Genomic DNA, 66,609 nt, shown 5'->3' with positions numbered 1-66,609 from the left:
AGTCAGATTGGTGTTTCTCTACTCCAGTCAGTCAGTCAGAGCGGTGTTTCTCTACTCCAGTCAGTGAGTCAGAGCGGTGTTTCTCTACTCCAGTCAGTCAGTCAGAGTGGTGTTTCTCTACTCCAGTCAGTCAGTCAGAGTGGTGTTTCTCTACTCCAGTCATTCAGAGCTGTGTTTCTCTAGTCCTGTCAGTCAGTCAGTCAGAGTGGTGTTTCTCCACTCCAGTCAGTCAGTCAGAGCTGTGTATCTCTACTCCAGTCAGTCAGAGTGGTGTTTCTCTACTCCAGTCAGTCAGAGCAATGTTTCTCTACTCTAGTCAGTCAGTCAGAGTGGTGTTTCTCTACTCCAGTCAGTCAGAGTGGTGTTTCTCTACTCCAGTCAGTCAGAGTGGTGTTTCTCTTCTCCAGTCAGTGAGTCAGAGCGGTGTTTCTCTACTCCAGTCAGTCAGTCAGAGTGGTGTTTCTCTACTCCAGTCAGTCAGTCAGAGCGGTGTTTCTCTACTCCAGTCAGTCAGTCAGAGCTGTGTTTCTCTACTCCAGTCAGTCAGTCAGAGCTGTGTTTCTCTACTCCAGTCAGTCAGTCAGAGTGGTGTTTCTCTACTCCAGTCAGTCAGTCAGAGCTGTGTTTCTCTACTCCAGTCAGTCAGTCAGAGCGGTGTTTCTCTACTCCAGTCAGTCAGAGCTGTGTTTCTCTACTCCAGTCAGTCAGTCAGAGTGGTGTTTCTCTACTCCAGTCAGTCAGTCAGAGTGGTGTTTCTCTACTCCAGTCAATCAGTCAGAGCGGTGTTTCTCTACTCCAGTCAGTGAGTCAGAGCGGTGTTTCTCTACTCCAGTCAGTGAGTCAGAGTGGTGTTTCTCTACTCCAGTCAGTCAGTCAGAGCGGTGTTTCTCTACTCCAGTCAGTCAGTCAGAGTGGTGTTTCTCTACTCCAGTCAGTCAGTCAGAGCAGTGTTTCTCTACTCCAGTCAGTGAGTCCGATGCGGTGTTTCTCTACTCCAGTCAGTCAGTCAGAGTGGTGTTTCTCTACTCCAGTCAGTCAGTCAGAGTGGTGTTTCTCTACTCCAGTCATTCAGAGCTGTGTTTCTCTAGTCCAGTCAGTCAGTCAGTCAGAGTGGTGTTTCTCCACTCCAGTCAGTCAGTCAGAGCTGTGTATCTCTACTCCAGTCAGTCAGAGTGGTGTTTCTTTACTCCAGTCAGTCAGAGCGATGTTTCTCTACTCTAGTCAGTCAGTCAGAGTGGTGTTTCTCTACTCCAGTCAGTCAGAGTGGTGTTTCTCTACTCCAGTCAGTCAGAGCGATGTTTCTCTACTCCAGTCAGTCAGTCAGAGCTGTGTTTCTCTACTCCAGTCAGTCAGAGTGGTGTTTCTCTACTCCAGTCAGGCAGTCAGAGCGGTGTTTCTCTACTCCAGTCAGTCAGAGCACTGTTTCTCTACTCCAGTCAGTCAGAGTGGTGTTTCTCTACTCCAGTCAGTCAGTCAGAGCGGTGTTTCTCTACTCCAGTCAGTCAGTCAGAGCTGCGTTTCTCTACTCCAGTCAGTCAGTCAGAGCGGTGTTTCTCTACTCCAGTCAGTCAGAGCTGTGTTTCTCTACTCCAGTCAGTCAGTCAGAGTGGTGTTTCACTACTCCAGTCAGTCAGAACAGTGTTTCTCTACTCCAGTCAGTCAGAGTGGTGTTTCTCTACTCCAGTCAGTCAGTCAGAGTGGTGTTTCTCTACTCCAGTCAGTCAGAGCTGTGTTTCTCTACTCCAGTCAGTCAGAGTTGTGTTTCTCTACTCTAGTCAGTCAGTGTGGTGTTTCTCTACTCCAGTCAGTCTGAGCTGTGTTTCTCTACTCCAGTCAGTCAGAGTTGTGTTTCTCTACTCTAGTCAGTCAGTGTGGTGTTTCTCTACTCCAGTCAGTCAGAGCTGTGTTTCTGTACTCCAGTCAGTCAGTCGGAGCTGTGTTTCTCTACTCCAGTCAGTCAGTCAGAGCGGAGTTTCCCTACTCCAGTCAGTCAGTCAGAGCTGTGTATCTCTACTCCAGTCAGTCAGTCAGAGCTGTGTTTCTCTACTCCAGTCAGTCAGTCAGAGCGGTGTTTCTCTACTCCAGTCAGTCAGTCAGAGCTGTGTTTCTCTACTCCAGTCAGTCAGTCAGAGCGGTGTTTCTCTACTCCAGTCAGTCAGTCAGTCAGAGTGGTGTTTCTCTACTCCAGTCATTCAGAGCTGTGTTTCTCTAGTCCAGTCAGTCAGTCAGTCAGAGTGGTGTTTCTCCACTCCAGTCAGTCAGTCAGAGCTGTGTTTCTCTACTCCAGTCAGTCAGAGTGGTGTTTCTCTACTCCAGTCAGTCAGAGTGATGTTTCTCTACTCTAGTCAGTCAGTCAGAGTGGTGTTTCTCTACTCCAGTCAGTCAGAGCTGTGTTTCTGTACTCCAGTCAGTCAGTCGGAGTGGTGTTTCTCTACTCCAGTCAGTCAGAGCTGTGTTTCTCTACTCCAGTCAGTCAGAGTTGTGTTTCTCTACTCTAGTCAGTCAGTGTGGTGCTTCTCTACTCCAGTCAGTCAGAGCTGTGTTTCTGTACTCCAGTCAGTCGGAGCTGTGTTTCTCTACTCCAGTCAGTCAGTCAGAGCGGTGTTTCTCTACTCCAGTCAGTCAGTCAGAGCTGTGTATCTCTACTCCAGTCAGTTAGTCAGAGCTGTGTTTCTCTACTCCAGTCAGTCAGTCAGAGCGGTGTTTCTCTACTCCAGTCAGTCAGTCAGAGCTGTGTTTCTCTACTCCAGTCAGTCAGTCAGAGCGGTGTTTCTATACTCCAGTCAGTCAGTCAGAGCGGTGTTTCTCTACTCCAGTCAGTCAGTCAGAGTGGTGTTTCTCTACTCCAGTCAGTCAGTCAGAGCGGTGTTTCTCTACTCCAGTCAGTCAGTCAGAGTGGTGTTTCTCTACTCCAGTCATTCAGAGCTGTGTTTCTCTAGTCCAGTCAGTCAGTCAGACCGGTGTTTCTCTACTCCAGTCAGTCAGAGCTGTGTTTCTCTACTCCAGTCAGTCAGTCAGAGTGGTGTTTCACTACTCCAGTCAGAACAGTGTTTCTCTACTCCAGTCAGTCAGAGAGGTGTTTCTCTACTCCAGTCAGTCAGAGTTGTGTTTCTCTACTCTAGTCAGTCAGTGTGGTGTTTCTCTACTCCAGTCAGTCTGAGCTGTGTTTCTCTACTCCAGTCAGTCAGAGTTGTGTTTCTCTACTCTAGTCAGTCAGTGTGGTGTTTCTCTACTCCAGTCAGTCAGAGCTGTGTTTCTGTACTCCAGTCAGTCAGTCGGAGCTGTGTTTCTCTACTCCAGTCACTCAGTCAGAGCGGTGTTTCTCTACTCCAGTCAGTCAGTCAGAGCTGTGTATCTCTACTCCAGTCAGTCAGTCAGAGCTGTGTTTCTCTACTCCAGTCAGTCAGTCAGAGCGGTGTTTCTCTACTCCAGTCAGTCAGTCAGAGCTGTGTTTCTCTACTCCAGTCAGTCAGTCAGAGCGGTGTTTCTCTACTCCAGTCAGTCAGTCAGTCAGAGTGGTGTTTCTCTACTCCAGTCATTCAGAGCTGTGTTTCTCTAGTCCAGTCAGTCAGTCAGTCACAGTGGTGTTTCTCCACTCCAGTCAGTCAGTCAGAGCTGTGTTTCTCTACTCCAGTCAGTCAGAGTGGTGTTTCTCTACTCCAGTCAGTCAGAGTGATGTTTCTCTACTCTAGTCAGTCAGTCAGAGTGGTGTTTCTCTACTCCAGTCAGTCAGAGTGGTGTTTCTCTACTCCAGTCAGTCAGAGCTGTGTTTCTGTACTCCAGTCAGTCAGTCGGAGTGGTGTTTCTCTACTCCAGTCATTCAGAGCTGTGTTTCTCTAGTCCAGTCAGTCAGTCAGTCAGAGTGGTGTTTCTCCACTCCAGTCAGTCAGTCAGAGCTGTGTATCTCTACTCCAGTCAGTCAGAGTGGTGTTTCTTTACTCCAGTCAGTCAGAGCGATGTTTCTCTACTCTAGTCAGTCAGTCAGAGTGGTGTTTCTCTACTCCAGTCAGTCAGAGTGGTGTTTCTCTACTCCAATCAGTCAGAGCGATGTTTCTCTACTCCAGTCAGTCAGTCAGAGCTGTGTTTCTCTACTCCAGTCAGTCAGAGTGGTGTTTCTCTACTCCAGTCAGGCAGTCAGAGCGGTGTTTCTCTACTCCAGTCAGTCAGAGCACTGTTTCTCTACTCCAGTCAGTCAGAGTGGTGTTTCTCTACTCCAGTCAGTCAGTCAGAGCGGTGTTTCTCTACTCCAGTCAGTCAGTCAGAGCTGCGTTTCTCTACTCCAGTCAGTCAGTCAGAGCGGTGTTTCTCTACTCCAGTCAGTCAGAGTTGTGTTTCTCTACTCCAGTCAGTCAGTGTGGTGTTTCTCTACTCCAGTCAGTCTGAGCTGTGTTTCTCTACTCCAGTCAGTCAGAGTGGTGTTTCTCTACTCCAGTCAGTCAGTCAGAGTGGTGTTTCTCTACTCCAGTCAGTCAGAGCTGTGTTTCTCTACTCCAGTCAGTCAGAGTTGTGTTTCTCTACTCCAGTCAGTCAGTGTGGTGTTTCTCTACTCCAGTCAGTCTGAGCTGTGTTTCTCTACTCCAGTCAGTCAGTCGGAGCTGTGTTTCTCTACTCCAGTCAGTCAGTCAGAGCGGTGTTTCTCTACTCCAGTCAGTCAGTCAGAGCTGTGTATCTCTACTCCAGTCAGTCAGTCAGAGCTGTGTTTCTCTACTCCAGTCAGTCAGTCAGAGCGGTGTTTCTCTACTCCAGTCAGTCAGTCAGAGCTGTGTTTCTCTACTCCAGTCAGTCAGTCAGAGCGGTGTTTCTCTACTCCAGTCAGTCAGTCAGTCAGAGTGGTGTTTCTCTACTCCAGTCATTCAGAGCTGTGTTTCTCTAGTCCAGTCAGTCAGTCAGTCAGTCAGAGTGGTGTTTCTCCACTCCAGTCAGTCAGTCAGAGCTGTGTTTCTCTACTCCAGTCAGTCAGAGTGGTGTTTCTCTACTCCAGTCAGTCAGAGTGATGTTTCTCTACTCTAGTCAGTCAGTCAGAGTGGTGATTCTCTACTCCAGTCAGTCAGAGTGGTGTTTCTCTACTCCAGTCAGTCAGAGCTGTGTTTCTGTACTCCAGTCAGTCAGTCGGAGTGGTGTTTCTCTACTCCAGTCAGTCAGAGCTGTGTTTCTCTACTCCAGTCAGTCAGAGTTGTGTTTCTCTACTCTAGTCAGTCAGTGTGGTGCTTCTCTACTCCAGTCAGTCAGAGCTGTGTTTCTGTACTCCAGTCAGTCGGAGCTGTGTTTCTCTACTCCAGTCAGTCAGTCAGAGCGGTGTTTCTCTACTCCAGTCAGTCAGTCAGAGCTGTGTATCTCTACTCCAGTCAGTTAGTCAGAGCTGTGTTTCTCTACTCCAGTCAGTCAGAGCTGTGTTTCTCTACTCCAGTCAGTCAGTCAGAGTGGTGTTTCACTACTCCAGTCAGAACAGTGTTTCTCTACTCCAGTCAGTCAGAGAGGTGTTTCTCTACTCCAGTCAGTCAGTCAGAGTGGTGTTTCTCTACTCCAGTCAGTCAGAGCTGTGTTTCTCTACTCCAGTCAGTCAGAGTTGTGTTTCTCTACTCTAGTCAGTCAGTGTGGTGTTTCTCTACTCCAGTCAGTCTGAGCTGTGTTTCTCTACTCCAGTCAGTCAGAGTTGTGTTTCTCTACTCTAGTCAGTCAGTGTGGTGTTTCTCTACTCCAGTCAGTCAGAGCTGTGTTTCTGTACTCCAGTCAGTCAGTCGGAGCTGTGTTTCTCTACTCCAGTCACTCAGTCAGAGCGGTGTTTCTCTACTCCAGTCAGTCAGTCAGAGCTGTGTATCTCTACTCCAGTCAGTCAGTCAGAGCTGTGTTTCTCTACTCCAGTCAGTCAGTCAGAGTGGTGTTTCTCTACTCCAGTCATTCAGAGCTGTGTTTCTCTAGTCCAGTCAGTCAGTCAGTCACAGTGGTGTTTCTCCACTCCAGTCAGTCAGTCAGAGCTGTGTTTCTCTACTCCAGTCAGTCAGAGTGGTGTTTCTCTACTCCAGTCAGTCAGAGTGATGTTTCTCTACTCTAGTCAGTCAGTCAGAGTGGTGTTTCTCTACTCCAGTCAGTCAGAGTGGTGTTTCTCTACTCCAGTCAGTCAGAGCTGTGTTTCTGTACTCCAGTCAGTCAGTCGGAGTGGTGTTTCTCTACTCCAGTCATTCAGAGCTGTGTTTCTCTAGTCCAGTCAGTCAGTCAGTCAGAGTGGTGTTTCTCCACTCCAGTCAGTCAGTCAGAGCTGTGTATCTCTACTCCAGTCAGTCAGAGTGGTGTTTCTTTACTCCAGTCAGTCAGAGCGATGTTTCTCTACTCTAGTCAGTCAGTCAGAGTGGTGTTTCTCTACTCCAGTCAGTCAGAGTGGTGTTTCTCTACTCCAGTCAGTCAGAGCGATGTTTCTCTACTCCAGTCAGTCAGTCAGAGCTGTGTTTCTCTACTCCAGTCAGTCAGAGTGGTGTTTCTCTACTCCAGTCAGGCAGTCAGAGCGGTGTTTCTCTACTCCAGTCAGTCAGAGCACTGTTTCTCTACTCCAGTCAGTCAGAGTGGTGTTTCTCTACTCCAGTCAGTCAGTCAGAGCGGTGTTTCTCTACTCCAGTCAGTCAGTCAGAGCTGCGTTTCTCTACTCCAGTCAGTCAGTCAGAGCGGTGTTTCTCTACTCCAGTCAGTCAGAGTTGTGTTTCTCTACTCCAGTCAGTCAGTGTGGTGTTTCTCTACTCCAGTCAGTCTGAGCTGTGTTTCTCTACTCCAGTCAGTCAGAGTGGTGTTTCTCTACTCCAGTCAGTCAGTCAGAGTGGTGTTTCTCTACTCCAGTCAGTCAGAGCTGTGTTTCTCTACTCCAGTCAGTCAGAGTTGTGTTTCTCTACTCCAGTCAGTCAGTGTGGTGTTTCTCTACTCCAGTCAGTCTGAGCTGTGTTTCTCTACTCCAGTCAGTCAGTCGGAGCTGTGTTTCTCTACTCCAGTCAGTCAGTCAGAGCGGTGTTTCTCTACTCCAGTCAGTCAGTCAGAGCTGTGTTTCTCTACTCCAGTCAGTCAGTCAGAGTGGTGTTTCACTACTCCAGTCAGAACAGTGTTTCTCTACTCCAGTCAGTCAGAGAGGTGTTTCTCTACTCCAGTCAGTCAGTCAGAGTGGTGTTTCTCTACTCCAGTCAGTCAGAGCTGTGTTTCTCTACTCCAGTCAGTCAGAGTTGTGTTTCTCTACTCTAGTCAGTCAGTGTGGTGTTTCTCTACTCCAGTCAGTCTGAGCTGTGTTTCTCTACTCCAGTCAGTCAGAGTTGTGTTTCTCTACTCTAGTCAGTCAGTGTGGTGTTTCTCTACTCCAGTCAGTCAGAGCTGTGTTTCTGTACTCCAGTCAGTCAGTCGGAGCTGTGTTTCTCTACTCCAGTCACTCAGTCAGAGCGGTGTTTCTCTACTCCAGTCAGTCAGTCAGAGCTGTGTATCTCTACTCCAGTCAGTCAGTCAGAGCTGTGTTTCTCTACTCCAGTCAGTCAGTCAGAGTGGTGTTTCTCTACTCCAGTCATTCAGAGCTGTGTTTCTCTAGTCCAGTCAGTCAGTCAGTCACAGTGGTGTTTCTCCACTCCAGTCAGTCAGTCAGAGCTGTGTTTCTCTACTCCAGTCAGTCAGAGTGGTGTTTCTCTACTCCAGTCAGTCAGAGTGATGTTTCTCTACTCTAGTCAGTCAGTCAGAGTGGTGTTTCTCTACTCCAGTCAGTCAGAGTGGTGTTTCTCTACTCCAGTCAGTCAGAGCTGTGTTTCTGTACTCCAGTCAGTCAGTCGGAGTGGTGTTTCTCTACTCCAGTCATTCAGAGCTGTGTTTCTCTAGTCCAGTCAGTCAGTCAGTCAGAGTGGTGTTTCTCCACTCCAGTCAGTCAGTCAGAGCTGTGTATCTCTACTCCAGTCAGTCAGAGTGGTGTTTCTTTACTCCAGTCAGTCAGAGCGATGTTTCTCTACTCTAGTCAGTCAGTCAGAGTGGTGTTTCTCTACTCCAGTCAGTCAGAGTGGTGTTTCTCTACTCCAGTCAGTCAGAGCGATGTTTCTCTACTCCAGTCAGTCAGTCAGAGCTGTGTTTCTCTACTCCAGTCAGTCAGAGTGGTGTTTCTCTACTCCAGTCAGGCAGTCAGAGCGGTGTTTCTCTACTCCAGTCAGTCAGAGCACTGTTTCTCTACTCCAGTCAGTCAGAGTGGTGTTTCTCTACTCCAGTCAGTCAGTCAGAGCGGTGTTTCTCTACTCCAGTCAGTCAGTCAGAGCTGCGTTTCTCTACTCCAGTCAGTCAGTCAGAGCGGTGTTTCTCTACTCCAGTCAGTCAGAGTTGTGTTTCTCTACTCCAGTCAGTCAGTGTGGTGTTTCTCTACTCCAGTCAGTCTGAGCTGTGTTTCTCTACTCCAGTCAGTCAGAGTGGTGTTTCTCTACTCCAGTCAGTCAGTCAGAGTGGTGTTTCTCTACTCCAGTCAGTCAGAGCTGTGTTTCTCTACTCCAGTCAGTCAGAGTTGTGTTTCTCTACTCCAGTCAGTCAGTGTGGTGTTTCTCTACTCCAGTCAGTCTGAGCTGTGTTTCTCTACTCCAGTCAGTCAGTCGGAGCTGTGTTTCTCTACTCCAGTCAGTCAGTCAGAGCGGTGTTTCTCTACTCCAGTCAGTCAGTCAGAGCTGTGTATCTCTACTCCAGTCAGTCAGTCAGAGCTGTGTTTCTCTACTCCAGTCAGTCAGTCAGAGCGGTGTTTCTCTACTCCAGTCAGTCAGTCAGAGCTGTGTTTCTCTACTCCAGTCAGTCAGTCAGAGCGGTGTTTCTCTACTCCAGTCAGTCAGTCAGTCAGAGTGGTGTTTCTCTACTCCAGTCATTCAGAGCTGTGTTTCTCTAGTCCAGTCAGTCAGTCAGTCAGTCAGAGTGGTGTTTCTCCACTCCAGTCAGTCAGTCAGAGCTGTGTTTCTCTACTCCAGTCAGTCAGAGTGGTGTTTCTCTACTCCAGTCAGTCAGAGTGATGTTTCTCTACTCTAGTCAGTCAGTCAGAGTGGTGATTCTCTACTCCAGTCAGTCAGAGTAGTGTTTCTCTACTCCAGTCAGTCAGAGCTGTGTTTCTGTACTCCAGTCAGTCAGTCGGAGTGGTGTTTCTCTACTCCAGTCAGTCAGAGCTGTGTTTCTCTACTCCAGTCAGTCAGAGTTGTGTTTCTCTACTCTAGTCAGTCAGTGTGGTGCTTCTCTACTCCAGTCAGTCAGAGCTGTGTTTCTGTACTCCAGTCAGTCGGAGCTGTGTTTCTCTACTCCAGTCAGTCAGTCAGAGCGGTGTTTCTCTACTCCAGTCAGTCAGTCAGAGCTGTGTATCTCTACTCCAGTCAGTTAGTCAGAGCTGTGTTTCTCTACTCCAGTCAGTCAGTCAGAGCGGTGTTTCTCTACTCCAGTCAGTCAGTCAGAGCTGTGTTTCTCTACTCCAGTCAGTCAGTCAGAGCGGTGTTTCTATACTCCAGTCAGTCAGTCAGAGCGGTGTTTCTCTACTCCAGTCAGTCAGTCAGAGTGGTGTTTCTCTACTCCAGTCAGTCAGTCAGAGCGGTGTTTCTCTACTCCAGTCAGTCAGTCAGAGTGGTGTTTCTCTACTCCAGTCATTCAGAGCTGTGTTTCTCTAGTCCAGTCAGTCAGTCAGAGTGGTGTTTCACTACTCCAGTCAGTCAGAACAGTGTTTCTCTACTCCAGTCAGTCAGAGTGGTGTTTCTCTACTCCAGTCAGTCAGTCAGAGTGGTGTTTCTCTACTCCAGTCAGTCAGAGCTGTGTTTCTCTACTCCAGTCAGTCAGAGTTGTGTTTCTCTACTCTAGTCAGTCAGTGTGGTGTTTCTCTACTCCAGTCAGTCAGAGCTGTGTTTCTGTACTCCAGTCAGTCAGTCGGAGCTGTGTTTCTCTACTCCAGTCAGTCAGTCAGAGCGGTGTTTCTCTACTCCAGTCAGTCAGTCAGAGCTGTGTATCTCTACTCCAGTCAGTCAGTCAGAGCTGTGTTTCTCTACTCCAGTCAGTCAGTCAGAGCGGTGTTTCTCTACTCCAGTCAGTCAGTCAGAGCTGTGTTTCTCTACTCCAGTCAGTCAGTCAGAGCGGTGTTTCTCTACTCCAGTCAGTCAGTCAGTCAGTCAGAGTGGTGTTTCTCTACTCCAGTCATTCAGAGCTGTGTTTCTCTAGTCCAGTCAGTCAGTCAGTCACAAGTCAGTCAGTCACAGTGGTGTTTCTCCACTCCAGTCAGTCAGTCAGAGCTGTGTTTCTCTACTCCAGTCAGTCAGAGTGGTGTTTCTCTACTCCAGTCAGTCAGAGTGATGTTTCTCTACTCTAGTCAGTCAGTCAGAGTGGTGTTTCTCTACTCCAGTCAGTCAGAGTGGTGTTTCTCTACTCCAGTCAGTCAGAGCTGTGTTTCTGTACTCCAGTCAGTCAGTCGGAGTGGTGTTTCTCTACTCCAGTCAGTCAGAGCTGTGTTTCTCTACTCCAGTCAGTCAGAGTTGTGTTTCTCTACTCTAGTCAGTCAGTGTGGTGCTTCTCTACTCCAGTCAGTCAGAGCTGTGTTTCTGTACTCCAGTCAGTCGGAGCTGTGTTTCTCTACTCCAGTCAGTCAGTCAGTCAGAGCGGTGTTTCTCTACTCCAGTCAGTCAGTCAGAGCTGTGTATCTCTACTCCAGTCAGTTAGTCAGAGCTGTGTTTCTCTACTCCAGTCAGTCAGTCAGAGCGGTGTTTCTCTACTCCAGTCAGTCAGTCAGAGCTGTGTTTCTCTACTCCAGTCAGTCAGTCAGAGCGGTGTTTCTATACTCCAGTCAGTCAGTCAGAGCGGTGTTTCTCTACTCCAGTCAGTCAGTCAGAGTGGTGTTTCTCTACTCCAGTCAGTCAGTCAGAGCGGTGTTTCTCTACTCCAGTCAGTCAGTCAGAGTGGTGTTTCTCTACTCCAGTCATTCAGAGCTGTGTTTCTCTAGTCCAGTCAGTCAGTCAGACCGGTGTTTCTCTACTCCAGTCAGTCAGAGCTGTGTTTCTCTACTCCAGTCAGTCAGTCAGAGTGGTGTTTCACTACTCCAGTCAGTCAGAACAGTGTTTCTCTACTCCAGTCAGTCAGAGTGGTGTTTCTCTACTCCAGTCAGTCAGTCAGAGTGGTGTTTCTCTACTCCAGTCAGTCAGAGCTGTGTTTCTCTACTCCAGTCAGTCAGAGTTGTGTTTCTCTACTCCAGTCAGTCAGTGTGGTGTTTCTCTACTCCAGTCAGTCTGAGCTGTGTTTCTCTACTCCAGTCAGTCAGTCGGAGCTGTGTTTCTCTACTCCAGTCAGTCAGTCAGAGCGGTGTTTCTCTACTCCAGTCAGTCAGTCAGAGCTGTGTATCTCTACTCCAGTCAGTCAGTCAGAGCTGTGTTTCTCTACTCCAGTCAGTCAGTCAGAGTGGTGTTTCTCTACTCCAGTCAGTCAGAGCTGTGTTTCTGTACTCCAGTCAGTCAGTCGGAGTGGTGTTTCTCTACTCCAGTCATTCAGAGCTGTGTTTCTCTAGTCCAGTCAGTCAGTCAGTCAGAGTGGTGTTTCTCCACTCCAGTCAGTCAGTCAGAGCTGTGTATCTCTACTCCAGTCAGTCAGAGTGGTGTTTCTTTACTCCAGTCAGTCAGAGCGATGTTTCTCTACTCTAGTCAGTCAGTCAGAGTGGTGTTTCTCTACTCCAGTCAGTCAGAGTGGTGTTTCTCTACTCCAGTCAGTCAGAGCGATGTTTCTCTACTCCAGTCAGTCAGTCAGAGCTGTGTTTCTCTACTCCAGTCAGTCAGAGTGGTGTTTCTCTACTCCAGTCAGGCAGTCAGAGCGGTGTTTCTCTACTCCAGTCAGTCAGAGCACTGTTTCTCTACTCCAGTCAGTCAGAGTGGTGTTTCTCTACTCCAGTCAGTCAGTCAGAGCGGTGTTTCTCTACTCCAGTCAGTCAGTCAGAGCTGCGTTTCTCTACTCCAGTCAGTCAGTCAGAGCGGTGTTTCTCTACTCCAGTCAGTCAGAGTTGTGTTTCTCTACTCCAGTCAGTCAGTGTGGTGTTTCTCTACTCCAGTCAGTCTGAGCTGTGTTTCTCTACTCCAGTCAGTCAGAGTGGTGTTTCTCTACTCCAGTCAGTCAGTCAGAGTGGTGTTTCTCTACTCCAGTCAGTCAGAGCTGTGTTTCTCTACTCCAGTCAGTCAGAGTTGTGTTTCTCTACTCCAGTCAGTCAGTGTGGTGTTTCTCTACTCCAGTCAGTCTGAGCTGTGTTTCTCTACTCCAGTCAGTCAGTCGGAGCTGTGTTTCTCTACTCCAGTCAGTCAGTCAGAGCGGTGTTTCTCTACTCCAGTCAGTCAGTCAGAGCTGTGTATCTCTACTCCAGTCAGTCAGTCAGAGCTGTGTTTCTCTACTCCAGTCAGTCAGTCAGAGCGGTGTTTCTCTACTCCAGTCAGTCAGTCAGAGCTGTGTTTCTCTACTCCAGTCAGTCAGTCAGAGCGGTGTTTCTCTACTCCAGTCAGTCAGTCAGTCAGAGTGGTGTTTCTCTACTCCAGTCATTCAGAGCTGTGTTTCTCTAGTCCAGTCAGTCAGTCAGTCAGTCAGAGTGGTGTTTCTCCACTCCAGTCAGTCAGTCAGAGCTGTGTTTCTCTACTCCAGTCAGTCAGAGTGGTGTTTCTCTACTCCAGTCAGTCAGAGTGATGTTTCTCTACTCTAGTCAGTCAGTCAGAGTGGTGATTCTCTACTCCAGTCAGTCAGAGTGGTGTTTCTCTACTCCAGTCAGTCAGAGCTGTGTTTCTGTACTCCAGTCAGTCAGTCGGAGTGGTGTTTCTCTACTCCAGTCAGTCAGAGCTGTGTTTCTCTACTCCAGTCAGTCAGAGTTGTGTTTCTCTACTCTAGTCAGTCAGTGTGGTGCTTCTCTACTCCAGTCAGTCAGAGCTGTGTTTCTGTACTCCAGTCAGTCGGAGCTGTGTTTCTCTACTCCAGTCAGTCAGTCAGAGCGGTGTTTCTCTACTCCAGTCAGTCAGTCAGAGCTGTGTATCTCTACTCCAGTCAGTTAGTCAGAGCTGTGTTTCTCTACTCCAGTCAGTCAGTCAGAGCGGTGTTTCTCTACTCCAGTCAGTCAGTCAGAGCTGTGTTTCTCTACTCCAGTCAGTCAGTCAGAGCGGTGTTTCTATACTCCAGTCAGTCAGTCAGAGCGGTGTTTCTCTACTCCAGTCAGTCAGTCAGAGTGGTGTTTCTCTACTCCAGTCAGTCAGTCAGAGCGGTGTTTCTCTACTCCAGTCAGTCAGTCAGAGTGGTGTTTCTCTACTCCAGTCATTCAGAGCTGTGTTTCTCTAGTCCAGTCAGTCAGTCAGAGTGGTGTTTCACTACTCCAGTCAGTCAGAACAGTGTTTCTCTACTCCAGTCAGTCAGAGTGGTGTTTCTCTACTCCAGTCAGTCAGTCAGAGTGGTGTTTCTCTACTCCAGTCAGTCAGAGCTGTGTTTCTCTACTCCAGTCAGTCAGAGTTGTGTTTCTCTACTCTAGTCAGTCAGTGTGGTGTTTCTCTACTCCAGTCAGTCAGAGCTGTGTTTCTGTACTCCAGTCAGTCAGTCGGAGCTGTGTTTCTCTACTCCAGTCAGTCAGTCAGAGCGGTGTTTCTCTACTCCAGTCAGTCAGTCAGAGCTGTGTATCTCTACTCCAGTCAGTCAGTCAGAGCTGTGTTTCTCTACTCCAGTCAGTCAGTCAGAGCGGTGTTTCTCTACTCCAGTCAGTCAGTCAGAGCTGTGTTTCTCTACTCCAGTCAGTCAGTCAGAGCGGTGTTTCTCTACTCCAGTCAGTCAGTCAGTCAGTCAGAGTGGTGTTTCTCTACTCCAGTCATTCAGAGCTGTGTTTCTCTAGTCCAGTCAGTCAGTCAGTCACAAGTCAGTCAGTCACAGTGGTGTTTCTCCACTCCAGTCAGTCAGTCAGAGCTGTGTTTCTCTACTCCAGTCAGTCAGAGTGGTGTTTCTCTACTCCAGTCAGTCAGAGTGATGTTTCTCTACTCTAGTCAGTCAGTCAGAGTGGTGTTTCTCTACTCCAGTCAGTCAGAGTGGTGTTTCTCTACTCCAGTCAGTCAGAGCTGTGTTTCTGTACTCCAGTCAGTCAGTCGGAGTGGTGTTTCTCTACTCCAGTCAGTCAGAGCTGTGTTTCTCTACTCCAGTCAGTCAGAGTTGTGTTTCTCTACTCTAGTCAGTCAGTGTGGTGCTTCTCTACTCCAGTCAGTCAGAGCTGTGTTTCTGTACTCCAGTCAGTCGGAGCTGTGTTTCTCTACTCCAGTCAGTCAGTCAGAGCGGTGTTTCTCTACTCCAGTCAGTCAGTCAGAGCTGTGTATCTCTACTCCAGTCAGTTAGTCAGAGCTGTGTTTCTCTACTCCAGTCAGTCAGTCAGAGCGGTGTTTCTCTACTCCAGTCAGTCAGTCAGAGCTGTGTTTCTCTACTCCAGTCAGTCAGTCAGAGCGGTGTTTCTATACTCCAGTCAGTCAGTCAGAGCGGTGTTTCTCTACTCCAGTCAGTCAGTCAGAGTGGTGTTTCTCTACTCCAGTCAGTCAGTCAGAGCGGTGTTTCTCTACTCCAGTCAGTCAGTCAGAGTGGTGTTTCTCTACTCCAGTCATTCAGAGCTGTGTTTCTCTAGTGCAGTCAGTCAGTCAGACCGGTGTTTCTCTACTCCAGTCAGTCAGAGCTGTGTTTCTCTACTCCAGTCAGTCAGTCAGAGTGGTGTTTCACTACTCCAGTCAGTCAGAACAGTGTTTCTCTACTCCAGTCAGTCAGAGTGGTGTTTCTCTACTCCAGTCAGTCAGTCAGAGTGGTGTTTCTCTACTCCAGTCAGTCAGAGCTGTGTTTCTCTACTCCAGTCAGTCAGAGTTGTGTTTCTCTACTCTAGTCAGTCAGTGTGGTGTTTCTCTACTCCAGTCAGTCTGAGCTGTGTTTCTCTACTCTAGTCAGTCAGTGTGGTGTTTCTCTACTCCAGTCAGTCAGAGCTGTGTTTCTGTACTCCAGTCAGTCAGTCGGAGCTGTGTTTCTCTACTCCAGTCAGTCAGTCAGAGCGGTGTTTCTCTACTCCAGTCAGTCAGTCAGAGCTGTGTATCTCTACTCCAGTCAGTCAGTCAGAGCTGTGTTTCTCTACTCCAGTCAGTCAGTCAGAGCGGTGTTTCTCTACTCCAGTCAGTCAGTCAGAGCTGTGTTTCTCTACTCCAGTCAGTCAGTCAGAGCGGTGTTTCTCTACTCCAGTCAGTCAGTCAGTCAGAGTGGTTTCTCTACTCCAGTCATTCAGAGCTGTGTTTCTCTAGTCCAGTCAGTCAGTCAGTCAGAGTGGTGTTTCTCCACTCCAGTCAGTCAGTCAGAGCTGTGTTTCTCCACTCCAGTCAGTCAGAGTGGTGTTTCTCTACTCCAGGCAGTCAGAGTGATGTTTCTCTACTCTAGTCAGTCAGTCAGAGTGGTGTTTCTCTACTCCAGTCAGTCAGAGTGGTGTTTCTCTACTCCAGTCAGTCAGAGCTGTGTTTCTGTACTCCAGTCAGTCAGTCGGAGCTGTGTTTCTCTACTCCAGTCAGTCAGAGCTGTGTTTCTCTACTCCAGTCAGTCAGAGTTGTGTTTATCTACTCTAGTCAGTCAGTGTGGTGTTTCTCTACTCCAGTCAGTCAGAGCTGTGTTTCTGTACTCCAGTCAGTCAGTCGGAGCTGTGTTTCTCTACTCCAGTCAGTCAGTCAGAGCGGTGTTTCTCTACTCCAGTCAGTCAGTCAGAGCTGTGTATCTCTACTCCAGTCAGTCAGTCAGAGCTGTGTTTCTCTACTCCAGTCAGTCAGTCAGAGCGGTGTTTCTCTACTCCAGTCAGTCAGTCAGAGCTGTGTTTCTCTACTCCAGTCAGTCAGTCAGAGCGGTGTTTCTCTACTCCAGTCAGTCAGTCAGAGCGGTGTTTCTCTACTCCAGTCAGTCAGTCAGAGCGGTATTTCTCTACTCCAGTCAGTCAGAGCTGTGTTTCTCTACTCCAGTCAGTCAGTCAGAGTGGTGTTTCTCTACTCCAGTCAGTCAGTCAGAGTGGTGTTTCTCTACTCCAGTCAGTCAGTCAGAGCGGTGTTTCTCTACTCCAGTCAGTGAGTCAGAGCGGTGTTTCTCTACTCCAGTCAGTCAGTCAGAGTGGTGTTTCTCTACTCCAGTCAGTCAGTCAGAGCGGTGTTTCTCTACTCCAGTCAGTCAGTCAGAGTGGTGTTTCTCTACTCCAGTCAGTCAGTCAGAGCGGTGTTTCTCTACTCCAGTCAGTGAGTCAGAGCGGTGTTTCTCTACTCCAGTCAGTCAGTCAGAGTGGTGTTTCTCTACTCCAGTCAGTCAGTCAGAGTGGTGTTTCTCTACTCCAGTCATTCAGAGCTGTGTTTTTCTAGTCCAGTCAGTCAGTCAGTCAGAGTGGTGTTTCTCCACTCCAGTCAGTCAGTCAGAGCTGTGTATCTCTACTCCAGTCAGTCAGAGTGGTGTTTCTTTACTCCAGTCAGTCAGAGCGATGTTTCTCTACTCTAGTCAGTCAGTCAGAGTGGTGTTTCTCTACTACAGTCAGTCAGAGTGGTGTTTCTCTACTCCAGTCAGTCAGAGCGATGTTTCTCTACTCCAGTCAGTCAGTCAGAGCTGTGTTTCTCTACTCCAGTCAGTCAGAGTGGTGTTTCTCTACTCCAGTCAGGCAGTCAGAGCGGTGTTTCTCTACTCCAGTCAGTCAGAGCACTGTTTCTCTACTCCAGTCAGTCAGAGTGGTGTTTCTCTACTCCAGTCAGTCAGTCAGAGCGGTGTTTCTCTACTCCAGTCAGTCAGTCAGAGCTGCGTTTCTCTACTCCAGTCAGTCAGTCAGAGCGGTGTTTCTCTACTCCAGTCAGTCAGAGCTGTGTTTCTCTACTCCAGTCAGTCAGTCAGAGTGGTGTTTCACTACTCCAGTCAGTCAGAACAGTGTTTCTCTACTCCAGTCAGTCAGAGTGGTGTTTCTCTACTCCAGTCAGTCAGTCAGAGTGGTGTTTCTCTACTCCAGTAAGTCAGAGCTGTGTTTCTCTACTCCAGTCAGTCAGAGTTGTGTTTCTCTACTCTAGTCAGTCAGTGTGGTGTTTCTCTACTCCAGTCAGTCTGAGCTGTGTTTCTCTACTCCAGTCAGTCAGAGTTGTGTTTCTCTACACTAGTCAGTCAGTGTGGTGTTTCTCTACTCCAGTCAGTCAGAGCTGTGTTTCTGTACTCCAGTCAGTCAGTCAGTCGGAGCTGTGTTTCTCTACTCCAGTCAGTCAGTCAAAGCGGTGTTTCTCTACTCCAGTCAGTCAGTCAGAGCTGTGTATCTCTACTCCAGTCAGTCAGTCAGAGCTGTGTTTCTCTACTCCAGTCAGTCAGTCAGAGCGGTGTTTCTCTACTCCAGTCAGTCAGTCAGAGCTGTGTTTCTCTACTCCAGTCAGTCAGTCAGAGCGGTGTTTCTCTACTCCAGTCAGTCAGTCAGTCAGAGTGGTGTTTCTCTACTCCAGTCAGTGAGTCAGAGCGGTGTTTCTCTACTCCAGTCAGTCAGTCAGAGTGGTATTTCTCTACTCCAGTCAGTCAGTCAGAGCGGTGTTTCTCTACTCCAGTCAGTCAGTCAGAGCTGTGTTTCTCTACTCCAGTCAGTCAGTCAGAGCTGTGTTTCTCTACTCCAGTCAGTCAGTCAGAGTGGTGTTTCTCTAATCCAGTCAGTCAGTCAGAGCTGTGTTTCTCTACTCCAGTCAGTCAGTCAGAGCGGTGTTTCTCTACTCCAGTCAGTCAGAGCTGTGTTTCTCTACTCCAGTCAGTCAGTCAGAGTGGTGTTTCTCTACTCCAGTCAGTCAGTCAGAGTGGTGTTTCTCTACTCCAGTCAGTCAGTCAGAGCGGTGTTTCTCTACTCCAGTCAGTGAGTCAGAGCGGTGTTTCTCTACTCCAGTCAGTCAGTCAGAGTGGTGTTTCTCTACTCCAGTCAGTCAGTCAGAGCGGTGTTTCTCTACTCCAGTCAGTCAGTCAGAGTGGTGTTTCTCTACTCCAGTCAGTCAGTCAGAGTGGTGTTTCTCTACTCCAGTCATTCAGAGCTGTGTTTCTCCTAGTCCAGTCAGTCAGTCAGTCAGAGTGGTGTTTCTCCACTCCAGTCAGTCAGTCAGAGCTGTGTATCTCTACTCCAGTCAGTCAGAGTGGTGTTTCTCTACTCCAGTCAGTCAGAGCTGTGTTTCTCTACTCCAGTCAGTCAGTCAGAGTGGTGTTTCACTACTCCAGTCAGTCAGAACAGTGTTTCTCTACTCCAGTCAGTCAGAGTGGTGTTTCTCTACTCCAGTCAGTCAGTCAGAGTGGTGTTTCTCTACTCCAGTCAGTCAGAGCTGTGTTTCTCTACTCCAGTCAGTCAGAGTTGTGTTTCTCTACTCTAGTCAGTCAGTGTGGTGTTTCTCTACTCCAGTCAGTCTGAGCTGTGTTTCTCTACTCCAGTCAGTCAGAGTTGTGTTTCTCTACACTAGTCAGTCAGTGTGGTGTTTCTCTACTCCAGTCAGTCAGAGCTGTGTTTCTGTACTCCAGTCAGTCAGTCAGTCGGAGCTGTGTTTCTCTACTCCAGTCAGTCAGTCAAAGCGGTGTTTCTCTACTCCAGTCAGTCAGTCAGAGCTGTGTATCTCTACTCCAGTCAGTCAGTCAGAGCTGTGTTTCTCTACTCCAGTCAGTCAGTCAGAGCGGTGTTTCTCTACTCCAGTCAGTCAGTCAGAGCTGTGTTTCTCTACTCCAGTCAGTCAGTCAGAGCGGTGTTTCTCTACTCCAGTCAGTCAGTCAGTCAGAGTGGTGTTTCTCTACTCCAGTCAGTGAGTCAGAGCGGTGTTTCTCTACTCCAGTCAGTCAGTCAGAGTGGTATTTCTCTACTCCAGTCAGTCAGTCAGAGCGGTGTTTCTCTACTCCAGTCAGTCAGTCAGAGCTGTGTTTCTCTACTCCAGTCAGTCAGTCAGAGCTGTGTTTCTCTACTCCAGTCAGTCAGTCAGAGTGGTGTTTCTCTAATCCAGTCAGTCAGTCAGAGCTGTGTTTCTCTACTCCAGTCAGTCAGTCAGAGCGGTGTTTCTCTACTCCAGTCAGTCAGAGCTGTGTTTCTCTACTCCAGTCAGTCAGTCAGAGTGGTGTTTCTCTACTCCAGTCAGTCAGTCAGAGTGGTGTTTCTCTACTCCAGTCAGTCAGTCAGAGCGGTGTTTCTCTACTCCAGTCAGTGAGTCAGAGCGGTGTTTCTCTACTCCAGTCAGTCAGTCAGAGTGGTGTTTCTCTACTCCAGTCAGTCAGTCAGAGCGGTGTTTCTCTACTCCAGTCAGTCAGTCAGAGTGGTGTTTCTCTACTCCAGTCAGTCAGTCAGAGCGGTGTTTCTCTACTCCAGTCAGTGAGTCAGAGCGGTGTTTCTCTACTCCAGTCAGTCAGTCAGAGTGGTGTTTCTCTACTCCAGTCAGTCAGTCAGAGTGGTGTTTCTCTACTCCAGTCATTCAGAGCTGTGTTTCTCTAGTCCAGTCAGTCAGTCAGTCAGAGTGGTGTTTCTCCACTCCAGTCAGTCAGTCAGAGCTGTGTATCTCTACTCCAGTCAGTCAGAGTGGTGTTTCTCTACTCCAGTCAGTCAGAGCAATGTTTCTCTACTCTAGTCAGTCAGTCAGAGTGGTGTTTCTCTACTCCAGTCAGTCAGAGTGGTGTTTCTCTACTCCAGTCAGTCAGAGTGGTGTTTCTCTTCTCCAGTCAGTGAGTCAGAGCGGTGTTTCTCTACTCCAGTCAGTCAGTCAGAGTGGTGTTTCTCTACTCCAGTCAGTCAGTCAGAGCGGTGTTTCTCTACTCCAGTCAGTCAGTCAGAGCTGTGTTTCTCTACTCCAGTCAGTCAGTCAGAGCTGTGTTTCTCTACTCCAGTCAGTCAGTCAGAGTGGTGTTTCTCTACTCCAGTCAGTCAGTCAGAGCTGTGTTTCTCTACTCCAGTCAGTCAGTCAGAGCGGTGTTTCTCTACTCCAGTCAGTCAGAGCTGTGTTTCTCTACTCCAGTCAGTCAGTCAGAGTGGTGTTTCTCTACTCCAGTCAGTCAGTCAGAGTGGTGTTTCTCTACTCCAGTCAATCAGTCAGAGCGGTGTTTCTCTACTCCAGTCAGTGAGTCAGAGCGGTGTTTCTGTACTCCAGTCAGTGAGTCAGAGTGGTGTTTCTCTACTCCAGTCAGTCAGTCAGAGCGGTGTTTCTCTACTCCAGTCAGTCAGTCAGAGTGGTGTTTCTCTACTCCAGTCAGTCAGTCAGAGCGGTGTTTCTCTACTCCAGTCAGTGAGTCAGAGCGGTGTTTCTCTACTCCAGTCAGTCAGTCAGAGTGGTGTTTCTCTACTCCAGTCAGTCAGTCAGAGTGGTGTTTCTCTACTCCAGTCATTCAGAGCTGTGTTTCTCTAGTCCAGTCAGTCAGTCAGTCAGAGTGGTGTTTCTCCACTCCAGTCAGTCAGTCAGAGCTGTGTATCTCTACTCCAGTCAGTCAGAGTGGTGTTTCTTTACTCCAGTCAGTCAGAGAGATGTTTCTCTACTCTAGTCAGTCACTCAGAGTGGTGTTTCTCTACTCCAGTCAGTCAGAGTGGTGTTTCTCTACTCCAGTCAGTCAGAGCGATGTTTCTCTACTCCAGTCAGTCAGTCAGAGCTGTGTTTCTCTACTCCAGTCAGTCAGAGTGGTGTTTCTCTACTCCAGTCAGGCAGTCAGAGCGGTGTTTCTCTACTCCAGTCAGTCAGAGCACTGTTTCTCTACTCCAGTCAGTCAGAGTGGTGTTTCTCTACTCCAGTCAGTCAGTCAGAGCGGTGTTTCTCTACTCCAGTCAGTCAGTCAGAGCTGCGTTTCTCTACTCCAGTCAGTCAGTCAGAGCGGTGTTTCTCTACTCCAGTCAGTCAGAGCTGTGTTTCTCTACTCCAGTCAGTCAGTCAGAGTGGTGTTTCACTACTCCAGTCAGTCAGAACAGTGTTTCTCTACTCCAGTCAGTCAGAGTGGTGTTTCTCTACTCCAGTCAGTCAGTCAGAGTGGTGTTTCTCTACTCCAGTCAGTCTGAGCTGTGTTTCTCTACTCCAGTCAGTCAGAGTTGTGTTTCTCTACTCTAGTCAGTCAGTGTGGTGTTTCTCTACTCCAGTCAGTCAGAGCTGTGTTTCTGTACTCCAGTCAGTCAGTCGGAGCTGTGTTTCTCTACTCCAGTCAGTCAGTCAGAGCGGTGTTTCTCTACTCCAGTCAGTCAGTCAGAGCTGTGTATCTCTACTCCAGTCAGTCAGTCAGAGCTGTGTTTCTCTACTCCAGTCAGTCAGTCAGAGCGGTGTTTCTCTACTCCAGTCAGTCAGTCAGAGCTGTGTTTCTCTACTCCAGTCAGTCAGTCAGAGCGGTGTTTCTCTACTCCAGTCAGTCAGTCAGTCAGAGTGGTGTTTCTCTACTCCAGTCATTCAGAGCTGTGTTTCTCTAGTCCAGTCAGTCAGTCAGTCAGAGTGGTGTTTCTCCACTCCAGTCAGTCAGTCAGAGCTGTGTTTCTCTACTCCAGTCAGTCAGAGTGGTGTTTCTCTACTCCAGTCAGTCAGAGTGATGTTTCTCTACTCTAGTCAGTCAGTCAGAGTGGTGTTTCTCTACTCCAGTCAGTCAGAGTGGTGTTTCTCTACTCCAGTCAGTCAGAGCTGTGTTTCTGTACTCCAGTCAGTCAGTCGGAGTGGTGTTTCTCTACTCCAGTCAGTCAGAGCTGTGTTTCTCTACTCCAGTCAGTCAGAGTTGTGTTTCTCTACTCTAGTCAGTCAGTGTGGTGCTTCTCTACTCCAGTCAGTCAGAGCTGTGTTTCTGTACTCCAGTCAGTCGGAGCTGTGTTTCTCTACTCCAGTCAGTCAGTCAGAGCGGTGTTTCTCTACTCCAGTCAGTCAGTCAGAGCTGTGTATCTCTACTCCAGTCAGTTAGTCAGAGCTGTGTTTCTCTACTCCAGTCAGTCAGTCAGAGCGGTGTTTCTCTACTCCAGTCAGTCAGTCAGAGCTGTGTTTCTCTACTCCAGTCAGTCAGTCAGAGCGGTGTTTCTATACTCCAGTCAGTCAGTCAGAGCGGTGTTTCTCTACTCCAGTCAGTCAGTCAGAGTGGTGTTTCTCTACTCCAGTCAGTCAGTCAGAGCGGTGTTTCTCTACTCCAGTCAGTCAGTCAGAGTGGTGTTTCTCTACTCCAGTCATTCAGAGCTGTGTTTCTCTAGTCCAGTCAGTCAGTCAGACCGGTGTTTCTCTACTCCAGTCAGTCAGAGCTGTGTTTCTCTACTCCAGTCAGTCAGTCAGAGTGGTGTTTCACTACTCCAGTCAGTCAGAACAGTGTTTCTCTACTCCAGTCAGTCAGAGTGGTGTTTCTCTACTCCAGTCAGTCAGTCAGAGTGGTGTTTCTCTACTCCAGTCAGTCAGAGCTGTGTTTCTCTACTCCAGTCAGTCAGAGTTGTGTTTCTCTACTCTAGTCAGTCAGTGTGGTGTTTCTCTACTCCAGTCAGTCTGAGCTGTGTTTCTTTACTCCAGTCAGTCAGAGTTGTGTTTCTCTACTCTAGTCAGTCAGTGTGGTGTTTCTCTACTCCAGTCAGTCAGAGCTGTGTTTCTGTACTCCAGTCAGTCAGTCGGAGCTGTGTTTCTCTACTCCAGTCAGTCAGTCAGAGCGGTGTTTCTCTACTCCAGTCAGTCAGTCAGAGCTGTGTATCTCTACTCCAGTCAGTCAGTCACAGCTGTGTTTCTCTACTCCAGTCAGTCAGTCAGAGCGGTGTTTCTCTACTCCAGTCAGTCAGTCAGAGCTGTGTTTCTCTACTCCAGTCAGTCAGTCAGAGCGGTGTTTCTCTACTCCAGTCAGTCAGTCAGTCAGAGTGGTGTTTCTCTACTCCAGTCATTCAGAGCTGTGTTTCTCTAGTCCAGTCAGTCAGTCAGTCACAGTGGTGTTTCTCCACTCCAGTCAGTCAGTCAGAGCTGTGTTTCTCTACTCCAGTCAGTCAGAGTGGTGTTTCTCTACTCCAGTCAGTCAGAGTGATGTTTCTCTACTCTAGTCAGTCAGTCAGAGTGGTGTTTCTCTACTCCAGTCAGTCAGAGTGGTGTTTCTCTACTCCAGTCAGTCAGAGCTGTGTTTCTGTACTCCAGTCAGTCAGTCGGAGTGGTGTTTCTCTACTCCAGTCAGTCAGAGCTGTGTTTCTCTACTCCAGTCAGTCAGAGTTGTGTTTCTCTACTCTAGTCAGTCAGTGTGGTGCTTCTCTACTCCAGTCAGTCAGAGCTGTGTTTCTGTACTCCAGTCAGTCGGAGCTGTGTTTCTCTACTCCTGTCAGTCAGTCAGAGCGGTGTTTCTCTACTCCAGTCAGTCAGTCAGAGCTGTGTTTCTCTACTCCAGTCAGTCAGTCAGAGCGGTGTTTCTATACTCCAGTCAGTCAGTCAGAGCGGTGTTTCTCTACTCCAGTCAGTCAGTCAGAGTGGTGTTTCTCTACTCCAGTCAGTCAGTCAGAGCGGTGTTTCTCTACTCCAGTCAGTCAGTCAGAGTGGTGTTTCTCTACTCCAGTCATTCAGAGCTGTGTTTCTCTAGTCCAGTCAGTCAGTCAGACCGGTGTTTCTCTACTCCAGTCAGTCGGAGCTGTGTTTCTCTACTCCAGTCAGTCAGTCAGAGTGGTGTTTCACTACTCCAGTCAGTCAGAACAGTGTTTCTCTACTCCAGTCAGTCAGAGTGGTGTTTCTCTACTCCAGTCAGTCAGTCAGAGTGGTGTTTCTCTACTCCAGTCAGTCAGAGCTGTGTTTCTCTACTCCAGTCAGTCAGAGTTGTGTTTCTCTACTCTAGTCAGTCAGTGTGGTGTTTCTCTACTCCAGTCAGTCTGAGCTGTGTTTCTCTACTCCAGTCAGTCAGAGTTGTGTTTCTCTACTCTAGTCAGTCAGTGTGGTGTTTCTCTACTCCAGTCAGTCAGAGCTGTGTTTCCGTACTCCAGTCAGTCAGTCGGAGCTGTGTTTCTCTACTCCAGTCAGTCAGTCAGAGCGGTGTTTCTCTACTCCAGTCAGTCAGTCAGAGCTGTGTATCTCTACTCCAGTCAGTCAGTCAGAGCTGTGTTTCTCTACTCCAGTCAGTCAGTCAGAGCGGTGTTTCTCTACTCCAGTCAGTCAGTCAGAGCTGTGTTTCTCTACTCCAGTCAGTCAGTCAGAGCGGTGTTTCTCTACTCCAGTCAGTCAGTCAGTCAGAGTGGTTTCTCTACTCCAGTCATTCAGAGCTGTGTTTCTCTAGTCCAGTCAGTCAGTCAGTCAGAGTGGTGTTTCTCCACTCCAGTCAGTCAGTCAGAGCTGTGTTTCTCCACTCCAGTCAGTCAGAGTGGTGTTTCTCTACTCCAGGCAGTCAGAGTGATGTTTCTCTACTCTAGTCAGTCAGTCAGAGTGGTGTTTCTCTACTCCAGTCAGTCAGAGTGGTGTTTCTCTACTCCAGTCAGTCAGAGCTGTGTTTCTGTACTCCAGTCAGTCAGTCGGAGCTGTGTTTCTCTACTCCAGTCAGTCAGAGCTTTGTTTCTCTACTCCAGTCAGTCAGAGTTGTGTTTATCTACTCTAGTCAGTCAGTGTGGTGTTTCTCTACTCCAGTCAGTCAGAGCTGTGTTTCTGTACTCCAGTCAGTCAGTCGGAGCTGTGTTTCTCTACTCCAGTCAGTCAGTCAGAGCGGTGTTTCTCTATTCCAGTCAGTCAGTCAGAGCTGTGTATCTCTACTCCAGTCAGTCAGTCAGAGCTGTGTTTCTCTACTCCAGCCAGTCAGTCAGAGCGGTGTTTCTCTACTCCAGTCAGTCAGTCAGAGCTGTGTTTCTCTACTCCAGTCAGTCAGTCAGAGCGGTGTTTCTCTACTCCAGTCAGTCAGTCAGAGCGGTGTTTCTCTACTCCAGTCAGTCAGTCAGAGTGGAGTTTCTCTACTCCAGTCAGTCAGTCAGAGCGGTGTTTCTCTACTCCAGTCAGTCAGTCAGAGCTGTGTTTCTCTACTCCAGTCAGTCAGTCAGAGCGGTGTTTCTCTACTCCAGTCAGTCAGTCAGTCAGAGTGGTGTTTCTCTACTCCAGTCATTCAGAGCTGTGTTTCTCTAGTCCAGTCAGTCAGTCAGTCAGAGTGGTGTTTCTCCACTCCAGTCAGTCAGTCAGAGCTGTGTTTCTCTACTCCAGTCAGTCAGAGTGGTGTTTCTCTACTCCAGTCAGTCAGAGTGATGTTTCTCTACTCTAGTCAGTCAGTCAGAGTGGTGTTTCTCTACTCCAGTCAGTCAGAGTGGTGTTTCTCTACTCCAGTCAGTCAGAGCTGTGTTTCTGTACTCCAGTCAGTCAGTCGGAGTGGTGTTTCTCTACTCCAGTCAGTCAGAGCTGTGTTTCTCTACTCCAGTCAGTCAGAGTTGTGTTTCTCTACTCTAGTCAGTCAGTGTGGTGCTTCTCTACTCCAGTCAGTCAGAGCTGTGTTTCTGTACTCCAGTCAGTCGGAGCTGTGTTTCTCTACTCCAGTCAGTCAGTCAGAGCGGTGTTTCTCTACTCCAGTCAGTCAGTCAGAGCTGTGTATCTCTACTCCAGTCAGTTAGTCAGAGCTGTGTTTCTCTACTCCAGTCAGTCAGTCAGAGCGGTGTTTCTCTACTCCAGTCAGTCAGTCAGAGCTGTGTTTCTCTACTCCAGTCAGTCAGTCAGAGCGGTGTTTCTATACTCCAGTCAGTCAGTCAGAGCGGTGTTTCTCTACTCCAGTCAGTCAGTCAGAGTGGTGTTTCTCTACTCCAGTCAGTCAGTCAGAGCGGTGTTTCTCTACTCCAGTCAGTCAGTCAGAGTGGTGTTTCTCTACTCCAGTCATTCAGAGCTGTGTTTCTCTAGTCCAGTCAGTCAGTCAGACCGGTGTTTCTCTACTCCAGTCAGTCAGAGCTGTGTTTCTCTACTCCAGTCAGTCAGTCAGAGTGGTGTTTAACTACTCCAGTCAGTCAGAACAGTCTTTCTCTACTCCAGTCAGTCAGAGTGGTGTTTCTCTACTCCAGTCAGTCAGAGCTGTGTTTCTCTACTCCAGTCAGTCAGAGTTGTGTTTCTCTACTCTAGTCAGTCAGTGTGGTGCTTCTCTACTCCAGTCAGTCAGAGCTGTGTTTCTGTACTCCAGTCAGTCGGAGCTGTGTTTCTCTACTCCTGTCAGTCAGTCAGAGCGGTGTTTCTCTACTCCAGTCAGTCAGTCAGAGCTGTGTTTCTCTACTCCAGTCAGTCAGTCAGAGCGGTGTTTCTATACTCCAGTCAGTCAGTCAGAGCGGTGTTTCTCTACTCCAGTCAGTCAGTCAGAGTGGTGTTTCTCTACTCCAGTCAGTCAGTCAGAGCGGTGTTTCTCTACTCCAGTCAGTCAGTCAGAGTGGTGTTTCTCTACTCCAGTCATTCAGAGCTGTGTTTCTCTAGTCCAGTCAGTCAGTCAGACCGGTGTTTCTCTACTCCAGTCAGTCGGAGCTGTGTTTCTCTACTCCAGTCAGTCAGTCAGAGTGGTGTTTCACTACTCCAGTCAGTCAGAACAGTGTTTCTCTACTCCAGTCAGTCAGAGTGGTGTTTCTCTACTCCAGTCAGTCAGTCAGAGTGGTGTTTCTCTACTCCAGTCAGTCAGAGCTGTGTTTCTCTACTCCAGTCAGTCAGAGTTGTGTTTCTCTACTCTAGTCAGTCAGTGTGGTGTTTCTCTACTCCAGTCAGTCTGAGCTGTGTTTCTCTACTCCAGTCAGTCAGAGTTGTGTTTCTCTACTCTAGTCAGTCAGTGTGGTGTTTCTCTACTCCAGTCAGTCAGAGCTGTGTTTCTGTACTCCAGTCAGTCAGTCGGAGCTGTGTTTCTCTACTCCAGTCAGTCAGTCAGAGCGGTGTTTCTCTACTCCAGTCAGTCAGTCAGAGCTGTGTATCTCTACTCCAGTCAGTCAGTCAGAGCTGTGTTTCTCTACTCCAGTCAGTCAGTCAGAGCGGTGTTTCTCTACTCCAGTCAGTCAGTCAGAGCTGTGTTTCTCTACTCCAGTCAGTCAGTCAGAGCGGTGTTTCTCTACTCCAGTCAGTCAGTCAGTCAGAGTGGTTTCTCTACTCCAGTCATTCAGAGCTGTGTTTCTCTAGTCCAGTCAGTCAGTCAGTCAGAGTGGTGTTTCTCCACTCCAGTCAGTCAGTCAGAGCTGTGTTTCTCCACTCCAGTCAGTCAGAGTGGTGTTTCTCTACTCCAGGCAGTCAGAGTGATGTTTCTCTACTCTAGTCAGTCAGTCAGAGTGGTGTTTCTCTACTCCAGTCAGTCAGAGTGGTGTTTCTCTACTCCAGTCAGTCAGAGCTGTGTTTCTGTACTCCAGTCAGTCAGTCGGAGCTGTGTTTCTCTACTCCAGTCAGTCAGAGCTTTGTTTCTCTACTCCAGTCAGTCAGAGTTGTGTTTATCTACTCTAGTCAGTCAGTGTGGTGTTTCTCTACTCCAGTCAGTCAGAGCTGTGTTTCTGTACTCCAGTCAGTCAGTCGGAGCTGTGTTTCTCTACTCCAGTCAGTCAGTCAGAGCGGTGTTTCTCTATTCCAGTCAGTCAGTCAGAGCTGTGTATCTCTACTCCAGTCAGTCAGTCAGAGCTGTGTTTCTCTACTCCAGTCAGTCAGTCAGAGCGGTGTTTCTCTACTCCAGTCAGTCAGTCAGAGCTGTGTTTCTCTACTCCAGTCAGTCAGTCAGAGCGGTGTTTCTCTACTCCAGTCAGTCAGTCAGAGCGGTGTTTCTCTACTCCAGTCAGTCAGTCAGAGTGGAGTTTCTCTACTCCAGTCAGTCAGTCAGAGCGGTGTTTCTCTACTCCAGTCAGTCAGTCAGAGCTGTGTTTCTCTACTCCAGTCAGTCAGTCAGAGCGGTGTTTCTCTACTCCAGTCAGTCAGTCAGTCAGAGTGGTGTTTCTCTACTCCAGTCATTCAGAGCTGTGTTTCTCTAGTCCAGTCAGTCAGTCAGTCAGAGTGGTGTTTCTCCACTCCAGTCAGTCAGTCAGAGCTGTGTTTCTCTACTCCAGTCAGTCAGAGTGGTGTTTCTCTACTCCAGTCAGTCAGAGTGATGTTTCTCTACTCTAGTCAGTCAGTCAGAGTGGTGTTTCTCTACTCCAGTCAGTCAGAGTGGTGTTTCTCTACTCCAGTCAGTCAGAGCTGTGTTTCTGTACTCCAGTCAGTCAGTCGGAGTGGTGTTTCTCTACTCCAGTCAGTCAGAGCTGTGTTTCTCTACTCCAGTCAGTCAGAGTTGTGTTTCTCTACTCTAGTCAGTCAGTGTGGTGCTTCTCTACTCCAGTCAGTCAGAGCTGTGTTTCTGTACTCCAGTCAGTCGGAGCTGTGTTTCTCTACTCCAGTCAGTCAGTCAGAGCGGTGTTTCTCTACTCCAGTCAGTCAGTCAGAGCTGTGTATCTCTACTCCAGTCAGTTAGTCAGAGCTGTGTTTCTCTACTCCAGTCAGTCAGTCAGAGCGGTGTTTCTCTACTCCAGTCAGTCAGTCAGAGCTGTGTTTCTCTACTCCAGTCAGTCAGTCAGAGCGGTGTTTCTATACTCCAGTCAGTCAGTCAGAGCGGTGTTTCTCTACTCCAGTCAGTCAGTCAGAGTGGTGTTTCTCTACTCCAGTCAGTCAGTCAGAGCGGTGTTTCTCTACTCCAGTCAGTCAGTCAGAGTGGTGTTTCTCTACTCCAGTCATTCAGAGCTGTGTTTCTCTAGTCCAGTCAGTCAGTCAGACCGGTGTTTCTCTACTCCAGTCAGTCAGAGCTGTGTTTCTCTACTCCAGTCAGTCAGTCAGAGTGGTGTTTAACTACTCCAGTCAGTCAGAACAGTCTTTCTCTACTCCAGTCAGTCAGAGTGGTGTTTCTCTACTCCAGTCAGTCAGTCAGAGTGGTGTTTCTCTACTCCAGTCAGTCAGAGCTGTGTTTCTCTACTCCAGTCAGTCAGAGTTGTGTTTCTCTACTCTAGTCAGTCAGTGTGGTGTTTCTCTGCTCCAGTCAGTCTGAGCTGTGTTTCTCTACTACAGTCAGTCAGAGTTGTGTTTCTCTACTCTAGTCAGTCAGTGTGGTGTTTCTCTACTCCAGTCAGTCAGAGCTGTGTTTCTGTACTCCAGTCAGTCAGTCGGAGCTGTGTTTCTCTACTCCAGTCAGTCAGTCAGAGCGGTGTTTCTCTACTCCAGTCAGTCAGTCAGAGCTGTGTATCTCTACTCCAGTCAGTCAGTCAGAGCTGTGTTTCTCTACTCCAGTCAGTCAGTCAGAGCGGTGTTTCTCTACTCCAGTCAGTCAGTCAGAGCTGTGTTTCTCTACTCCAGTCAGTCAGTCAGAGCGGTGTTTCTCTACTCCAGTCAGTCAGAGTGGTGTTTCTCTACTCCAGTCATTCAGAGCTGTGTTTCTCTAGTCCAGTCAGTCAGTCAGTCACAGTGGTGTTTCTCCACTCCAGTCAGTCAGTCAGAGCTGTGTTTCTCTACTCCAGTCAGTCAGAGTGGTGTTTCTCTACTCCAGTCAGTCAGAGTGATGTTTCTCTACTCTAGTCAGTCAGTCAGAGTGGTGTTTCTCCACTCCAGTCAGTCAGAGTGGTGTTTCTCTACTCCAGTCAGTCAGAGCTGTGTTTCTGTACTCCAGTCAGTCAGTCGGAGTGGTGTTTCTCTACTCCAGTCAGTCAGAGCTGTGTTTCTCTACTCCAGTCAGTCAGAGTTGTGTTTCTCTACTCTAGTCAGTCAGTGTGGTGCTTCTCTACTCCAGTCAGTCAGAGCTGTGTTTCTGTACTCCAGTCAGTCGGAGCTGTGTTTCTCTACTCCAGTCAGTCAGTCAGAGCGGTGTTTCTCTACTCCAGTCAGTCAGTCAGAGCTGTGTTTCTCTACTCCAGTCAGTCAGTCAGAGCGGTGTTTCTATACTCCAGTCAGTCAGTCAGAGCCGTGTTTCTCTACTCCAGTCAGTCAGTCAGAGTGGTGTTTCTCTACTCCAGTCAGTCAGTCAGAGCGGTGTTTCTCTATTCCAGTCAGTCAGTCAGAGTGGTGTTTCTCTACTCCAGTCATTCAGAGCTGTGTTTCTCTAGTCCAGTCAGTCAGTCAGACCGGTGTTTCTCTACTCCAGTCAGTCAGAGCTGTGTTTCTCTACTCCAGTCAGTCAGTCAGAGTGGTGTTTAACTACTCCAGTCAGTCAGAACAGTGTTTCTCTACTCCAGTCAGTCAGAGTGGTGTTTCTCTACTCCAGTCAGTCAGTCAGAGTGGTGTTTCTCTACTCCAGTCAGTCAGAGCTGTGTTTCTCTACTCCAGTCAGTCAGAGTTGTGTTTCTCTACTCTAGTCAGTCAGTGTGGTGTTTCTCTACTCCAGTCAGTCTGAGCTGTGTTTCTCTACTACAGTCAGTCAGAGTTGTGTTTCTCTACTCTAGTCAGTCAGTGTGGTGTTTCTCTACTCCAGTCAGTCAGAGCTGTGTTTCTGTACTCCAGTCAGTCAGTCGGAGCTGTGTTTCTCTACTCCAGTCAGTCAGTCAGAGCGGTGTTTCTCTACTCCAGTCAGTCAGTCAGAGCTGTGTATCTCTACTCCAGTCAGTCAGTCAGAGCTGTGTTTCTCTACTCCAGTCAGTCAGTCAGAGCGGTGTTTCTCTACTCCAGTCAGTCAGTCAGAGCTGTGTTTCTCTACTCCAGTCAGTCAGTCAGAGCGGTGTTTCTCTACTCCAGTCAGTCAGAGTGGTGTTTCTCTACTCCAGTCATTCAGAGCTGTGTTTCTCTAGTCCAGTCAGTCAGTCAGTCACAGTGGTGTTTCTCCACTCCAGTCAGTCAGTCAGAGCTGTGTTTCTCTACTCCAGTCAGTCAGAGTGGTGTTTCTCTACTCCAGTCAGTCAGAGTGATGTTTCTCTACTCTAGTCAGTCAGTCAGAGTGGTGTTTCTCCACTCCAGTCAGTCAGAGTGGTGTTTCTCTACTCCAGTCAGTCAGAGCTGTGTTTCTGTACTCCAGTCAGTCAGTCGGAGTGGTGTTTCTCTACTCCAGTCAGTCAGAGCTGTGTTTCTCTACTCCAGTCAGTCAGAGTTGTGTTTCTCTACTCTAGTCAGTCAGTGTGGTGCTTCTCTACTCCAGTCAGTCAGAGCTGTGTTTCTGTACTCCAGTCAGTCGGAGCTGTGTTTCTCTACTCCAGTCAGTCAGTCAGAGCGGTGTTTCTCTACTCCAGTCAGTCAGTCAGAGCTGTGTTTCTCTACTCCAGTCAGTCAGTCAGAGCGGTGTTTCTATACTCCAGTCAGTCAGTCAGAGCCGTGTTTCTCTACTCCAGTCAGTCAGTCAGAGTGGTGTTTCTCTACTCCAGTCAGTCAGTCAGAGTGGTGTTTCTCTACTCCAGTCATTCAGAGCTGTGTTTCTCTAGTCCAGTCAGTCAGTCAGACCGGTGTTTCTCTACTCCAGTCAGTCAGAGCTGTGTTTCTCTACTCCAGTCAGTCAGTCAGAGTGGTGTTTCACTACTCCAGTCAGTCAGAACAGTGTTTCTCTACTCCAGTCAGTCAGAGTGGTGTTTCTCTACTCCAGTCAGTCAGTCAGAGTGGTGTTTCTCTACTCCAGTCAGTCAGAGCTGTGTTTCTCTACTCCAGTCAGTCAGAGTTGTGTTTCTCTACTCTAGTCAGTCAGTGTGGTGTTTCTCTACTCCAGTCAGTCTGAGCTGTGTTTCTCTACTCCAGTCAGTCAGAGTTGTGTTTCTCTACTCTAGTCAGTCAGTGTGGTGTTTCTCTACTCCAGTCAGTCAGAGCTGTGTTTCTGTACTCCAGTCAGTCAGTCGGAGCTGTGTTTCTCTACTCCAGTCAGTCAGTCAGAGCGGTGTTTCTCTACTCCAGTCAGTCAGTCAGAGCTGTGTATCTCTACTCCAGTCAGTCAGTCAGAGCTGTGTTTCTCTACTCCAGTCAGTCAGTCAGAGCGGTGTTTCTCTACTCCAGTCAGTCAGTCAGAGCTGTGTTTCTCTACTCCAGTCAGTCAGTCAGAGCGGTGTTTCTCTACTCCAGTCAGTCAGTCAGTCAGAGTGGTTTCTCTACTCCAGTCATTCAGAGCTGTGTTTCTCTAGTCCAGTCAGTCAGTCAGTCAGAGTGGTGTTTCTCCACTCCAGTCAGTCAGTCAGAGCTGTGTTTCTCCACTCCAGTCAGTCAGAGTGGTGTTTCTCTACTCCAGGCAGTCAGAGTGATGTTTCTCTACTCTAGTCAGTCAGTCAGAGTGGTGTTTCTCTACTCCAGTCAGTCAGAGTGGTGTTTCTCTACTCCAGTCAGTCAGAGCTGTGTTTCTGTACTCCAGTCAGTCAGTCGGAGCTGTGTTTCTCTACTCCAGTCAGTCAGAGCTGTGTTTCTCTACTCCAGTCAGTCAGAGTTGTGTTTATCTACTCTAGTCAGTCAGTGTGGTGTTTCTCTACTCCAGTCAGTCAGAGCTGTGTTTCTGTACTCCAGTCAGTCAGTCGGAGCTGTGTTTCTCTACTCCAGTCAGTCAGTCAGAGCGGTGTTTCTCTACTCCAGTCAGTCAGTCAGAGCTGTGTATCTCTACTCCAGTCAGTCAGTCAGAGCTGTGTTTCTCTACTCCAGTCAGTCAGTCAGAGCGGTGTTTCTCTACTCCAGTCAGTCAGTCAGAGTGGTGTTTCTCTACTCCAGTCAGTCAGTCAGTCAGTCAGAGCGGTGTTTCTCTACTCCAGTCAGTGAATCAGAGCGGTGTTTCTCTACTCCAGTCAGTCAGTCAGAGTGGTGTTTCTCTACTCCAGTCAGTCAGTCAGAGTGGTGTTTCTCTACTCCAGTCATTCAGAGCTGTGTTTCTCTACTCCAGTCAGTCAGAGTGGTTTTTCTCTACTCCAGTCAGTCAGAGTGATGTTTCTCTAGTAAGTCAGTGAGAGTGGTGTTTCTCTACTCCAGTCAGTCAGTCAGAGTGGTGTTTCTCTACTCCAGTCAGTCAGTCAGAGCGGTGTTTCTCTACTCCAGTCAGTCAGTCAGAGCTGTGTTTCTCTACTCCAGTCAGTCAGTCAGAGCTGTGTTTCTCTACTCCAGTCAGTCAGTCAGAGTGGTGTTTCTCTACTCCAGTCAGTCAGTCAGAGATGTGTTTCTCTACTCCAGTCAGTCAGTCAGAGCGGTGTTTCTCTACTCCAGTCAGTCAGAGCTGTGTTTCTCTACTCCAGTCAGTCAGTCAGAGTGGTGTTTCTCTACTCCAGTCAGTCAGTCAGAGTGGTGTTTCTCTACTCCAGTCAGTCAGAGCTGTGTATCTCTACTCCAGTCAGTCAGTCAGAGCTGTGTTTCTCTACTCCAGTCAGTCAGTCAGAGCGGTGTTTCTCTACTCCAGTCAGTCAGTCAGAGTGGTGTTTCTCTACTCCAGTCAGTCAGTCAGTCAGTCAGAGCGGTGTTTCTCTACTCCAGTCAGTGAATCAGAGCGGTGTTTCTCTACTCCAGTCAGTCAGTCAGAGTGGTGTTTCTCTACTCCAGTCAGTCAGTCAGAGTGGTGTTTCTCTACTCCAGTCATTCAGAGCTGTGTTTCTCTACTCCAGTCAGTCAGAGTGGTGTTTCTCTACTCCAGTCAGTCAGAGTGATGTTTCTCTAGTAAGTCAGTGAGAGTGGTGTTTCTCTACTCCAGTCAGTCAGTCAGAGTGGTGTTTCTCTACTCCAGTCAGTCAGTCAGAGCGGTGTTTCTCTACTCCAGTCAGTCAGTCAGAGCTGTGTTTCTCTACTCCAGTCAGTCAGTCAGAGCTGTGTTTCTCTACTCCAGTCAGTCAGTCAGAGTGGTGTTTCTCTACTCCAGTCAGTCAGTCAGAGATGTGTTTCTCTACTCCAGTCAGTCAGTCAGAGCGGTGTTTCTCTACTCCAGTCAGTCAGAGCTGTGTTTCTCTACTCCAGTCAGTCAGTCAGAGTGGTGTTTCTCTACTCCAGTCAGTCAGTCAGAGTGGTGTTTCTCTACTCCAGTCAGTCAGTCAGAGCGGTGTTTCTCTACTCCAGTCAGTGAGTTAGAGCGGTGTTTCTCTACTTCAGTCAGTCAGTCAGAGTGGTGTTTCTCTACTCCAGTCAGTCAGTCAGAGCGGTGTTTCTCTACTCCAGTCAGTCAGTCAGAGTGGTGTTTCTCTACTCCAGTCAGTCAGTCAGAGCGGTGTTTCTCTACTCCAGTCAGTGAGTCAGAGCGGTGTTTCTCTACTCCAGTCAGTCAGTCAGAGTGGTGTTTCTCTACTCCAGTCATTCAGAGCTGTGTTTCTCTAGTCCAGTCAGTCAGTCAGTCAGTCAGAGTGGTGTTTCTCCACTACAGTCAGTCAGTCAGAGCTGTGTATCTCTACTCCAGTCAGTCAGAGTGGTGTTTCTTTACTCCAGTCAGTCAGAGCGATGTTTCTCTACTCTAGTCAGTCAGTCAGAGTGGTGTTTCTCTACTCCAGTCAGTCAGAGTGGTGTTTCTCTACTCCAGTCAGTCAGAGCGATGTTTCTCTACTCCAGTCAGTCAGTCAGAGCTGTGTTTCTCTACTCCAGTCAGTCAGTCAGAGCTGCGTTTCTCTACTCCAGTCAGTCAGTCAGAGCTGTGTTTCTCTACTCCAGTCAGTCAGAGTGGTGTTTCTCTACTCCAGTCAGTCAGTCAGAGTGGTGTTTCTCTACTCCAGTCAGTCAGAGCTGTGTTTCTCTACTCCAGTCAGTCAGAGTTGTGTTTCTCTACTCTAGTCAGTCAGTGTGGTGTTTCTCTACTCCAGTCAGTCAGAGCTGTGTTTCTGTACTCCAGTCAGTCAGTCGGAGCTGTGTTTCTCTACTCCAGTCAGTCAGTCAGAGCGGTGTTTCTCTACTCCAGTCAGTCAGTCAGAGCTGTGTATCTCTACTCCAGTCAGTCAGTCAGAGCTGTGTTTCTCTACTCCAGTCAGTCAGTCAGAGCTGTGTTTCTCTACTCCAGTCAGTCAGTCAGAGCGGTGTTTCTCTACTCCAGTCAGTCAGTCAGAGCTGTGTATCTCTACTCCAGTCAGTCAGTCAGAGCTGTGTTTCTCTACTCCAGTCAGTCAGTCAGAGCGGTGTTTCTCTACTCCAGTCAGTCAGTCAGAGCTGTGTTTCTCTACTCCAGTCAGTCAGTCAGAGTGGTGTTTCTCTACTCCAGTCAGTCAGTCAGTCAGAGTGGTTTCTCTTCTCCAGTCATTCAGAGCTGTGTTTCTCTAGTCCAGTCAGTCAGTCAGTCAGAGTGGTGTTTCTCCACTCCAGTCAGTCAGTCAGAGCTGTGTTTCTCCACTCCAGTCAGTCAGAGTGGTGTTTCTCTACTCCAGGCAGTCAGAGTGATGTTTCTCTACTCTAGTCAGTGAGTCAGAGTGGTGTTTCTCTACTCCAGTCAGTCAGAGTGGTGTTTCTCTACTCCAGTCAGTCAGAGCTGTGTTTCTGTACTCCAGTCAGTCAGTCGGAGCTGTGTTTCTCTACTCCAGTCAGTCAGAGCTGTGTTTCTCTACTCCAGTCAGTCAGAGTTGTGTTTATCTACTCTAGTCAGTCAGTGTGGTGTTTCTCTACTCCAGTCAGTCAGAGCTGTGTTTCTGTACTCCAGTCAGTCAGTCGGAGCTGTGTTTCTCTACTCCAGTCAGTCAGTCAGAGCGGTGTTTCTCTACTCCAGTCAGTCAGTCAGAGCTGTGTATCTCTACTCCAGTCAGTCAGTCAGAGCTGTGTTTCTCTACTCCAGTCAGTCAGTCAGAGCGGTGTTTCTCTACTCCAGTCAGTCAGTCAGAGCTGTGTTTCTCTACTCCAGTCAGTCAGTCAGAGCGGTGTTTCTCTACTCCAGTCAGTCAGTCAGAGCGGTGTTTCTCTACTCCAGTCAGTCAGTCAGAGTGGTGTTTCTCTACTCCAGTCAGTCAGTCAGTCAGTCAGAGCGGTGTTTCTCTACTCCAGTCAGTGAATCAGAGCGGTGTTTCTCTACTCCAGTCAGTCAGTCAGAGTGGTGTTTCTCTACTCCAGTCAGTCAGTCAGAGTGGTGTTTCTCTACTCCAGTCATTCAGAGCTGTGTTTCTCTACTCCAGTCAGTCAGAGTGGTGTTTCTCTACTCCAGTCAGTCAGAGTGATGTTTCTCTAGTCAGTCAGTGAGAGTGGTGTTTCTCTACTCCAGTCAGTCAGTCAGAGTGGTGTTTCTCTACTCCAGTCAGTCAGTAAGAGCGGTGTTTCTCTACTCCAGTCAGTCAGTCAGAGCTGTGTTTCTCTACTCCAGTCAGTCAGTCAGAGCTGTGTTTCTCTACTCCAGTCAGTCAGTCAGAGTGGTGTTTCTCTACTCCAGTCAGTCAGTCAGAGCTGTGTTTCTCTACTCCAGTCAGTCAGTCAGAGCGGTGTTTCTCTACTCCAGTCAGTCAGAGCTGTGTTTTCTACTCCAGTCAGTCAGTCAGAGTGGTGTTTCTCTACTCCAGTCAGTCAGTCAGAGTGGTGTTTCTCTACTCCAGTCAGTCAGTCAGAGCGGTGTTTCTCTACTCCAGTCAGTGAGTCAGAGCGGTGTTTCTCTACTTCAGTCAGTCAGTCAGAGTGGTGTTTCTCTACTCCAGTCAGTCAGTCAGAGCGGTGTTTCTCTACTCCAGTCAGTCAGAGTGGTGTTTCTTTACTCCAGTCAGTCAGAGCGATGTTTCTCTACTCTAGTCAGTCAGTCAGAGTGGTGTTTCTCTACTCCAGTCAGTCAGAGCTGTGTTTCTCTACTCCAGTCAGTCAGAGTTGTGTTTCTCTACTCTAGTCAGTCAGTGTGGTGTTTCTCTACTCCAGTCAGTCAGAGCTGTGTTTCTGTACTCCAGTCAGTCAGTCAGAGCGGTGTTTCTCTACTCCAGTCAGTCAGTCAGAGCTGTCTATCTCTACTCCAGTCAGTCAGTCAGAGCTGTGTTTCTCTACTCCAGTCAGTCAGTCAGAGCTGTGTTTCTCTACTCCAGTCAGTCAGTCAGAGCTGTGTTTCTCTACTCCAGTCAGTCAGTCAGAGCGGTGTTTCTCTACTCCAGTCAGTCAGTCAGAGCGGTGTTTCTCTACTCCAGTCAGTCAGTCAGAGTGGTGTTTCTCTACTCCAGTCAGTCAGTCAGTCAGAGCGGTGTTTCTCTACTCCAGTCAGTGAATCAGAGCGGTGTTTCTCTACTCCAGTCAGTCAGTCAGAGTGGCGTTTCTCTACTCCAGTCAGTCAGTCAGAGCTGTGTTTCTCTACTCCAGTCAGTCAGTCAGAGCGGTGTTTCTCTACTCCAGTCAGTCAGAGCTGTGTTTCTCTACTCCAGTCAGTCAGTCAGAGTGGTGTTTCTCTACTCCAGTCAGTCAGTCAGAGTGGTGTTTCTCTACTCCAGTCAGTCAGTCAGAGCGGTGTTTCTCTACTCCAGTCAGTGAGTCAGAGCGGTGTTTCTCTACTTCAGTCAGTCAGTCAGAGTGGTGTTTCTCTACTCCAGTCAGTCAGTCAGAGCGGTGTTTCTCTACTCCAGTCAGTCAGTCAGAGTGGTGTTTCTCTACTCCAGTCAGTCAGTCAGAGCGGTGTTTCTCTACTCCAGTCAGTGAGTCAGAGCGGTGTTTCTCTACTCCAGTCAGTCAGTCAGAGTGGTGTTTCTCTACTCCAGTCAGTCAGTCAGAGTGGTGTTTCTCTACTCCAGTCATTCAGAGCTGTGTTTCTCTAGTCCAGTCAGTCAGTCAGTCAGTCAGAGTGGTGTTTCTCCACTACAGTCAGTCAGTCAGAGCTGTGTATCTCTACTCCAGTCAGTCAGAGTGGTGTTTCTTTACTCCAGTCAGTCAGAGCGATGTTTCTCTACTCTAGTCAGTCAGTCAGAGTGGTGTTTCTCTACTCCAGTCAGTCAGAGTGGTGTTTCTCTACTCCAGTCAGTCAGAGCGATGTTTCTCTACTCCAGTCAGTCAGTCAGAGCTGTGTTTCTCTACTCCAGTCAGTCAGTCAGAGCTGCGTTTCTCTACTCCAGTCAGTCAGTCAGAGCTGTGTTTCTCTACTCCAGTCAGTCAGAGTGGTGTTTCTCTACTCCAGTCAGTCAGTCAGAGTGGTGTTTCTCTACTCCAGTCAGTCAGAGCTGTGTTTCTCTACTCCAGTCAGTCAGAGTTGTGTTTCTCTACTCTAGTCAGTCAGTGTGGTGTTTCTCTACTCCAGTCAGTCAGAGCTGTGTTTCTGTACTCCAGTCAGTCAGTCGGAGCTGTGTTTCTCTACTCCAGTCAGTCAGTCAGAGCGGTGTTTCTCTACTCCAGTCAGTCAGTCAGAGCTGTGTATCTCTACTCCAGTCAGTCAGTCAGAGCTGTGTTTCTCTACTCCAGTCAGTCAGTCAGAGCGGTGTTTCTCTACTCCAGTCAGTCAGTCAGAGCTGTGTTTCTCTACTCCAGTCAGTCAGTCAGAGCGGTGTTTCTCTACTCCAGTCAGTCAGTCAGTCAGAGTGGTTTCTCTACTCCAGTCATTCAGAGCTGTGTTTCTCTAGTCCAGTCAGTCAGTCAGTCAGAGTGGTGTTTCTCCACTCCAGTCAGTCAGTCAGAGCTGTGTTTCTCCACTCCAGTCAGTCAGAGTGGTGTTTCTCTACTCCAGGCAGTCAGAGTGATGTTTCTCTACTCTAGTCAGTCAGTCAGAGTGGTGTTTCTCTACTCCAGTCAGTCAGAGTGGTGTTTCTCTACTCCAGTCAGTCAGAGCTGTGTTTCTGTACTCCAGTCAGTCAGTCGGAGCTGTGTTTCTCTACTCCAGTCAGTCAGAGCTGTGTTTCTCTACTCCAGTCAGTCAGAGTTGTGTTTATCTACTCTAGTCAGTCAGTGTGGTGTTTCTCTACTCCAGTCAGTCAGAGCTGTGTTTCTGTACTCCAGTCAGTCAGTCGGAGCTGTGTTTCTCTACTCCAGTCAGTCAGTCAGAGCGGTGTTTCTCTACTCCAGTCAGTCAGTCAGAGCTGTGTATCTCTACTCCAGTCAGTCAGTCAGAGCTGTGTTTCTCTACTCCAGTCAGTCAGTCAGAGCGGTGTTTCTCTACTCCAGTCAGTCAGTCAGAGCTGTGTTTCTCTACTCCAGTCAGTCAGTCAGAGCGGTGTTTCTCTACTCCAGTCAGTCAGTCAGAGCGGTGTTTCTCTACTCCAGTCAGTCAGTCAGAGTGGTGTTTCTCTACTCCAGTCAGTCAGTCAGTCAGTCAGAGCGGTGTTTCTCTACTCCAGTCAGTGAATCAGAGCGGTGTTTCTCTACTCCAGTCAGTCAGTCAGAGTGGTGTTTCTCTACTCCAGTCAGTCAGTCAGAGTGGTGTTTCTCTACTCCAGTCATTCAGAGCTGTGTTTCTCTACTCCAGTCAGTCAGAGTGGTGTTTCTCTACTCCAGTCAGTCAGAGCTGTGTTTCTCTACTCCAGTCAGTCAGAGTGGTGTTTCTCTACTCCAGTCAGTCAGAGTGATGTTTCTCTAGTCAGTCAGTGAGAGTGGTGTTTCTCTACTCCAGTCAGTCAGTCAGAGTGGTGTTTCTCTACTCCAGTCAGTCAGTCAGAGCGGTGTTTCTCTACTCCAGTCAGTCAGTCAGAGCTGTGTTTCTCTACTCCAGTCAGTCAGTCAGAGCTGTGTTTCTCTACTCCAGTCAGTCAGTCAGAGTGGTGTTTCTCTACTCCAGTCAGTCAGTCAGAGCTGTGTTTCTCTACTCCAGTCAGTCAGTCAGAGCGGTGTTTCTCTACTCCAGTCAGTCAGAGCTGTGTTTCTCTACTCCAGTCAGTCAGTCAGAGTGGTGTTTCTCTACTCCAGTCAGTCAGTCAGAGTGGTGTTTCTCTACTCCAGTCAGTCAGTCAGAGCGGTGTTTCTCTACTCCAGTCAGTGAGTCAGAGCGGTGTTTCTCTACTTCAGTCAGTCAGTCAGAGTGGTGTTTCTCTACTCCAGTCAGTCAGTCAGAGCGGTGTTTCTCTACTCCAGTCAGTCAGTCAGAGTGGTGTTTCTCTACTCCAGTCAGTCAGTCAGAGCGGTGTTTCTCTACTCCAGTCAGTGAGTCAGAGCGGTGTTTCTCTACTCCAGTCAGTCAGTCAGAGTGGTGTTTCTCTACTCCAGTCAGTCAGTCAGAGTGGTGTTTCTCTACTCCAGTCATTCAGAGCTGTGTTTCTCTAGTCCAGTCAGTCAGTCAGTCAGTCAGAGTGGTGTTTCTCCACTACAGTCAGTCAGTCAGAGCTGTGTATCTCTACTCCAGTCAGTCAGAGTGGTGTTTCTTTACTCCAGTCAGTCAGAGCGATGTTTCTCTACTCTAGTCAGTCAGTCAGAGTGGTGTTTCTCTACTCCAGTCAGTCAGAGTGGTGTTTCTCTACTCCAGTCAGTCAGAGCGATGTTTCTCTACTCCAGTCAGTCAGTCAGAGCTGTGTTTCTCTACTCCAGTCAGTCAGTCAGAGCTGCGTTTCTCTACTCCAGTCAGTCAGTCAGAGCTGTGTTTCTCTACTAAAGTCAGTCAGAGTGGTGTTTCTCTACTCCAGTCAGTCAGTCAGAGTGGTGTTTCTCTACTCCAGTCAGTCAGAGCTGTGTTTCTCTACTCCAGTCAGTCAGAGTTGTGTTTCTCTACTCTAGTCAGTCAGTGTGGTGTTTCTCTACTCCAGTCAGTCAGAGCTGTGTTTCTGTACTCCAGTCAGTCAGTCAGAGCGGTGTTTCTCTACTCCAGTCAGTCAGTCAGAGCTGTGTATCTCTACTCCAGTCAGTCAGTCAGAGCTGTGTTTCTCTACTCCAGTCAGTCAGTCAGAGCTGTGTTTCTCTACTCCAGTCAGTCAGTCAGAGCTGTGTTTCTCTACTCCAGTCAGTCAGTCAGAGCGGTGTTTCTCTACTCCAGTCAGTCAGTCAGAGCGGTGTTTCTCTACTCCAGTCAGTCAGTCAGAGTGGTGTTTCTCTACTCCAGTCAGTCAGTCAGTCAGAGCGGTGTTTCTCTACTCCAGTCAGTGAATCAGAGCGGTGTTTCTCTACTCCAGTCAGTCAGTCAGAGTGGTGTTTCTCTACTCCAGTCAGTCAGTCAGAGTGGCGTTTCTCTACTCCAGTCAGTCAGTCAGAGCTGTGTTTCTCTACTCCAGTCAGTCAGAGAGGTGTTTCTCTACTCCAGTCAGTCAGTCAGAGTGGTGTTTCTCTACTCCAGTCAGTCAGAGCTGTGTTTCTCTACTCCAGTCAGTCAGAGTTGTGTTTCTCTACTCTAGTCAGTCAGTGTGGTGTTTCTCTACTCCAGTCAGTCTGAGCTGTGTTTCTCTACTCCAGTCAGTCAGAGCTGTGTTTCTGTACTCCAGTCAGTCAGTCGGAGCTGTGTTTCACTACTCCAGTCAGTCAGTCAGAGCGGTGTTTCTCTACTCCAGTCAGTCAGTCAGAGCTGTGTATCTCTACTCCAGTCAGTCAGTCAGAGCTGTGTTTCTCTACTCCAGTCAGTCAGTCAGAGCGGTGTTTCTCTACTCCAGTCAGTCAGTCAGAGCTGTGTTTCTCTACTCCAGTCAGTCAGTCAGAGCGGTGTTTCTCTACTCCAGTCAGTCAGTCAGTCAGTCAGAGTGGTGTTTCTCTACTCCAGTCATTCAGAGCTGTGTTTCTCTAGTCCAGTCAGTCAGTCAGTCAGAGTGGTGTTTCTCCACTCCAGTCAGTCAGTCAGAGCTGTGTTTCTCTACTCCAGTCAGTCAGAGTGGTGTTTCTCTACTCCAGTCAGTCAGAGTGATGTTTCTCTACTCTAGTCAGTCAGTCAGAGTGGTGTTTCTCTACTCCAGTCAGTCAGAGTGGTGTTTCTCTACTCCAGTCAGTCAGAGCTGTGTTTCTGTACTCCAGTCAGTCAGTCGGAGCTGTGTTTCTCTACTCCAGTCAGTCAGAGCTGTGTTTCTCTACTCCAGTCAGTCAGAGTTGTGTTTCTCTACTCTAGTCAGTCAGTGTGGTGTTTCTCTACTCCAGTCAGTCAGAGCTGTGTTTCTGTACTCCAGTCAGTCAGTCGGAGCTGTGTTTCTCTACTCCAGTCAGTCAGTCAGAGCGGTGTTTCTCTACTCCAGTCAGTCAGTCAGAGCTGTGTATCTCTACTCCAGTCAGTCAGTCAGAGCTGTGTTTCTCTACTCCAGTCAGTCAGTCAGAGCGGTGTTTCTCTACTCCAGTCAGTCAGTCAGAGCTGTGTTTCTCTACTCCAGTCAGTCAGTCAGAGCGGTGTTTCTCTACTCCAGTCAGTCAGTCAGAGCGGTGTTTCTCTACTCCAGTCAGTCAGTCAGAGTGGTGTTTCTCTACTCCAGTCAGTCAGTCAGTCAGAGCGGTGTTTCTCTACTCCAGTCAGTGAATCAGAGCGGTGTTTCTCTACTCCAGTCAGTCAGTCAGAGTGGTGTTTCTCTACTCCAGTCAGTCAGTCAGAGTGGCGTTTCTCTACTCCAGTCATTCAGAGCTGTGTTTCTCTAGTCCAGTCAGTCAGTCAGAGCGGTGTTTCTCTACTCCAGTCAGTCAGAGCTGTGTTTCTCTACTCCAGTCAGTCAGTCAGAGTGGTGTTTCACTACTCCAGTCAGTCAGAACAGTGTTTCTCTACTCCAGTCAGTCAGAGTGGTGTTTCTCTACTCCAGTCAGTCAGTCAGAGTGGTGTTTCTCTACTCCAGTCAGTCAGAGCTGTGTTTCTCTACTCCAGTCAGTCAGAGTTGTGTTTCTCTACTCTAGTCAGTCAGTGTGGTGTTTCTCTACTCCAGTCAGTCTGAGCTGTGTTTCTCTACTCCAGTCAGTGGGAGTTGTGTTTCTCTACTCTAGTCAGTCAGTGTGGTGTTTCTCTACACCAGTCAGTCAGAGCTGTGTTTCTGTACTCCAGTCAGTCAGTCGGAGCTGTGTTTCTCTACTCCAGTCAGTCAGTCAGAGCGGTGTTTCTCTACTCCAGTCAGTCAGTCAGAGCTGTGTATCTCTACTCCAGTCAGTCAGTCAGAGCTGTGTTTCTCTACTCCAGTCAGTCAGTCAGAGCGGTGTTTCTCTACTCCAGTAAGTCAGTCAGAGCTGTGTTTCTCTACTCCAGTCAGTCAGTCAGAGTGGTGTTTCTCTACTCCAGTCAGTCAGTCAGTCAGTCAGAGTGGTGTTTCTCCACTCCAGTCAGTCAGTCAGAGCTGTGTTTCTCTACTCCAGTCAGTCAGAGTGGTGTTTCTCTACTCCAGTCAGTCAGAGCGATGTTTCTCTACTCCAGTCAGTCAGTCAGAGTGGTGTTTCTCTACTCCAGTCAGTCAGAGCTGTGTTTCTCTACTACAGTCAGTCAGTCAGAGTGGTGTTTCTCTACTCCAGTCAGTCAGAGCAGTGTTTCTCTACTCCAGTCAGTCAGAGTGGTGTTTCTCTACTCCAGTCAGTCAGTCAGAGTGGTGTTTCTCTACTCCAGTCAGTCAGAGCTGTGTTTCTCTACTCCAGTCAGTCAGAGTTGTGTTTCTCTACTCTAGTCAGTCAGTGTGGTGTTTCTCTACTCCAGTCAGTCAGAGCTGTGTTTCTCTACTCCAGTGTGTCAGTCAGAGTGGTGTTTCTCTACTGCAGTGAGTCAGAGCTGTGTTTCTCTACTCCAGTCAGTCAGTCAGAGCGGTGTTTCTCTACTCCAGTCAGTCAGAGCTGTGTTTCTCTACTCCAGTCAGTCAGAGTTGTGTTTCTCTACTCTAGTCAGTCAGTGTGGTGTTTCTCTACTCCAGTCAGTCAGAGCTGTGTTTCTGTACTCCAGTCAGTCAGTCGGAGCTGTGTTTCTCTACTCCAGTCAGTCAGTCAGAGCGGTGTTTCTCTACTCCAGTCAGTCAGTCAGAGCTGTGTATCTCTACTCCAGTCAGTCAGTCAGAGCTGTGTTTCTCTACTCCAGTCAGTCAGTCAGAGCGGTGTTTCTCTACTCCAGTCAGTCAGTCAGAGCTGTGTTTCTCTACTCCAGTCAGTCAGTCAGAGCGGTGTTTCTCTACTCCAGTCAGTCAGTCAGAGCGGTGTTTCTCTACTCCAGTCAGTCAGTCAGAGTGGTGTTTCTCTACTCCAGTCAGTCAGTCAGTCAGAGCGGTGTTTCTCTACTCCAGTCAGTGAATCAGAGCGGTGTTTCTCTACTCCAGTCAGTCAGTCAGAGTGGTGTTTCTCTACTCCAGTCAGTCAGTCAGAGTGGTGTTTCTCTACTCCAGTCAGTCAGAGCTGTGTTTTTGTACTCCAGTCAGTCAGTCGGAGCTGTGTTTATCTACTCCAGTCAGTCAGTCAGAGCGGTGTTTCTCTACTCCAGTCAGTGAATCAGAGCGGTGTTTCTCTACTCCAGTCAGTCAGTCAGAGTGGTGTTTCTCTACTCCAGTCAGTCAGTCAGAGTGCTGTTTCTCTACTCCAGTCATTCAGAGCTGTGTTTCTCTAGTCCAGTCAGTCAGTCAGTCAGAGTGGTGTTTCTCCACTCCAGTCAGTCAGTCAGAGCTGTGTTTCTCTACTCCAGTCAGTCAGAGTGGTGTTTCTCTACTCCAGTCAGTCAGAGTGATGTTTCTCTACTCTAGTCAGTCAGTCAGAGTGGTGTTTCTCTACTCCAGTCAGTCAGAGTGGTGTTTCTCTACTCCAGTCAGTCAGTCAGAGCGGTGTTTCTCTACTCCAGTCAGTCAGTCAGAGTGGTGTTTCTCTACTCCAGTCAGTCAGAGCTGTGTTTCTCTACTCCAGTCAGTCAGTCAGAGTGGTGTTTCTCTACTCCAGTCATTCAGAGCTGTGTTTCTCTAGTCCAGTCAGTCAGTCAGTCAGAGTGGTGTTTCTCCACTCCAGTCAGTCAGTCAGAGCTGTGTTTCTCTACTCCAGTCAGTCAGAGTGGTGTTTCTCTACTCCAGTCAGTCAGAGCGATGTTTTCTACTCTAGTCAGTCAGTCAGAGTGGTGTTTCTCTACTCCAGTCAGTCAGAGTGGTGTTTCTCTACTCCAGTCAGTCAGAGCGATGTTTCTCTACTCCAGTCAGTCAGTCAGAGTGGTGTTTCTCTACTCCAGTCAGTCAGAGCTGTGTTTCTCTACTACAGTCAGTCAGTCAGAGTGGTGTTTCTCTACTCCAGTCAGTCAGAGCAGTGTTTCTCTACTCCAGTCAGTCAGAGTGGTGTTTCTCTACTCCAGTCAGTCAGTCAGAGTGGTGTTTCTCTACTCCAGTCAGTCAGAGCTGTGTTTCTCTACTCCAGTCAGTCAGAGTTGTGTTTCTCTACTCTAGTCAGTCAGTGTGGTGTTTCTCTACTCCAGTCAGTCAGAGCTGTGTTTCTCTACTCCAGTCAGTCAGTCAGAGTGGTGTTTCTCTACTGCAGTGAGTCAGAGCTGTGTTTCTCTACTCCAGTCAGTCAGTCAGAGCGGTGTTTCTCTACGCCAGTCAGTCAGAGCTGTGTTTCTCTACTCCAGTCAGTCAGAGTTGTGTTTCTCTACTCTAGTCAGTCAGTGTGGTGTTTCTCTACTCCAGTCAGTCAGAGCTGTGTTTCTGTACTCCAGTCAGTCAGTCGGAGCTGTGTTTCTCTACTCCAGTCAGTCAGTCAGAGCGGTGTTTCTCTACTCCAGTCAGTCAGTCAGAGCTGTGTATCTCTACTCCAGTCAGTCAGTCAGAGCTGTGTTTCTCTACTCCAGTCAGTCAGTCAGAGCGGTGTTTCTCTACTCCAGTCAGTCAGTCAGAGCTGTGTTTCTCTACTCCAGTCAGTCAGTCAGAGCGGTGTTTCTCTACTCCAGTCAGTCAGTCAGAGCGGTGTTTCTCTACTCCAGTCAGTCAGTCAGAGTGGTGTTTCTCTACTCCAGTCAGTCAGTCAGTCAGAGCGGTGTTTCTCTACTCCAGTCAGTGAATCAGAGCGGTGTTTCTCTACTCCAGTCAGTCAGTCAGAGTGGTGTTTCTCTACTCCAGTCAGTCAGTCAGAGTGGTGTTTCTCTACTCCAGTCATTCAGAGCTGTGTTTCTCTAGTCCAGTCAGTCAGTCAGAGTGGTGTTTCTCTACTCTAGTCAGTCAGTGTGGTGTTTCTCTACTCCAGTCAGTCAGAGCTGTGTTTCTCTACTCCAGTCAGTCAGTCAGAGTGGTGTTTCTCTACTGCAGTGAGTCAGAGCTGTGTTTCTCTACTCCAGTCAGTCAGTCAGAGAGGTGTTTCTCTACTCCAGTCAGTCAGAGCTGTGTTTCTCTACTCCAGTCAGTCAGAGTTGTGTTTCTCTACTCTAGTCAGTCAGTGTGGTGTTTCTCTACTCCAGTCAGTCAGAGCTGTGTTTCTGTACTCCAGTCAGTCAGTCGGAGCTGTGTTTCTCTACTCCAGTCAGTCAGTCAGAGCGGTGTTTCTCTACTCCAGTCAGTCAGAGTGGTGTTTCTCTACTCCAGTCAGTCAGAGTGATGTTTCTCTACTCTAGTCAGTCAGTCAGAGTGGTGTTTCTCTACTCCAGTCAGTCAGAGTGGTGTTTCTCTACTCCAGTCAGTCAGAGTTGTGTTTCTCTACTCTAGTCAGTCAGTGTGGTGTTTCTCTACTCCAGTCAGTCAGAGCTGTGTTTCTCTACTCCAGTCAGTCAGTCAGAGTGGTGTTTCTCTACTGCAGTGAGTCAGAGCTGTGTTTCTCTACTCCAGTCAGTCAGTCAGAGCGGTGTTTCTCTACGCCAGTCAGTCAGAGCTGTGTTTCTCTACTCCAGTCAGTCAGAGTTGTGTTTCTCTACTCTAGTCAGTCAGTGTGGTGTTTCTCTACTCCAGTCAGTCAGAGCTGTGTTTCTGTACTCCAGTCAGTCAGTCGGAGCTGTGTTTCTCTACTCCAGTCAGTCAGTCAGAGCGGTGTTTCTCTACTCCAGTCAGTCAGTCAGAGCTGTGTATCTCTACTCCAGTCAGTCAGTCAGAGCTGTGTTTCTCTACTCCAGTCAGTCAGTCAGAGCGGTGTTTCTCTACTCCAGTCAGTCAGTCAGAGCTGTGTTTCTCTACTCCAGTCAGTCAGTCAGAGCGGTGTTTCTCTACTCCAGTCAGTCAGTCAGAGCGGTGTTTCTCTACTCCAGTCAGTCAGTCAGAGTGGTGTTTCTCTACTCCAGTCAGTCAGTCAGTCAGAGCGGTGTTTCTCTACTCCAGTCAGTGAATCAGAGCGGTGTTTCTCTACTCCAGTCAGTCAGTCAGAGTGGTGTTTCTCTACTCCAGTCAGTCAGTCAGAGTGGTGTTTCTCTACTCCAGTCATTCAGAGCTGTGTTTCTCTAGTCCAGTCAGTCAGTCAGAGTGGTGTTTCTCTACTCTAGTCAGTCAGTGTGGTGTTTCTCTACTCCAGTCAGTCAGAGCTGTGTTTCTCTACTCCAGTCAGTCAGTCAGAGTGGTGTTTCTCTACTGCAGTGAGTCAGAGCTGTGTTTCTCTACTCCAGTCAGTCAGTCAGAGAGGTGTTTCTCTACTCCAGTCAGTCAGAGCTGTGTTTCTCTACTCCAGTCAGTCAGAGTTGTGTTTCTCTACTCTAGTCAGTCAGTGTGGTGTTTCTCTACTCCAGTCAGTCAGAGCTGTGTTTCTGTACTCCAGTCAGTCAGTCGGAGCTGTGTTTCTCTACTCCAGTCAGTCAGTCAGAGCGGTGTTTCTCTACTCCAGTCAGTCAGTCAGAGCTGTGTATCTCTACTCCAGTCAGTCAGTCAGAGCTGTGTTTCTCTACTCCAGTCAGTCAGTCAGAGCGGTGTTTCTCTACTCCAGTCAGTCAGTCAGAGCTGTGTTTCTCTACTCCAGTCAGTCAGTCAGAGCGGTGTTTCTCTACTCCAGTCAGTCAGTCAGAGCGGTGTTTCTCTACTCCATTCAGTCAGTCAGAGTGGTGTTTCTCTACTCCAGTCAGTCAGTCAGTCAGAGCGGTGTTTCTCTACTCCAGTCAGTGAATCAGAGCGGTGTTTCTCTACTCCAGTCAGTCAGTCAGAGTGGTGTTTCTCTACTCCAGTCAGTCAGTCAGAGTGGTGTTTCTCTACTCCAGTCATTCAGAGCTGTGTTTCTCTAGTCCAGTCAGTCAGTCAGAGTGGTGTTTCTCCACTCCAGTCAGTCAGTCAGAGCTGTGTTTCTCTACTCCAGTCAGTCAGAGTGGTGTTTCTCTACTCCAGTCAGTCAGAGTGATGTTTCTCTACTCTAGTCAGTCAGTCAGAGTGGTGTTTCTCTACTCCAGTCAGTCAGAGCAATGTTTCTCTACTCCAGTCAGTCAGTCAGAGTGGTGTTTCTCTACTCCAGTCAGTCAGAGCTGTGTTTCTCTACTCCAGTCAGTCAGTCAGAGCGGTGTTTCTCTACTCCAGTCAGTCAGAGCACTGTTTCTCTACTCCAGTCAGTCAGTAACAGCTGTGTTTCTCTACTCCAGTCAGTCAGTCAGAGCGGTGTTTCTCTACTCCAGTCAGTCAGTCAGAGCTGCGTTTCTCTACTCCAGTCAGTCAGTCAGAGCGGTGTTTCTCTACTCCAGTCAGTCAGAGCTGTGTTTCTCTACTCCAGTCAGTCAGTCAGACCTGTGTTTCTCTACTCCAGTCAGTCAGTCAGTCAGAGTGGTGTTTCTCTACTCCCGTCAGTCAGAGCAGTGTTTCTCTACTCCAGTCAGTCAGAGTGGTGTTTCTCTACTCCAGTCAGTCAGTCAGAGTGGTGTTTCTCTACTCCAGTCAGTCAGTCAGAGTGGTGTTTCTCTACTCCAGTCAGTGAGTCAGAGCTGTGTTTCTCTACTCCAGTCAGTCAGTCAGAGCGGTGTTTCTCTACTCCAGTCAGTCAGAGCTGTGTTTCTCTACTCCAGTCAGTCAGAGTTGTGTTTCTCTACTCTAGTCAGTCAGTGTGGTGTTTCTCTACTCCAGTCAGTCAGAGCTGTGTTTCTGTACTCCAGTCAGTCAGTCAGAGCGGTGTTTCTCTACTCCAGTCAGTCAGTCAGAGCTGTGTTTCTCTACTCCAGTCAGTCAGTGAGAGCTGTGTTTCTCTACTCCAGTCAGTCAGTCAGAGCGGTGTTTCTCTACTCCAGTCAGTCAGTCAGAGCTGTGTTTCTCTACTCCAGTCAGTCAGTCAGAGCGGTGTTTCACTACTACAGTCAGTCAGAGCTGTGTTTCTCTACTCCAGTCAGTCAGTCAGAGTGGTGTTTCTCTACTCCAGTCAGTGAGTCAGAGCGGTGTTTCTCTACTCCAGTCAGTCAGTCAGAGTGGTGTTTCTCTACTCCAGTCAGTCAGTAAGAGCGGTGTTTCTCTACTCCAGTCAGTCAGTCAGAGCTGTGTTTCTCTACTCCAGTCAGTCAGTCAGAGCTGTGTTTCTCTACTCCAGTCAGTCAGTCAGAGTGGTGTTTCTCTACTCCAGTCAGTCAGTCAGAGCTTTGTTTCTCTACTCCAGTCAGTCAGTCAGAGCGGTGTTTCTCTACTCCAGTCAGTCAGAGCTGTGTTTCTCTACTCCAGTCAGTCAGTCAGAGTGGTGTTTCTCTACTCCAGTCAGTCAGTCAGAGTGGTGTTTCTCTACTCCAGTCAGTCAGTCAGAGCGGTGTTTCTCTACTCCAGTCAGTGAGTCAGAGCGGTGTTTCTCTACTCCAGTCAGTCAGTCAGAGTGGTGTTTCTCTACTCCAGTAATTCAGTCAGAGCGGTGTTTCTCTACTCCAGTCAGTCAGTCAGAGTGGTGTTTCTCTACTCCAGTCAGTCAGTCAGAGCGGTGTTTCTCTACTCCAGTCAGTGAGTCAGAGCGGTGTTTCTCTACTCCAGTCAGTCAGTCAGAGTGGTGTTTCTCTACTCCAGTCAGTCAGTCAGAGTGGTGTTTCTCTACTCCAGTCATTCAGAGCTGTGTTTCTCTAGTCCAGTCAGTCAGTCAGTCAGAGTGGTGTTTCTCCACTCCAGTCAGTCAGTCAGAGCTGTGTATCTCTACTCCAGTCAGTCAGAGTGGTGTTTCTCTACTCCAGTCAGTCAGAGCGATGTTTCTCTACTCTAGTCAGTCAGTCAGAGTGGTGTTTCTCTACTCCAGTCAGTCAGAGTGGTGTTTCTCTACTCCAGTCAGTCAGAGTGGTGTTTCTCTACTCCAGTCAGTCAGAGCAGTGTTTCTCTACTCCAGTCAGTCACAGTGGTGTTTCTATACTCCAGTCAGTCAGTCAGAGCGGTGTTTCTCTACTCCAGTGAGTGAGTCAGAGCGGTGTTTCTCTACTCCAGTCAGTCAGTCAGAGTGGTGTTTCTCTACTCCAGTCAGTCAGTCAGAGTGGTGTTTCTCTACTCCAGTCATTCAGAGCTGTGTTTCTCTAGTCCAGTCAGTCAGTCAGTCAGAGTGGTGTTTCTCTACTCCAGTCAGTCAGTCAGTCAGAGTGGTGTTTCTCTACTCCAGTCAGTCAGAGCGGTGTTTCTCTACTCCAGTCAGTCAGTCAGAGCGGTGTTTCTCTACTCCAGTCAGTCAGTCAGTCAGAGTGGTGTTTCTCTACTCCAGTCAGTCAGAGCTGTGTTTCTCTACTCCAGTCAGTCAGTCAGAGTGGTGTTTCTCTAGTCCAGTCATTCAGAGCTGTGTTTCTCTAGTCCAGTCAGTCAGTCAGTCAGTCAGAGTGGTGTTTCTCCACTCCAGTCAGTCAGTCAGACCTGTGTTTCTCTACTCAAGTCAGTCAGTCAGAGTGGTGTTTCTCTACTCCAGTCAGTCAGAGCAGTGTTTCTCTACTCCAGTCAGTCAGAGTGGTGTTTCTCTACTCCAGTCAGCCAGAGCTGTGTTTCTCTACTCCAGTCAGTCAGAGTTGTGTTTCTCTACTCTAGTCAGTCAGTGTGGTGTTTCTCTACTCCAGTCAGTCAGAGCTGTGTTTCTCTACTCCAGTCAGTCAGAGTGGTGTTTCTCTACTCCAGTCAGTGAGACAGAGCTGTGTTTCTCTACTCCAGTCAGTCAGTCAGAGCGGTGTTTCTCTACTCCAGTCAGTCAGAGCTGTGTTTCTCTACTCCAGTCAGTCAGAGTTGTGTTTCTCTACTCTAGTCAGTCAGTGTGGTGTTTCTCTACTCCAGTCAGTCAGAGCTGTGTTTCTGTACTCCAGTCAGTCAGTCAGAGCTGTGTTTCTCTACTCCAGTCAGTCAGTCAGAGCGGTGTTTCTCTACTCCAGTCAGTCAGTCAAAGCTGTGTTTCTCTACTCCAGTCAGTCAGTCAGAGCTGTGTTTCTCTACTCCAGTCAGTCAGTCAGAGCGGTGTTTCTCTACTCCAGTCAGTCAGTCAGAGCTGTGTTTCTCTACTCCAGTCAGTCAGTCAGAGCGGTGTTTCTCTACTACAGTCAGTCAGAGCTGTGTTTCTCTACTCCAGTCAGTCAGTCAAAGTGGTGCTTCTCTACTCCAGTCAGTCAGTCAGAGTGGTGTTTCTCTACTCCAGTCAGTCAGAGCAGAGTTTCTCTACTCCAGTCAGTCAGAGTGGTGTTTCTCTACTCCAGTCAGTCAGTCAGAGTGGTGTTTCTCTACTCCAGTCAGTCAGTCAGAGTGGTGCTTCTCTACTCCAGTCAGTCAGTCAGAGTGGTGTTTCTCTACTCCAGTCAGTCAGAGTACTGTTTCTCTACTCCAGTCAGTCAGTCAGAGCTGTCTTTCTCTACTCTAGTCAGTCAGTCAGAGCGGTGTTTCTCTACTCCACTCAGTCAGAGCTGTGTTTCTCTACTCCAGTCAGTCAGTCAGAGCTGTGTTTCTCTACTCCAGTCAGTCAGAGCGGTGTTTCTCTACTCCAGTCAGTCAGAGCGGTGTTTCTCTACTCCAGTCAGTCAGAGCGGTGTTTCTCTACTCCAGTCAGTCAGTCAGAGCGGTGTTTCTCTACTCCAGTCAGTCAGTCAGTCAGAGCGGTGTTTCTCTACTCCAGTCAGTCAGAGCACTGTTTCTCTACTCCAGTCAGTCAGTCAGAGCTGTGTTTCTCTACTCCAGTCAGTCAGTCAGAGCGGTGTTTCTCTACTCCAGTCAGTCAGTCAGAGCTGTGTTTCTCTACTCCAGTCAGTCAGTCAGAGCGGTGTTTCTCTACTCCAGTCAGTCAGAGCTGTGTTTCTCTACCCCAGTCAGTCAGTCAGAGTGGTGTTTCTCTACTCCAGTCAGTCAGAGCAGTGTTTCTCTACTCCAGTCAGTCAGAGCTGTGTTTCTCTACTCCAGTCAGTCAGTCAGAGTGGTGCTTCTCTACTCCAGTCAGTCAGAGTGGTGTTTCTCTACTCCAGTCAGTCAGTCAGAGCGGTGTTTCTCTACTCCAGTCAGTGAGTCAGAGCGATGTTTCTCTACTCCAGTCAGTCAGTCAGAGCTGTGTATCTCTACTCCAGTCAGTCAGTCAGAGCTGTGTTTCTCTACTCCAGTCAGTCAGTCAGTCAGATTGGTGTTTCTCTACTCCAGTCAGTCAGAGCTGTGTTTCTCTACTCCAGTCAGTCAGTCAGAGTGGTGTTTCTCTACTCCAGTCAGTCAGTCAGAGTGGTGTTTCTCTACTCCAGTCAGTCAGTCAGAGCGGTGTTTCTCTACTCCAGTCAGTGAGTCAGAGCGGTGTTTCTCTACTCCAGTCAGTCAGTCAGAGTGGTGTTTCTCTACTCCAGTCAGTCAGTCAGAGCGGTGTTTCTCTACTCCAGTCAGTCAGTCACAGTGGTGTTTCTCTACTCCAGTCAGTCAGTCAGAGCGTTGTTTCTCTACTCCAGTGAGTGAGTCAGAGCGGTGTTTCTCTACTCCAGTCAGTCAGTCAGAGTGGTGTTTCTCTACTCCAGTCATTCAGAGCTGTGTTTCTCTAGTCCAGTCAGTCAGTCAGTCAGAGTGGTGTTTCTCCACTCCAGTCAGTCAGTCAGAGCTGTGTTTCTCTACTCCAGTCAGTCAGAGTGGTGTTTCTCTACTCCAGTCAGTCAGAGCGATGTTTCTCTACTCTAGTCAGTGAGTCAGAGTGGTGTTTCTCTACTCCAGTCAGTCAGAGTGGTGTTTCTCTACTCCAGTTAGTCAGAGCGATGTTTCTCTACTCGGTGTTTCTCTACTCCAGTCAGTCAGAGTACTGTTTCTCTACTCCAGTCAGTCAGACAGAGCTGTCTTTCTCTACTCTAGTCAGTCAGTCAGAGCGGTGTTTCTCTACTCCACTCAGTCAGAGCTGTGTTTCTCTACTCCAGTCAGTCAGTCAGAGCTGTGTTTCTCTACTCCAGTCAGTCAGAGCGGTGTTTCTCTACTCCAGTCAGTCAGAGCGGTGTTTCTCTACTCCAGTCAGTCAGAGCGGTGTTTCTCTACTCCAGTCAGTCAGTCAGAGCGGTGTTTCTCTACTCCAGTCAGTCAGTCAGTCAGAGCGGTGTTTCTCTACTCCAGTCAGTCAGAGCACTGTTTCTCTACTCCAGTCAGTCAGTCAGAGCTGTGTTTCTCTACTCCAGTCAGTCAGTCAGAGCGGTGTTTCTCTACTCCAGTCAGTCAGTCAGAGCTGTGTTTCTCTACTCCAGTCAGTCAGTCAGAGCGGTGTTTCTCTACTCCAGTCAGTCAGAGCTGTGTTTCTCTACCCCAGTCAGTCAGTCAGAGTGGTGTTTCTCTACTCCAGTCAGTCAGAGCAGTGTTTCTCTACTCCAGTCAGTCAGAGTGGTGTTTCTCTACTCCAGTCAGTCAGTCAGAGCTGTGTTTCTCTACTCCAGTCAGTCAGTCAGTCAGAGCTGTGTTTCTCTACTCCAGTCAGTCAGTCAGAGCGGTGTTTCTCTACTCCAGTCAGTCAGTCAGAGCGGTGTTTCTCTACTCCAGTCAGTCAGAGCTGTGTTTCTCTACTCCAGTCAGTCAGTCAGTCAGAGTGGTGTTTCTCTACTCCAGTCAGTCAGAGCAGTGTTTCTCTACTCCAGTCAGTCAGAGTGGTGTTTCTCTACTCCAGTCAGTCAGTCAGAGCTGTGTTTCTCTACTCCAGTCAGTCAGTCAGAGCTGTGTTTCTCTACTCCAGTCAGTCAGTCAGAGCGGTGTTTCTCTACTCCAGTCAGTCAGAAAGAGCGGTGTTTCTCTACTCCAGTCAGTCAGAGCTGTGTTTCTCTACTCCAGTCAGTCAGTCAGTCAGAGTGGTGTTTCTCTACTCCAGTCAGTCAGAGCGGTGTTTCTCTACTCCAGTCAGTCAGTCAGAGCGGTGTTTCTCTACTCCAGTCAGTCAGTCAGAGTGGTGTTTCTCTACTCCAGTCATTCAGAGCTGTGTTTCTCTAGTCCAGTCAGTCAGTCAGTCAGAGTGGTGTTTCTCCACTCCAGTCAGTCAGTCAGACCTGTGTTTCTCTACTCCAGTCAGTCAGTCAGAGTGGTGTTTCTCTACTCCAGTCAGTCAGAGTGGTGTTTCTCTACTCCAGTCAGTCAGTCAGAGTGGTGTTTCTCTACTCCAGTCAGTCAGTCAGAGCGGTGTTTCTCTACTCCAGTCAGTCAGTCACAGTGGTGTTTCTCTACTCCAGTCAGTCAGTCAGAGCGTTGTTTCTCTACTCCAGTGAGTGAGTCAGAGCGGTGTTTCTCTACTCCAGTCAGTCAGTCAGAGTGGTGTTTCTCTACTCCAGTCATTCAGAGCTGTGTTTCTCTAGTCCAGTCAGTCAGTCAGTCAGAGTGGTGTTTCTCCACTCCAGTCAGTCAGTCAGAGCTGTGTTTCTCTACTCCAGTCAGTCAGAGTGGTGTTTCTCTACTCCAGTTAGTCAGAGCGATGTTTCTCTACTCGGTGTTTCTCTACTCCAGTCAGTCAGAGTACTGTTTCTCTACTCCAGTCAGTCAGACAGAGCTGTCTTTCTCTACTCTAGTCAGTCAGTCAGAGCGGTGTTTCTCTACTCCACTCAGTCAGAGCTGTGTTTCTCTACTCCAGTCAGTCAGTCAGAGCTGTGTTTCTCTACTCCAGTCAGTCAGAGCGGTGTTTCTCTACTCCAGTCAGTCAGAGCGGTGTTTCTCTACTCCAGTCAGTCAGAGCGGTGTTTCTCTACTCCAGTCAGTCAGTCAGAGCGGTGTTTCTCTACTCCAGTCAGTCAGTCAGTCAGAGCGGTGTTTCTCTACTCCAGTCAGTCAGAGCACTGTTTCTCTACTCCAGTCAGTCAGTCAGAGCTGTGTTTCTCTACTCCAGTCAGTCAGTCAGAGCGGTGTTTCTCTACTCCAGTCAGTCAGTCAGAGCTGTGTTTCTCTACTCCAGTCAGTCAGTCAGAGCGGTGTTTCTCTACTCCAGTCAGTCAGAGCTGTGTTTCTCTACCCCAGTCAGTCAGTCAGAGTGGTGTTTCTCTACTCCAGTCAGTCAGAGCAGTGTTTCTCTACTCCAGTCAGTCAGAGTGGTGTTTCTCTACTCCAGTCAGTCAGTCAGAGCTGTGTTTCTCTACTCCAGTCAGTCAGTCAGTCAGAGCTGTGTTTCTCTACTCCAGTCAGTCAGTCAGAGCGGTGTTTCTCTACTCCAGTCAGTCAGTCAGAGCGGTGTTTCTCTACTCCAGTCAGTCAGAGCTGTGTTTCTCTACTCCAGTCAGTCAGTCAGTCAGAGTGGTGTTTCTCTACTCCAGTCAGTCAGAGCAGTGTTTCTCTACTCCAGTCAGTCAGAGTGGTGTTTCTCTACTCCAGTCAGTCAGTCAGAGCTGTGTTTCTCTACTCCAGTCAGTCAGTCAGAGCTGTGTTTCTCTACTCCAGTCAGTCAGTCAGAGCGGTGTTTCTCTACTCCAGTCAGTCAGAAAGAGCGGTGTTTCTCTACTCCAGTCAGTCAGAGCTGTGTTTCTCTACTCCAGTCAGTCAGTCAGTCAGAGTGGTGTTTCTCTACTCCAGTCAGTCAGAGCGGTGTTTCTCTACTCCAGTCAGTCAGTCAGAGCGGTGTTTCTCTACTCCAGTCAGTCAGTCAGAGTGGTGTTTCTCTACTCCAGTCATTCAGAGCTGTGTTTCTCTAGTCCAGTCAGTCAGTCAGTCAGAGTGGTGTTTCTCCACTCCAGTCAGTCAGTCAGACCTGTGTTTCTCTACTCCAGTCAGTCAGTCAGAGTGGTGTTTCTCTACTCCAGTCAGTCAGAGTGGTGTTTCTCTACTCCAGTCAGTCAGTCAGAGTGGTGTTTCTCTACTCCAGTCAGTCAGAGCTGTGTTTCTCTACTCCAGTCAGTCAGAGTTGTGTTTCTCTACTCTAGTCAGTCAGTGTGGTGTTTCTCTACTCCAGACAGTCAGAGCTGTGTTTCTCTACTCCAGTCAGTCAGTCAGAGTGGTGTTTCTCTACTCCAGTCAGTGAGACAGAGCTGTGTTTCTCTACTCCAGTCAGTCAGTCAGAGCGGTGTTTCTCTACTCCAGTCAGTCAGAGCTTTGTTTCTCTACTCCAGTCAGTCAGAGTTGTGTTTCTCTACTCTAGTCAGTCAGTGTGGTGTTTCTCTACTCCAGTGAGTCAGAGCTGTGTTTCTGTACGCCAGTCAGTCAGTCAGAGCTGTGTTTCTCTACTCCAATCAGTCAGTCAGAGCGGTGTTTCTCTACTCCAGTCAGTCAGTCAGAGCTGTGTTTCTCTACTCCAGTCAGTCAGTCAGAGCTGTGTTTCTCTACTCCAGTCAGTCAGTCAGAGCGGTGTTTCTCTACTCCAGTCAGTCAGTCAGAGCGGTGTTTCTCTACTCCAGTCAGTCAGAGCTGTGTTTCTCTACTCCAGTCAGTCAGTCAGAGTGGTGCTTCTCTACTCCAGTCAGTCAGTCAGAGTGGTGTTTCTCTACTCCAGTCAGTCAGTCAGAGCGGTGTTTCTCTACTCCAGTCAGTGAGTCAGAGCGGTGTTTCTCTACTCCAGTCAGTCAGTCAGAGTGGTGTTTCTCTACTCCAGTCAGTCAGTCAGAGCGGTGTTTCTCTACTCCAGTCAGTCAGTCAGAGTGGTGTTTCTCTACTCCAGTCAGTCAGTCAGAGCGGTATTTCTCTACTCCAGTCAGTGAGTCAGAGCGGTGTTTCTCTACTCCAGTCAGTCAGAGCAGTGTTTCTCTACTCCAGTCAGTCAGTCAGAGCGGTGTTTCTCTACTCCAGTCAGTCAGTCAGTCAGACCTGTGTTTCTCTACTCCAGTCAGTCAGTCAGAGTGGTGTTTCTCTACTCCAGTCAGTCAGAGCAGTGTTTCTCTACTCCAGTCAGTCAGAGTGGTGTTTCTCTACTCCAGTCAGTCAGTCAGAGTGGTGTTTCTCTACTCCAGTCAGTCAGAGCTGTGTTTCTCTACTCCAGTCAGTCAGAGTTGTGTTTCTCTACTCTAGTCAGTCAGTGTGGTGTTTCTCTACTCCATTCAGTCAGAGCTGTGTTTCTCTACTCCAGTCAGTCAGAGCAGTGTTTCTCTACTCCAGTCAGTCAGAGTGGTGTTTCTCTACTCCAGTCAGTCAGTCAGAGTGGTGTTTCTCTACTCCAGTCAGTGAGTCAGAGCTGTGTTTCTCTACTCCAGTCAGTCAGTCAGAGCGGTGTTTCTCTACTCCCGTCAGTCAGAGCAGTGTTTCTCTACTCCAGTCAGTCAGAGTGGTGTTTCTCTATTCCAGTCAGTCAGTCAGAGTGGTGTTTCTCTACTCCAGTCAGTCAGAGTGGTGTTTCTCTACTCCAGTCATTCAGAGCTGTGTTTCTCTAGTCCAGTCAGTCAGTCAGTCAGAGTGGTGTTTCTCCAATCCAGTCAGTCAGTCAGACCTGTGTTTCTCTACTCCAGTCAGTCAGTCAGAGTGGTGTTTCTCTACTCCAGTCAGTCAGAGTGGTGTTTCTCTACTCCAGTCAGTCAGTCAGAGTGGTGTTTCTCTACTCCAGTCAGTCAGAGCTGTGTTTCTCTACTCCAGTCAGTCAGAGTTGTGTTTCTCTACTCTAGTCAGTCAGTGTGGTGTTTCTCTACTCCAGACAGTCAGAGCTGTGTTTCTCTACTCCAGTCAGTCAGTCAGAGTGGTGTTTCTCTACTCCAGTCAGTGAGACAGAGCTGTGTTTCTCTACTCCAGTCAGTCAGTCAGAGCGGTGTTTCTCTACTCCAGTCAGTCAGAGCTTTGTTTCTCTACTCCAGTCAGTCAGAGTTGTGTTTCTCTACTCTAGTCAGTCAGTGTGGTGTTTCTCTACTCCAGTGAGTCAGAGCTGTGTTTCTGTACGCCAGTCAGTCAGTCAGAGCTGTGTTTCTCTACTCCAATCAGTCAGTCAGAGCGGTGTTTCTCTACTCCAGTCAGTCAGTCAGAGCTGTGTTTCTCTACTCCAGTCAGTCAGTCAGAGCTGTGTTTCTCTACTCCAGTCAGTCAGTCAGAGCGGTGTTTCTCTACTCCAGTCAGTCAGTCAGAGCGGTGTTTCTCTACTCCAGTCAGTCAGAGCTGTGTTTCTCTACTCCAGTCAGTCAGTCAAAGTGGTGCTTCTCTACTCCAGTCAGTCAGTCAGAGCGGTGTTTCTCTACTCCAGTCAGTCAGTCAGAGTGGTGTTTCTCTACTCCAGTCAGTCAGTCAGAGCGGTATTTCTCTACTCCAGTCAGTGAGTCAGAGCGGTGTTTCTCTACTCCAGTCAGTCAGAGCAGTGTTTCTCTACTCCAGTCAGTCAGTCAGAGCGGTGTTTCTCTACTCCAGTCAGTCAGTCAGACCTGTGTTTCTCTACTCCAGTCAGTCAGTCAGAGTGGTGTTTCTCTACTCCAGTCAGTCAGAGCAGTGTTTCTCTACTCCAGTCAGTCAGAGTGGTGTTTCTCTACTCCAGTCAGTCAGTCAGAGTGGTGTTTCTCTACTCCAGTCAGTCAGAGCTGTGTTTCTCTACTCCAGTCAGTCAGAGTTGTGTTTCTCTACTCTAGTCAGTCAGTGTGGTGTTTCTCTACTCCATTCAGTCAGAGCTGTGTTTCTCTACTCCAGTCAGTCAGAGCAGTGTTTCTCTACTCCAGTCAGTCAGAGTGGTGTTTCTCTACTCCAGTCAGTCAGTCAGAGTGGTGTTTCTCTACTCCAGTCAGTGAGTCAGAGCTGTGTTTCTCTACTCCAGTCAGTCAGTCAGAGCGGTGTTTCTCTACTCCCGTCAGTCAGAGCAGTGTTTCTCTACTCCAGTCAGTCAGAGTGGTGTTTCTCTATTCCAGTCAGTCAGTCAGAGTGGTGTTTCTCTACTCCAGTCAGTCAGAGCTGTGTTTCTCCACTCCAGTCTGTCAGAGTTGTGTTTCTCTACTCTAGTCAGTCAGTGTGGTGTTTCTCTGCTCCAGTCAGTCAGAGCTGTGTTTCTCTACTCCAGTCAGTCAGTCAGAGTGGTGTTTCTCTACTCCAGTCAGTGAGTCAGAGCTGTGTTTCTCTACTCCAGTCAGTCAGTCAGAGCGGTGTTTCTCTACTCCCGTCAGTCAGAGCAGTGTTTCTCTACTCCAGTCAGTCAGAGTGGTGTTTCTCTATTCCAGTCAGTCAGTCAGAGTGGTGTTTCTCTACTCCAGTCAGTCAGAGCTGTGTTTCTCCACTCCAGTCTGTCAGAGTTGTGTTTCTCTACTCTAGTCAGTCAGTGTGGTGTTTCTCTGCTCCAGTCAGTCAGAGCTGTGTTTCTCTACTCCAGTCAGTGAGTCAGAGCTGTGTTTCTCTACTCCAGTCAGTCAGTCAGAGTGGTGTTTCTCTACTCCAGTCAGTCAGAGCTGTCTTTCTCTACTCTAGTCAGTCAGTCAGAGCGGTGTTTCTCTACTCCACTCAGTCAGAGCTGTGTTTCTCTACTCCAGTCAGTCAGTCAGAGCTGTGTTTCTCTACTCCAGTCAGTCAGAGCGGTGTTTCTCTACTCCAGTCAGTCAGAGCGGTGTTTCTCTACTTCAGTCCGTCAGAGCGTGTTTCTCTACTCCAGTCAGTCAGTCAGAGCGGTGTTTCTCTACTCCAGTCAGTCAGAGCACTGTTTCTCTACTCCAGTCAGTCAGTCAGAGCTGTGTTTCTCTACTCCAATCAGTCAGTCAGAGCGGTGTTTCTCTACTCCAGTCAGTCAGTCAGAGCTGTGTTTCTCTACTCCAGTCAGTCAGTCAGAGCGGTGTTTCTCTACTCCAGTCAGTCAGAGCAGTGTTTCTCTACTCCAGTCAGTCAGAGTGGTGTTTCTCTACTCCAGTCAGTCAGTCAGAGCTGTGTTTCTCTACTCCAGTCAGTCAGTCAGAGCTGTGTTTCTCTACTCCAGTCAGTCAGAGCGGTGTTTCTCTACTCCAGTCAGTCAGAGCAGTGTTTCTCTACTCCAGTCAGTCAGTCAGAGCGGTGTTTCTCTACTCCAGTCAGTCAGTCAGACCTGTGTTTCTCTACTCCAGTCAGTCAGTCAGAGTGGTGTTTCTCTACTCCAGTCAGTCAGAGCAGTGTTTCTCTACTCCAGTCAGTCAGAGTGGTGTTTCTCTACTCCAGTCAGTCAGTCAGAGTGGTGTTTCTCTACTCCAGTCAGTCAGAGCTGTGTTTCTCTACTCCAGTCAGTCAGAGTTGTGTTTCTCTACTCTAGTCAGTCAGTGTGGTGTTTCTCTACTCCATTCAGTCAGAGCTGTGTTTCTCTACTCCAGTCAGTCAGAGCAGTGTTTCTCTACTCCAGTCAGTCAGAGTGGTGTTTCTCTACTCCAGTCAGTCAGTCAGAGTGGTGTTTCTCTACTCCAGTCAGTGAGTCAGAGCTGTGTTTCTCTACTCCAGTCAGTCAGTCAGAGCGGTGTTTCTCTACTCCCGTCAGTCAGAGCAGTGTTTCTCTACTCCAGTCAGTCAGAGTGGTGTTTCTCTATTCCAGTCAGTCAGTCAGAGTGGTGTTTCTCTACTCCAGTCAGTCAGAGCTGTGTTTCTCCACTCCAGTCTGTCAGAGTTGTGTTTCTCTACTCTAGTCAGTCAGTGTGGTGTTTCTCTGCTCCAGTCAGTCAGAGCTGTGTTTCTCTACTCCAGTCAGTCAGTCAGAGTGGTGTTTCTCTACTCCAGTCAGTGAGTCAGAGCTGTGTTTCTCTACTCCAGTCAGTCAGTCAGAGCGGTGTTTCTCTACTCCCGTCAGTCAGAGCAGTGTTTCTCTACTCCAGTCAGTCAGAGTGGTGTTTCTCTATTCCAGTCAGTCAGTCAGAGTGGTGTTTCTCTACTCCAGTCAGTCAGAGCTGTGTTTCTCCACTCCAGTCTGTCAGAGTTGTGTTTCTCTACTCTAGTCAGTCAGTGTGGTGTTTCTCTGCTCCAGTCAGTCAGAGCTGTGTTTCTCTACTCCAGTCAGTGAGTCAGAGCTGTGTTTCTCTACTCCAGTCAGTCAGTCAGAGTGGTGTTTCTCTACTCCAGTCAGTCAGAGCTGTCTTTCTCTACTCTAGTCAGTCAGTCAGAGCGGTGTTTCTCTACTCCACTCAGTCAGAGCTGTGTTTCTCTACTCCAGTCAGTCAGTCAGAGCTGTGTTTCTCTACTCCAGTCAGTCAGAGCGGTGTTTCTCTACTCCAGTCAGTCAGAGCGGTGTTTCTCTACTTCAGTCCGTCAGAGCGTGTTTCTCTACTCCAGTCAGTCAGTCAGAGCGGTGTTTCTCTACTCCAGTCAGTCAGAGCACTGTTTCTCTACTCCAGTCAGTCAGTCAGAGCTGTGTTTCTCTACTCCAATCAGTCAGTCAGAGCGGTGTTTCTCTACTCCAGTCAGTCAGTCAGAGCTGTGTTTCTCTACTCCAGTCAGTCAGTCAGAGCGGTGTTTCTCTACTCCAGTCAGTCAGAGCTGTGTTTCTCTACTCCAGTCAGTCAATCAGAGTGGTGTTTCTCTACTCCAGTCAGTCAGAGCAGTGTTTCTCTACTCCAGTCAGTCAGAGTGGTGTTTCTCTACTCCAGTCAGTCAGTCAGAGCTGTGTTTCTCTACTCCAGTCAGTCAGTCAGAGCTGTGTTTCTCTACTCCAGTCAGTCAGTCAGTCAGAGCGGTGTTTCTCTACTCCAGTCAGTCAGTCAGAGCGGTGTTTCTCTACTCCAGTCAGTCAGAGCTGTGTTTCTCTACTCCAGTCAGTCAGTCAGTCAGAGTGGTGTTTCTCTACTCCAGTCAGTCATAGCAGTGTTTCTCTACTCCAGTCAGTCAGAGCGGTGTTTCTCTACTCCAGTCAGTCAGGCCGAGCGGTGTTTCTCTACTCCAGTCAGTCAGTCAGAGTGGTGTTTCTCTACTCCAGTCAGTCAGTCAGAGTGGTGTTTCTCTACTCCAGTCATTCAGAGCTGTGTTTCTCTAGTCCAGTCAGTCAGTCAGAGTGGTGTTTCTCCACTCCAGTCAGTCAGTCAGACCTGTGTTTCTCTACTCCAGTCAGTCAGTCAGAGTGGTGTTTCTCTACTCCAGTCAGTCAGAGCAGTTTTTCTCTACTCCGGTCAGTCAGAGTGGTGTTTCTCTACTCCAGTCAGTCAGTCAGAGTGGTGTTTCTCTACTCCAGTCAGTCAGAGCTGTGTTTCTCTACTCCAGTCAGTCAGAGTTGTGTTTCTCTACTCTAGTCAGTCAGTGTGGTGTTTCTCTACTCCAGTCAGTCAGAGCTGTGTTTCTCTACTCCAGTCAGGCAGTCAGAGCGGTGTTTCTCTACTCCAGTCAGTCAGAGCAGTGTTTCTCTACTCCAGTCAGTCAGAGTGGTGTTTCTCTACTCCAGTCAGTCAGTCAGAGCGGTGTTTCTCTACTCCAGTCAGTCAGAGCTGTGTTTCTCTACTCCAGTCAGTCAGTGCTGTGTTTCTCTACTCTAGTCAGTCAGTGTGGTGTTTCTCTGCTCCAGTCAGTCAGAGCTGTGTTTCTCTACTCCAGTCAGTCAGTCAGAGTGGTGTTTCTCTACTCCAGTCAGTGAGTCAGAGCTGTGTTTCTCTACTCCAGTCAGTCAGTCAGAGTGGTGTTTCTGTACTCCAGTCAGTCAGAGCTGTCTTTCTCTACTCTAGTCAGTCAGTCAGAGCGGTGTTTCTCTACTCCACTCAGTCAGAGCTGTGTTTCTCTACTCCAGTCAGTCAGTCAGAGCTGTGTTTCTCTACTCCAGTCAGTCAGAGCGGTGTTTCTCTACTCCAGTCAGTCAGAGCGGTGTTTCTCTACTTCAGTCAGTCAGAGCGTGTTTCTCTACTCCAGTTAGTCAGTCAGAGCGGTGTTTCTCTACTCCAGTCAGTCAGAGCACTGTTTCTCTACTCCAGTCAGTCAGTCAGAGCTGTGTTTCTCTACTCCAATCAGTCAGTCAGAGCGGTGTTTCTCTACTCCAGTCAGTCAGTCAGAGCTGTGTTTCTCTACTCCAGTCAGTCAGTCAGAGCGGTGTTTCTCTACTCCAGTCAGTCAGAGCTGTGTTTCTCTACTCCAGTCAGTCAGTCAGAGTGGTGTTTCTCTACTCCAGTCCGTCAGAGCAGTGTTTCTCTACTCCAGTCAGTCAGAGTGGTGTTTCTCTACTCCAGTCAGTCAGTCAGAGCTGTGTAACTCTACTCCAGTCAGTCAGTCAGAGCGGTGTTTCTCTACTCCAGTCAGTCAGTCAGAGCGGTGTTTCTCTACTCCAGTCAGTCAGAGCTGTGTTTCTCTACTCCAGTCAGTCAGTCAGTCAGAGTGGTGTTTCTCTACTCCAGTCAGTCAGAGCAGTGTTTCTCTACTCCAGTCAGTCAGAGCGGTGTTTCTCTACTCCAGTCAGTCAGTCAGAGCGGTGTTTCTCTACTCCAGTCAGTCAGTCAGAGTGGTGTTTCTCTACTCCAGTCAGTCAGAGCTGTGTTTCTCTACTCCAGTCAGTCAGTCAGAGTGGTGTTTCTCTACTCCAGTCATTCAGAGCTGTGTTTCTCTAGTCCAGTCAGTCAGTCAGCCAGAGTGGTGTTTCTCCACTCCAGTCAGTCAGTCAGACCTGTGTTTCTCTACTCCAGTCAGTCAGTCAGAGTGGTGTTTCTCTACTCCAGTCAGTCAGAGCAGTGTTTCTCTACTCCATTCAGTCAGAGTGGTGTTTCTCTACTCCAGTCAGTCAGTCAGAGTGGTGTTTCTCTACTCCAGTCAGTCAGAGCTGTGTTTCTCTACTCCAGTCAGTCAGAGTTGTGTTTCTCTACTCTAGTCAGTCAGTGTGGTGTTTCTCTACTCCAGACAGTCAGAGCTGTGTTTCTCTACTCCAGTCAGTCAGTCAGAGTGGTGTTTCTCTACTCCAGTCAGTGAGACAGAGCTGTGTTTCTCTACTCCAGTCAGTCAGTCAGAGCGGTGTTTCTCTACTCCAGTCAGTCAGAGCTTTGTTTCTCTACTCCAGTCAGTCAGAGTTGTGTTTCTCTACTCTAGTCAGTCAGTGTGGTGTTTCTCTACTCCAGTGAGTCAGAGCTGTGTTTCTGTACTCCAGTCAGTCAGTCAGAGCTGTGTTTCTCTACTCCAATCAGTCAGTCAGAGCGGTGTTTCTCTACTCCAGTCAGTCAGTCAGAGCTGTGTTTCTCTACTCCAGTCAGTCAGTCAGAGCTGTGTTTCTCTACTCCAGTCAGTCAGTCAGAGCGGTGTTTCTCTATTCCAGTCAGTCAGTCAGAGCGGTGTTTCTCTACTCCAGTCAGTCAGAGCTGTGTTTCTCTACTCCAGTCAGTCAGTCAGAGTGGTGCTTCTCTACTCCAGTCAGTCAGTCAGAGTGGTGTTTCTCTACTCCAGTCAGTCAGTCAGAGCGGTGTTTCTCTACTCCAGTCAGTGAGTCAGAGCGGTGTTTCTCTACTCCAGTCAGTCAGTCAGAGTGGTGTTTCTCTACTCCAGTCAGTCAGTCAGAGCGGTGTTTCTCTACTCCAGTCAGTCAGTCAGAGTGGTGTTTCTCTACTCCAGTCAGTCAGTCAGAGCGGTATTTCTCTACTCCAGTCAGTGAGTCAGAGCGGTGTTTCTCTACTCCAGTCAGTCAGAGCAGTGTTTCTCTACTCCAGTCAGTCAGTCAGAGCGGTGTTTCTCTACTCCAGTCAGTCAGTCAGAGAAGTGTTTCTCTACTCCAGTCAGTGAGTCAGAGTGGTGTTTCTCTACTCCATTCAGTCAGAGCGGTGTTTCTCTACTCCAGTCAGTCAGTCAGAGTGGTGTTTCTCTACTCCAGTCAGTCAGAGCGGTGTTTCTCTACTCCAGTCAGTCAGAGTGGTGTTTCTCTACTCCAGTCAGTCAGAGTGGTGTTTCTCTACTCCAGTCAGTCAGTCAGAGTGGTGTTTCTCTACTCCAGTCAGTCAGTCAGTCAGAGTGGCGTTTCTCCACTCCAGTCAGTCAGTCAGAGCTGTGTATCTCTACTCCAGTCAGTCAGAGGGGTGTTTCTCTACTCCAGTCAGTCAGAGCGATGTTTCTCTACTCTAGTCAGTCAGTCAGAGTGGTGTTTCTCTACTCCAGTCAGTCAGAGTCATGTTTCTCTACTCCAGTCAGTCAGAGCGATGTTTCTCTACTCCAGTCAGTCAGTCAGAGTGGTGTTTCTCTACTCCAGTCAGTCAGAGCTGTGTTTCTCTACTCCAGTCAGTCAGTCAGAGTGGTGCTTCTCTACTCCAGTCAGTCAGTCAGAGTGGTGTTTCTCTACTCCAGTCAGTCAGTCAGAGCTGTGTTTCTCTACTCCAGTCAGTCAGTCAGAGCGGTGTTTCTCTATTCCAGTCAGTCAGTCAGAGCGGTGTTTCTCTACTCCAGTCAGTCAGAGCTGTGTTTCTCTACTCCAGTCAGTCAGTCAGAGTGGTGCTTCTCTACTCCAGTCAGTCAGTCAGAGTGGTGTTTCTCTACTCCAGTCAGTCAGTCAGAGCGGTGTTTCTCTACTCCAGTCAGTGAGTCAGAGCGGTGTTTCTCTACTCCAGTCAGTCAGTCAGAGTGGTGTTTCTCTACTCCAGTCAGTCAGTCAGAGCGGTGTTTCTCTACTCCAGTCAGTCAGTCAGAGTGGTGTTTCTCTACTCCAGTCAGTCAGTCAGAGCGGTATTTCTCTACTCCAGTCAGTGAGTCAGAGCGGTGTTTCTCTACTCCAGTCAGTCAGAGCAGTGTTTCTCTACTCCAGTCAGTCAGTCAGAGCGGTGTTTCTCTACTCCAGTCAGTCAGTCAGAGAAGTGTTTCTCTACTCCAGTCAGTGAGTCAGAGTGGTGTTTCTCTACTCCATTCAGTCAGAGCGGTGTTTCTCTACTCCAGTCAGTCAGTCAGAGTGGTGTTTCTCTACTCCAGTCAGTCAGAGCGGTGTTTCTCTACTCCAGTCAGTCAGAGTGGTGTTTCTCTACTCCAGTCAGTCAGAGTGGTGTTTCTCTACTCCAGTCAGTCAGTCAGAGTGGTGTTTCTCTACTCCAGTCAGTCAGTCAGTCAGAGTGGCGTTTCTCCACTCCAGTCAGTCAGTCAGAGCTGTGTATCTCTACTCCAGTCAGTCAGAGGGGTGTTTCTCTACTCCAGTCAGTCAGAGCGATGTTTCTCTACTCTAGTCAGTCAGTCAGAGTGGTGTTTCTCTACTCCAGTCAGTCAGAGTCATGTTTCTCTACTCCAGTCAGTCAGAGCGATGTTTCTCTACTCCAGTCAGTCAGTCAGAGTGGTGTTTCTCTACTCCAGTCAGTCAGAGCTGTGTTTCTCTACTCCAGTCAGTCCGTCAGAGCGGTGTTTCTCTACTCCAGTCAGTCAGAGCACAGTTTCTCTACTCCAGTCAGTCAGTCAGAGCTGTGTTTCTCTACTCCAGTCAGTCAGTCAGAGCGGTGTTTCTCTACTCCAGTCAGTCAGTCAGATCTGCGTTTCTCTACTCCAGTCAGTCAGTCAGAGCGGTGTTTCTCTACTCCAGTCAGTCAGAGCTGTGTTTCTCTACTCCAGTCAGTCAGTCAGACCTGTGTTTCTCTACTCCAGTCAGTCAGAGCTGTGTTTCTCTACTCCAGTCACTCAGTCAGTCAGAGTGGTGTTTCTCTACTCCAGTCAGTCAGAGCAGTGTTTCTCTACTCCAGTCAGTCAGAGCGGTGTTTCTCTACTCCAGTCAGTCAGTCAGAGCGGTGTTTCTCTACTCCAGTCAGTCAGTCAGAGTGGTGTTTCTCTACTCCAGTCAGTCAGAGCTGTGTTTCTCTACTCCAGTCAGTCAGTCAGTCAGAGTGGTGTTTCTCTACTCCAGTCATTCAGAGCTGTGTTTCTCTAGTCCAGTCAGTCAGTCAGTCAGAGTGGTGTTTCTCTACTCCAGTCAGTCAGTCAGAGCTGCGTTTCTCTACTCCAGTCAGTCAGTCAGAGCGGTGTTTCTCTACTCCAGTCAGTCAGAGCTGTGTTTCTCTACTCCAGTCAGTCAGTCAGACCTGTGTTTCTCTACTCCAGTCAGTCAGTCAGAGAGGTGTTTCTCTACTCCAGTCAGTCAGAGCAGTGTTTCTCTACTCCAGTCAGTCAGAGCTGTGTTTCTCTACTCCAGTCACTCAGTCAGT

This window comes from Salmo salar, chromosome 11 (genome assembly GCF_965601325.2).
Source record: "Salmo salar chromosome 11, fSalSal1, whole genome shotgun sequence".
NCBI lineage: Eukaryota > Metazoa > Chordata > Actinopteri > Salmoniformes > Salmonidae > Salmo > Salmo salar.
Note: the sequence above shows the minus strand (reverse complement) of the source record.